General features: G+C 40.5%; 3 protein-coding genes and 5 non-coding genes across 10 annotated transcripts; 2 read left to right on the top strand and 6 right to left on the bottom strand.

The window, feature by feature from the left end:
* Positions 1-610: 610 nt before the first annotated feature.
* dcaf7 (ddb1 and cul4 associated factor 7) lies at positions 611-6,577 on the top strand. Its single transcript, XM_074656369.1, has 7 exons — positions 611-992; positions 2,281-2,439; positions 3,691-3,802; positions 3,903-4,021; positions 4,103-4,312; positions 4,546-4,663; positions 5,369-6,577. Exons 1-7 carry the CDS (start codon positions 855-857, stop codon positions 5,539-5,541), a joined length of 1,029 nt encoding a protein of 342 aa, XP_074512470.1. The 5' UTR covers positions 611-854; the 3' UTR covers positions 5,542-6,577.
* Positions 6,578-7,579: 1,002 nt separating this feature from the next.
* trnac-gca (transfer RNA cysteine (anticodon GCA)) lies at positions 7,580-7,651 on the bottom strand. Its single transcript has one exon. It is a non-coding gene; the product is annotated as a tRNA-Cys (tRNA).
* Positions 7,652-8,753: 1,102 nt separating this feature from the next.
* On the bottom strand, positions 8,754-43,091 carry kcnh6a (potassium voltage-gated channel, subfamily H (eag-related), member 6a). Of its 3 annotated transcripts, none has more exons than XM_074656355.1 (16): positions 42,415-43,091; positions 37,689-37,919; positions 34,841-34,990; positions 34,112-34,215; positions 32,211-32,520; positions 30,610-30,812; positions 22,505-22,930; positions 21,114-21,531; positions 19,768-19,967; positions 16,215-16,467; positions 15,432-15,625; positions 13,809-13,908; positions 13,423-13,710; positions 11,562-11,745; positions 10,773-10,980; positions 8,754-10,144 (listed from the first exon to the last, which is right to left on the bottom strand). In XM_074656355.1, the coding sequence occupies exons 1-16, from the start codon at positions 42,488-42,490 to the stop codon at positions 9,863-9,865; spliced, it is 3,627 nt and encodes a 1,208-aa protein (XP_074512456.1). In that variant the 5' UTR covers positions 42,491-43,091; the 3' UTR covers positions 8,754-9,862. The 3 variants fall into 3 exon arrangements, with proteins under 3 accessions (XP_074512456.1, XP_074512457.1, XP_074512458.1); XM_074656356.1 differs by having other exon boundaries at positions 11,562-11,742; positions 42,415-43,082; XM_074656357.1 differs by lacking the exons at positions 8,754-10,144; positions 10,773-10,980; positions 11,562-11,745 and adding an exon at positions 12,182-12,752 and having other exon boundaries at positions 42,415-43,087.
* On the top strand, positions 11,443-11,514 carry trnac-gca (transfer RNA cysteine (anticodon GCA)). Its single transcript has one exon. It is a non-coding gene; the product is annotated as a tRNA-Cys (tRNA).
* Positions 16,876-16,947, bottom strand: trnac-gca (transfer RNA cysteine (anticodon GCA)). The gene has a single exon. It is a non-coding gene; the product is annotated as a tRNA-Cys (tRNA).
* On the bottom strand, positions 19,479-19,550 carry trnac-gca (transfer RNA cysteine (anticodon GCA)). The gene has a single exon. It is a non-coding gene; the product is annotated as a tRNA-Cys (tRNA).
* trnac-gca (transfer RNA cysteine (anticodon GCA)) lies at positions 35,023-35,094 on the bottom strand. Its single transcript has one exon. It is a non-coding gene; the product is annotated as a tRNA-Cys (tRNA).
* Positions 43,092-49,331: 6,240 nt separating the features above from the next.
* On the bottom strand, positions 49,332-58,265 carry gfap (glial fibrillary acidic protein). The gene is made up of 9 exons (XM_074656351.1): positions 57,567-58,265; positions 54,884-54,944; positions 54,699-54,794; positions 54,447-54,608; positions 54,240-54,365; positions 53,697-53,917; positions 53,565-53,608; positions 51,670-51,752; positions 49,332-51,441 (listed from the first exon to the last, which is right to left on the bottom strand). The coding sequence occupies exons 1-9, from the start codon at positions 58,085-58,087 to the stop codon at positions 51,400-51,402; spliced, it is 1,356 nt and encodes a 451-aa protein (XP_074512452.1). The 5' UTR covers positions 58,088-58,265; the 3' UTR covers positions 49,332-51,399.
* Positions 58,266-60,948: the final 2,683 nt, after the last annotated feature.

The raw sequence follows: 60,948 nt of genomic DNA, 5'->3' as shown, positions 1-60,948 counted from the left end.
ACTAAATTAAATTAAATTAAATTAAATTAAATTAATTTAAATTAAAGAATTAGATTTATTTCAGTATTCATCTCCTTATTTATTTAATTATCTATGTATGTACTTTTTAAAATTATATTATATTATATTATATCATATTATATTATAAGAATCTTTGTGCATTCAATACAGGAAAGGGGCTGGAAGTGTGACCTTGTGCAGCATTACAGAAGTATTTTCTCCATTGTGATGTTTTGTTACAATATTCACTGACTTGTTATTATTCTTTACAGATATTAAAAAGTTTGGAGGACAGACAGTTTGCTTCTCTGGAGTTGGAGATGAAGGTGTCGGAGTCCATCTAGTGGTCACAACCAGGCAATGCAACAATACAAACTTCCTCTTAAAAAAATCTTTCAAAATAAAGTAGCCACGTTGAAGCAATCACAACTGAACAGAGGATATCCATCAAATAAATGATCGTAAACTGTAAACCATAGTACACACTTCCACAAAGTTTCACAAAACCCCTTTTTTTCACATTATCCTGCTGACAAACACACAAACAAATAAACAAACAAAAAAAAAGTAATAATAATCTGCTTTTATTTTGAAAAAAAACTACCGGAAGTGTTGGGACTTGACAGCGCTGTTAGTGTCGCTACGAGCAATGCTGCTCTTTTGTTAAGTAAAGTGGTGAGAAGTCTTGCTCCAAAACAAGATTTATGTGATTAAATGATCACTACCACCACACCTGCTGACATTAGTTACTGCAGGTGAAGGTAACGAGTCCTTGTTGGCTTCCACGACTACTTTATTTGGCTTTAGTTAGCTAACAACAGCAGCAGCTGCAGGTCTGTGCGGAGGAGAGGAGGATGTCGCTCCACGGGAAAAGAAAAGAGATCTACAAATACGAGGCTCCATGGACGGTGTACGCGATGAACTGGAGCGTCCGGCCAGACAAACGCTTCCGGCTGGCTCTGGGCAGCTTTGTGGAGGAATACAACAACAAGGTGTGTTTAGTTAGTTGGTGTTAGTGTTAGTGTTAGTGTGGTTCATTCATCAGATCAACGGTGGCCAGCTAATGCTAATGCTAGCTGTCCTGCGCAGCTGCAAGAGCATAACAATGTCTGTTGTTGTTGTTGTTATTCTCTTAATAACACTAAAGTATGAAGAGTTCATGTGTTTATATTCTGCATGCATGTTTTTGTGCATGCAATAGTAATATCACCACATAGAGTTAGTGCTAATCTAACCCTGGTTGCCTTGTAAACAGTACTTTAGTTTGAGATAGATGGGTAGGTAGATAGATGAATAGGTAGGTAGATAGATGGATAGGGAGGTAGGTAGGTAGGTAGATAGATGGATAGGGAGGTAGGTAGATAGGGAGGTAGGTAGATAGATGGGTAGGTAGATAGATGGATAGGTAGATGGGTAGGTAGATAGATGGATAGGTAGATAGATGGATAGGGAGGTAGGTAGATGGATAGATAGATGGGTAGGTAGATAGATAGATAGATGGATAGGTAGGTAGATAGATAGATAGATAGATGGATAGGTGGATAGGTAGATGGATAGATAGATGGGTAGGTAGATAGATAGATAGATGGATAGGTAGGTAGATAGATAAGTAGGTAGGTAGGTAGATAGATAAGTAGGTAGGTAGATAGATGGATAGATAGATAGATAGATGGATAGGTAGGTAGATAGATAAGTAGGTAGGTAGATAGATGGATAGATAGATGGATAGATGGGTAGGTAGATAGATAGATGGATAGGTAGGTAGATAGATAGGTAGGTAGATAGATGGATAGGTAGATAGATAGATAGATAGATAGGTAGGTAGGTAGATAGATGGATGGATAGGTAGGTAGGTAGGTAGGTAGGTAGGTAGGTAGGTAGGTAGGTAGGTAGGTAGGTAGGTAGGTAGGTAGGTAGGTAGGTGGATGGATGGATGGATAGATAGATAGTAACTTTATTGATCCGAGGGAAATTCAAGTTTCCAGCATCACAGTTCCATAGTGCAAAACATGTTAGTAAAAAGGCAGTAAAAAAGTTAGTAGTGCAAAGTACATAGTACAAACAAATATATCAGATATAAAAATACAAGGAGATGAAGAAAACTGTTAAAACTGAATATAGTGCAGGGTAACAGCTGTGATACAAGATTATTAAAAGAGTGAATATAGTGCAGAAGAGACTGTTAAAAAATGAGTATAGTCTAGGGTAACTCCAGTAGCTTAGTCTATGAATAATAGTATATAATAACAGGTACTGTGTGTGTGTTTGCTCCTGGTTCAGGTTCAGCTGGTGGGTCTGGAAGAGGAGAGTTCAGAGTTTGTCTGCAGGAACACATTTGACCACCCTTACCCCACCACCAAGATCATGTGGATCCCAGACACCAAGGGGGTGTACCCGGACCTGCTGGCCACCAGTGGGGACTACCTGCGCATTTGGAGGGTAAATTAAGAATGATTGATCTTTACAGGATAAGTCTGGTGATATATCTATTGTTTTTATGTTATTCAAATGTTCTGAAAAGTTAAAAACCAGCAATGAATTGGTCCTACTAACAAGTACTGCTTGTGCAGCCAAAACCTGATGTCTCATTCATCTGTGCCATAAATAAGATAAGGGAAATTGTTGTGAAGCTGTTGCAGTACAAAGTAAGAAAGAGTGCAATTATAAAATATCAAAAAACAGATATTCTAAATCCACAAATCCAAAATATACACGAAATAGAGCTCAATTGTTGTCCAAATACTATTAAAACAACACATCAGTGAGCCACACTGTTGTACTGTGTGACACATTCCTTCATTACATGAACACAGGTGCTGTAGTTTATTTCCAGTCAATCCCACACACACCATCTTGCTGCTTACTAGAGCACCAAATATGTATTAACCCACAGCTGGAAATAGTTCCCAACAAATGCTCTATTTATTCCCGTTTAGAAGCGTTTGCTAAAAGCTAAGGCACCCACTTGTTCTAGGAAATTACTAATCATAAATTTATATAAATAAAATTGCTAATATATTTACCATTCTGGCATTTATATTTAAACATCCCACTTCAGCATTTTATATTTACTTATTTGCGCTGTTGTTATATGTTAGATATTGCATGTCTTAATGCAAATATTTGTTATATTCTCATTTTTATTATTTGCTTATGTTTCTCTATATAGAGTGTGTTTATATTGTAGCATTATGTACAATATTGTAGCATTATGTACATCATTTACATGTTACATACTCCTTTATTTCTATTTTCTTACATTTATTTATGTTTATATAAGAGTAACTGGGGATCAATAAAGTATTTCTGATTCTAAGCATTTAAAAAAAGATAAATCTATATATTTGCAACCTGTCTTGGTAGTGGCCTTGGGGCTGAGTACCACCAGCAAGGTAGGGAAGAAAGTATTGAGAGACGGACTAACACATTGTTGGTTTTGCCTTTTCATGACATTTGTTGATAATAATAAAATAGACTACTGCCTGTCCATGTGAACTACAGTAGTCTGTGACTGCACTTCCAGAAGACATCTGTACCTGTCAAATATCAATCATTCGCAACTGTAGTATAAACACAAACTAGTCAGTGCTGTTGGGGTAACATAGGTTTCTTGTGGCAGCTGTGAAATGGTCACATTGACTTGAATATAGTGCAATATAATATAAGTCTACTTTTGCATTTATCACGCAGGTCAGCGACACAGAAACACGTCTTGAATGTTTGCTGAATAACAACAAGAACTCAGACTTCTGTGCTCCCCTCACATCCTTCGACTGGAATGAAGTTGATCCCAATCTGCTGGGTAAGAAATCCTCTAATATGATAAAATAGTAAGGAGGCTATCAGTTGGACTTATGTTGCTCTTTTATTTGTGTAGTTTAACATGTTGGCTCATTCTGCAGGTACTTCCAGCATCGACACCACCTGCACTATCTGGGGGTTGGAGACCGGTCAGGTGTTAGGACGGGTGAACCTGGTGTCTGGGCACGTGAAGACTCAGCTGATTGCTCATGACAAAGAGGTGTGTGTGTGTGTGCTGTAAAATGAAGCCCTACCTGTACGCAGCCTAAAAGAATACTTAGATCAACGTCTTTATGTGCAGGTGTATGACATCGCATTCAGCCGTGCAGGAGGTGGTAGAGATATGTTTGCCTCTGTAGGAGCAGATGGATCCGTCCGCATGTTTGACCTCCGGCATCTGGAGCACAGCACCATCATCTACGAAGACCCCCAGCACCACCCGCTGCTCCGCCTCTGCTGGAACAAGCAGGACCCCAACTACTTAGCTACAATGGCCATGGACGGCATGGAGGTCAGTTTACTGTATCGGTAGCCATGATTCTGTCCACCTTTTCTGTAATTAAATGGAAACTTTGGTAAGCCAAAGAAGCCATTTCATTAATGCGGAGAACAAAACATGAAATATTGAAGTTAATGGACTCTTTACCACTGTTTCACAGTAATATTTTATACATAAATATTATAATTCTAATAAACATAACTGAATGAGAGTCAAGTACCTGCATTAATATTGCTGTTTGATAGGTGGTCATCCTGGACGTACGCGTGCCCTGCACTCCGGTGGCTCGGCTGAACAATCATCGGGCTTGTGTCAACGGCATCGCCTGGGCCCCTCACTCGTCGTGTCACATCTGCACTGCAGGTAAAGGCACCTATGGATTGTGGGATATAGAAGAAAAAAACAGATGCTAGCAGAGACACTTCATAAACTCATCATTCCACTCATGTTTTGAAAATGAACAAAACATTAAAAAAAAGTTTGGTCACTGCACTGGCATTTCTATTTATCAAAAAAAAAACTAATCAGAGGAGAAGAATGTAGGAATGTTGTGGGAAAACAACATTAGGTGCCAATTTTTTAAAGAAAGTTTGAGGTAGATTCTTTCGACTGAACCGCGCATCATTAATGAGCGCAGTCAGAAGGACTCAAACTAACTGCAAAGCTACATTCTTAATCACTCAACCTGTATTTTTCATCAAATAAAGATCAAAGATCAAATTTGGAATGACAGAAATGTTCAATAAAATCTGATGACTGAACAGGACTAAGATTAAATAAAAAAAATCATGATTTTTCGGTTACTAAAACCGGACTAAAATGTTTTGAGTTGTCGTCGACAAACTATGAAGGATAAAAATGACTAAAATGTGACTTAAACTAAAAAGCATTTTCGTTTTAAGACTAAATCTAAAATAGCTGCACACAATTAACACTGCTTTCGTCTGAAACAGCCCAAACCTGTACAGTAAAGGGACCTTAAGGCTGAACTTTATCTGTAGCAGTTCCCTGCTCCCACAGTCTGAAATCTCTCCTCTAATGCCCTCTCTTCGTGTCTTTCTTCCTCAGCCGACGACCACCAAGCTCTGATCTGGGACATCCAGCAGATGCCCCGGGCCATTGAGGATCCCATCCTGGCCTACACTGCTGAAGGTGAGATCAACAACGTGCAGTGGGCGTCCACGCAGCCGGACTGGATCGCCATCTGCTACAACAACTGCCTGGAGATCCTGCGTGTCTAAAGCCACCCGACGAAGAAGAGGAAGCTCTTTTCTTGTTTCAGATTTGGACTTGATTTTTAGTCCTCGTCCCGCTGCGTTCAAGACAAAGTCACGAGTGAACTTTCTGAACGTGTTTGGAGTATCGCGCACCTACCCCACAATAACCTGGTTTACAGTTTGTTCCATGTCATTTACTCCTATTGTTCTATTAAACATGTTTAAGCTCTTATTTATTTTGCTCACAAGGTAGTGTTCAGATAAACTCTGAGCGGTTGTCTATGACAATCTGATTTTTATACTTGTTGGTGTGATTTCAGCCAGCTGTGAGATTATCTTGAAGGGTTTAGATGTTTGTGCGTTTCATCTGTTTGAGTTGTAAACGTTGATACGAACTACTGTAGGGGACAGAAGATGACCTCTCCAGGTTAGTGCTGTAGCCTTCTTGTGGACTCTTACCATATTATTGGTGATTGAAATATCCGTATATTATGGTCTTGTCTACCCCTGTACATTTTTTTCAAATGGGTGTATGTCCAGAATCTCAGACTTGAGGCTCAAACTTGTGACCTGTGCAACTTTTATAAATTATAAACTAACCTGAGAGGGATTCGTATCGTACCTACAGTGGTTTCTGTCATCGCATGGTGTGTTTTAGTTTGGCTGGCGACGCTGTGAGGCAGCCATGTACAGCAGCACTCAGAACCTACCAGAGCAATGTCGTTCAGCCTTTTTGAACTCCCGACCTTTTCTCTTCTTCTTTGTTTGTAGAGGATTGTGCTTTGAAAGCTGCTTTTCTCTTTGTGTTTATAGAGTGAGTTGTGAAACGGGAGGAGCGTGAAACAACTTTCTGACTGAGTCTGCCTCTCTCTTTTTGTTGTTTTCAATAATTAAAGGGTCATGTCCTTGTAGCATGCCAATACAAGGCAAAAATGTACATACATATAAATATATCAACGCAAGATGTTGGTAAGACAAGTGTTCATGTTGTAGCTTTTTCATAAAGTTTATTATTGAATTTGCTCTAATAAATTGTATTCCTCCGTGTCCTAGGAACAAACTTGTTGACGTGTTGCTTCGTTTTGTGAAGTTGCAATTGGTTTACCGATAATGTCAGTCTTTATAAAACTGACATAAGTATCAATAAATACATGTATACATAAATACAACCGTAAATAAATAAATTAATACAGAAATAAATAAAATAAAAAAATATGTAAATAAATACATTAATGTTCAAATAAATTAATTAATTAATGTTCAAATAAATATGGAAATTAATAAATTAATGTTCAAATAAATATGGAAATAAATGCATGAATAAATGAATAAGTTCATGTTAAAATAAATATGAAATGTACAGGGAAAATTTACCAGGAATCGTTTGCTTCTGTCGGGCTCGCCTAATTGACGAATCCTGCTTTAGACTGAGGTTAGGACCTCTTACCTAACTAACATACAGACACAGAAATACATACATTAATAAATAAATGTAATTGGACAAAAATGTAAAATAATGTAATGTTAAATACATTTTAAATATTTATTTATGACCTGTTGGATTATCAGCTTTCATATCAGTATTTATTTTAACAATTAATTTATTCTTTTATGCATTTATTCATTTCTGTATTTATTTCACCATTTATTATATATTTATTTTTTTATTTATTCCAGTTTCTATTTATTTATACATTTGTATATTTCTGTATTTATTTTTTTCTATATTTATTTATTTAATGATCGAATGAGTCATTTTTTGTCCTCCATACTTATTAGGCAGGTCCTGTCTAGAAGGGAGCCCGCAAACTGCAAAATCTGATCTGAGATCTGCAAACACTCTCTCTAGACTCTCTGTCCGACAATGTGTCCTAACCTAAACTATTCAACACCAATGCCTAACTAACTATTCAAGGTTAATGCCTAACTTTAACCATACAAGATCAATGCCTAACTTTAACAATGTCACGAGAGCGTGCGGGCTCCCTTTCAGCCACTATCTATTTGGCATTGTCAGCACTGTTGTTATTGCACAGTCTAAGTTCAAAGAATGAATTTAAAGAGGGGGCACTCGGATTTGAACCGGGGACCTCTTGATCTGCAGTCAAATGCTCTACCACTGAGCTATACCCCCTCACAAATGAATAAACCACAGGTATTGATTTTCCACAGATCCTCTCTCCTGCTGTGTTTGCATAGCAAGTACTTGAGTGGTGTGAATGTGTGTGTATGAGTGCATGTATGTGTGTAGATAGACAGGACGGCATATTCATTTCTCACTTCTAAAACCAAATTTGAGCAAATGCTAAACGTTTATGTTTTATTTCCCAGGTTTGACAGGTCATGCGTGTGTCCTTTAATTTCATCCCCAAGTTTCTGCTGTAGTACGAGGGGGATCACATTCAACTGATCACTTTACTTAAAGGAACGGTGTGTAACATTTAGGGGGATCTATTGGCAGAGATGGAATATAATATTAATAAGTATGTTTTCTTTAGTGTATAATCACCTGAAATATTTTTTTTACCTTAGAACGAATCGTTTAAATCTACATACGGAGCCGGCCACCATGTTTCTACGGTAGCCCAGAATGGACAAACTAAACATTGGCTCAAGGCACACGGAAGAAGTTTCAGTTGGTTGTAATCTGCAACCTCACCGCTAGATGGCGCCATATCCTACACACTGCACCTTTAAAGGAATACTTCACCCACAAAATGATCATTTGTATATCAACTACTCACCCAGTGTTACCTTGAAGAAAACTTTCATTTTTCTCAAAACCACTGCTTTCATGTTTTTACGTTACCCAACACGCTTGTGAAACTGCGGTAATGTGAGCCACAGAGTTCAAAACCGTGGCACCGCCAGCCGCCATCTGACTTCCATTGCTCCTAAAGTAGTGTTATTATGGTAAGGATGGCCTCTGAGTGAGGAGAACAGCGTTCTCTTCGAAAGAGAGGAGGGGTACTCAGTTTGTTGCAATCTGCAACCACACCACTAGACGCTGCCAAATCCTACACACTGTACCTTTAAGTTACTTTCCACCACCGTGTAGAAGTCATTCATAACTCTGCATATCCATCATTAAATACATTTCTATGTCATCTAAGAAAATCCATCAGTTGAATCAGACTCGTAGTTGCAGTGTATGCTTTCAGAGTCACACAGTGCTGAATGTTTGTATGTTATGTGGTGAGTAATCTGAAAAATCAAAAAGCGTTACGGACTCCCAGTGTAACTCTGCGGTGTCTTTAATCTAAAAAAAAAAAAAAAAAAGAGAAATAACAGGAATTTGTGCTTCAAGAAACATTATACAGAATTATAAATGTTTAAAAGGTCATTACATTCACTTTGTGGTTGGAACTGTGAAATCATCTCAACAGAGGACGCCTTGAGGCAACAGTTACCGTCCACTCCGCTTGACGTAAAAAAAACCTTCTGCAGTTTTTCTCTTCACCTGTTTTAAGTATCACAGTCTAGAGAACGAGTCCTCTAATGTTGGCACTTTCAGACAAACACATCAGGTACATTGTGAAAAATAGTTGACACGTGTTTGAGTTGAACAGAGCAGATATACAGACACAGAAATAGGGAAACAAAGCAAAACAAAGCTATGTGTAAATGTACAAGAAACCATGAAGTCCTGCTTGGTTGTGTAAGTTGTAATACCTTCTCATGATCAAATGTCACGCCTAACAAGTCTGTGGATTCATGTCTAAATGTCAGAACATGAATAATATGAGATGAAAATACGTTGAAGCCTCCATCCTTCACAGTGTGCCAGACAGCTACCGTATGCCTTTTGATATTTTTCAACATAAACCGAAAACAAAAGTGAGTCTCTAACTTATAACACTCATAGTTTATTACATTTACTAGACGTACATCTCTAATATTAGGAAAATAAATTCAACTCCAAATAAATGATTACATTTTTCTAAGTCTAAATGTGCAATTCTTATACAAAGTGAATGCAGATAATTCTTCGTGTGAAACACATTAGTAGTCCTTGACATTTCACTTCTCTTCAGGGAAACGCTGGTCCGGGATCCAGCAACTGCATGATGCATGTATATGTTTGTTTGCTGTCAACTCATGTTTCACAATATGCCCACCCTGCTGGGCGGGAATAATCTCTTCATTGCACAGGACCTGTCGGGTGTGAAGGGACGCTGGAGCACCGTAGAGTCTGTGCGTAAGAAACAGGAGGCACTCTGAACCCTCAGTGGCGTCCCACGCCCTACAGCAGCATCTGAACAGGACAGAGGAGGTTTGAAGGGAGGAGAAGGATCGGGGAACGTATGGCTGTCCCGTCCAAAGGACCAGGCTTTTGGCTGGTGTTCTAGCTGCCTGGCAAGACCGGGTCAGAGACATGCCTCTGGATCTCCTGCATCTCTGTGGAGGTCTCCAGGTGCTCAGGGAGGGAGGGGAAGCGCTGGCCGACACATAGAAGTCCAGGGAGCTCTAGGACCAATGGAAATTTAGGAGGGGTGAGGTCCACGGAGGGCAGGTGGTGTGGTTCGGCCTCCGGCGACATGGATGCCGTGTCATCAGAGGCCGCAGTGAGATGGATTCCGCTGGACAGGGAGTCCTTGGATTTGTGGTTGAAGTCCGAGTCTGGACTCTGGAAAGAGAGAGAAGGATTAAGCCTGATGTTCACAGCAAGAGCGAAGCAAACTTTTCGTGCGGCGTGATAACATACAAAGTCAATGCAAAAAGGCGAATAGACACAAATTTGCAAAACTCCATTCAGAAAACAAGCAATTTAAAAGTTGTTTGATTGTCGTCTTGCAGACAGACCCGACAAAGCATGGATTCAGACTTTTTACAAATCAGCATCATTATGTAGTTATTTCGGCATTCTTTTGATCTGTTTATTGCAATTAAATCACAACACTATCTGCTTCTTTTGGGTTCATATCGCAGTGGCGACGTGTGGCTTGCTAGATACAGTCAGTGTAATGACACTGTATGTGAATAAAGTTTGCCGCTAGGTGATGTTATGAACCCAGACACGACGGCGTTTGGTTTTCTGACATATCTGGGCTTTGAAGTGCTGGTAGGTAGATTTTGTTACCTTTGAGTATCACCCATAATGTCAAACTGTTCCTTTAATTTACAAATTTAAGAGTTGACAGCTTTGCAAAAGGTTAAAATTACTTGGCGTCAGTGGAATTACTCTCATGAGGAATCCAAAAATGAACGAGCAGCAAACTTGTGATAACTGTACGTATGTAAAGTGAACACAACACCTGTAGGAGTGAGGCAGTGCTGTCAATCTGTACAGGCTGGATTGGAGGGACGGTATGTATCGTGGGTGCTCCCGTGCTGTACAGGGTGGTGGGGTGAGGCGGGTGAGTGCTGGGGGACACAGCGCTGTAGGCCGGAGGCACCGGGGCCATCTGCCTCTGGAGGAGCTGCAGGATCACATTGATGTCTGCGGTCATACGGGTCTCCAGTCTGGGCAGTGGAGAGAAACACATCAGGATCTTCATGAGCAGAAAAACACACAACTTAAAGTTCTACTGATGTTGTTTTGATGGTGGATGGATTTTTTTTTCAGAGTCCTCTTGTCTGCTTTTACAAAAATGTCCACTAGGTTTCTCTCTCGCTCTCTGTACAGCATCTCTCTCTCCCTCATACGCACATGTATAACAGGAACCACACACATGGCTGACTTAACAGAGGATGTTTCTACATTTTCCTGTCTCACCTTTGACCCTTAACTCTAATCTTTACTTGTCTTTCCCTCCACCTCTCATACATATGAAACTCACATTAACAGCATGCACACAACCAGCTGGGAACTGATATGCAAATACAGCATGAGAGGAAGGGAGGAGCTTCCAGGAGTGTGACGTGGAGGTAAACATCAGCTGTTGAATGATGATAACGCAACACCCAATTACATGATTTATAACAGGGGGTATAGCTCAGTGGTAGAGCATTTGACTGCAGATCAAGAGGTCCCCGGTTCAAATCCGGATGCCCCCTCTTTATTTTCACTCTTAAATAAATACACCCACATGAAACCAACTCACCGGTTTAACTGGGACTGCAGCAGCTCCAGTCTGGACTCCAGCTCGCTGGGTCGATCCTCAGCACAGGGAGGAGGGTGGAAACTGGCCCTGACGGAGGACTGTCGTCTCTGGCTGTCCGAGAATTGGCTGGCTTGGCGGTCTGGCCAGTAGCCATACAGGCCTGACATGCTGATGGGGGCTGCTGCTGTGCACAAGAAGAAGAAGAGTCATCCTTTCATTTTTGAAACACTTTACTTTCTGTTATTCAAAAAAATGATGCAATATGTATGAAAGATTGGCTGTAGGAGAACCAGTCAGTGTTTCCTCTAGTCTGGGATCTTTTATTAGTGTTTATTTTCATAGAATTTTCAATTTTTATTCAAATTTAGCTTTAGTTTTACTAGTTTATTCCCCTCTTTGTTTTTTATGTTGTTCTTTGCCTGCTTACATACATGTGTCCTTGTCTACTCTTGAATGCTTTTCTGTTGCCCGTTTGTTTATATGTCGTCAAGGAAGACTGACAGCTTATTCACCCCTTCTTTCTTTTTTTTAAGTAATACTGTTATACTTATGACTACAGTTATGATTACCATTATTTATTTCTTTTCCCTAATTGGCTACTCATATGAAAAAGAATAAAAACAAAGTAAATTTAGTTCTTTGAAGAGGGGGGTTGGTTGCGGGCCAAAACAAAAAAAAGTTTTAGTGCCGACATCATCTAAGTTATTTGTATTGTTTTTGTTAATTAAATTAGTTTTTTGCCGTTGATGTTACATTCACTTTTACTTTACTTTTGCTTTTAGTTTCAGTTCTATTTTTACTAGTATTGGTAGGGTTTGTATTTTAAAGGTACATTGACACGTTTGTATCTGTGTAAAAAGTATTTTGTAACACAAACTGTAAGTTTTTATAGTTGCAGCCACTTCAAAATTTCACATGTAAAAGTACACAAATTTATTATCTTTGGTAAACTTTGCAAAACAATACAAACTCTTTTAAAACATTTTCTAATTTGGTTCAATTTTCTGTGTGTTTTTTATTTGGCTTTCTGTTAAGAACTGGGTTCAGATGTGGCGACGTCTGGCAGGAAGACCGGAGTTGATATGCTGCAGGTGTGTGTCTTAATATGATGATTAATGTCAGGTGCCAGCAGCCACCGCCCAGGAGAAGGAGGAAGAGGAGGGAGAGCACACCCCCCTACACACAGACACACTAGACAGTCAGGGGAAGAACAAAAGGACGGGGAAACAGAGGAAACACTGGGAAAACTGGACTGTCAGGTGACATCATCACACTTTCAGTTTAAAGCATTGATTTAAACTTACTACTATATACTCTGGACATGAATTTAGGTACCCTGGACTTGTCTAGGCACCAAAGTTTGATGACTAAAAAACTAAAACCCGAATGATCACAAATCAGACGCTACACCATCTCACTATGACTCAAAGAGGTAAAGGAAGGAGATTCAGTTTGTGAGGGCTTCTTCCTAATTTTACTCCTCTCTATCATCAAATGGGATTTAAGTATTATCACTGCATTCAAAAGAGGAGCCTAGATTCATTCAATCAATCAATCAATCATTCAATCAATCAATCAATCAATAAATAAATATTTGGTATCCCTAACACGTCTGGAGAAACACGGTGGCGTCTGACGTTGCCCTAAAAGTAGAGAAAGACATGTAGGAAAAGTGTGCTGTAAAAACTATGGCTAAGTTAAAATTATTTGGGAAAGAACCTCAAGTGAATCTGAAGAGGGCACTGATGGAATTGTGATTTGAAAATTAATTTGGTTCACCTGTAAGATGTTTCAAGGCTCTAACGGGCCTATTTGAGACCACCCAGACATGACTGATGAAGGGATTGTAGGTAGTCTTTACCTGAGTATGGCGGTCCTCCGAGGTCTACAGGCGGTCCCATCCCTGTCGAGGGTCCACTGTGAGGCAGGAGGTTGACCACCGCTGGGGGGTAGTCTCTGGTGTCACCTCCGGCGGGGTACAGCTCCCCCTTGCTGTGTCCCATGGGCTTCATCTCCTCATCACTAGACTGAGAACAGATGCTGGCACTGCTGCAGAGGTCGTCCCAATGGGATCCTGCCAGCGTGCCCTGGTGGTGGTTCGCCATTGGACAGGACTGATCGGGGTAAGAGTCTTCGCGGTCCATGCCGTCTGAACAGACATTGTCACAGGACAGTCAGGATGAGATAATAATAATATGGAGATTAGATACAACAGGAACATATGGAAGTGTGTTGTCCCTCACTCACCTGGTCGGTTTCGACGACGCAGGGAGCTTCTCCGATGCCTCGTCCGGCGGTAGCCACATTCAGAGTCCCTGCCCGGGGTTGGCTGGTGTATTCTATCTGCCTGATACATATCAGCTTCAGTAATTCAAAAATACACACCAGATCTCATACTTAAAGGATATATATATTCTTGGACTGTCCTACATCATTATGTATAATAAATCTATCAATCTACATCGAAGCACAATGATCCACAAGAAAAAGAAAAACACAGTAGTACATAAACAATAGGCCCAGATGTGACCGGTGCATCGCCAAAAGTAATTTTCTGATTTGTTTAGGATGGAATATTTCTTAGCATATAAAGACAAAGATACAATATAAAACTGGGAAGTCTAAAGCAGGTATGACCAAGTGATGATATCTTTTTTGATTTCACCACTTTAAAGGGATCGTTTTGGGTGTTTTGAGGTGGGGTTGTATGAGGTATTTATACATAGTCAGTGTATGACCTACAGTAGATGACGGCACGCCCCCAGTTTGGAGAAACAGACAGGAGTTACCACACGGAAGCAAAGTAATGTACTGCTGTAGACGGGGCCAGCAGCAAAACATATTTTAGCCAACTAAAACAAAGGCTCACCTAAAAAAAATCATCAGTTCAAGTGTACACTGCAGTATATTTAGAATATTTTCGCCGGTTTACCTTGCCATGAAACAGCTATACAGTCTATGTTTCCGACGGGGACTGAAGCCGTTAACTATGCTCTTGCCAAAGCAACCAGACTCCATAGAAAAAAACTGTAATTTTACCTCGCAGAACACATGAGTTGCTGGTCAACCGCTGCCTCGATCGGTCAGTTTGTTTGAGTTATTGTGTGATTTTGGTTAGTTCGGATTCACCACAGTCACACAATAGCACAAACGAACTAACCAATCGAGGCAGCGGTTTACCAGCACCTCCTGTGTTCTGCGAGGTAAAATTACTGTTTTTTTCAATGGAGTCTGGTGGCTTTGGTGAGAGCATAGATGTATACAACAGCTTCAGTTCCCCGTCGGAAAAGGACTGTCTGACAGCAAGGTAAAGCTGTGAAAATACTCTAAATATAGCGTACACTTAAACTGATATTGATTTTTTTAGGTGGACCTTTCCTTTAGGTGGCTAAAATACATTTTGCTGCCGGCCCTTTCCACAGCAGCATACTTTGCTTCTGTGTGGTAACTCCTGTCTGCCTCTCCAAACTGGGGGCGTGTCGACCGTCATCTACTGAAGGTAATACACTAACTATGGATAAATACCTCATACAACCGCACTTCAAAACACCCAAACTATCCCTTTAAGGTGGCCTGTGGAGTTTCTGACCCCTTGTGGTGCTATAGAGCCATGTTTTACTGAGCATGCTCTGAATAGAGGCAGTTAAGTGTCATAAATGTGGGAGATATGCCAGTAAAAGAGGATAAAAAAAAGATTGCAAGCCGATACTCCACAGTGCACCTATTTAATCTTCTTTCATTAGTGATCAAACAGGTTAAAACTGGTTTTCTTAGGCCTATAGGCCAAAACAAAAGCACAGATTAAATAGAAGGCCTGAGATCACTTTTAGGATGTTTCTATGCGCAGCATCGCCCTCTGGAGGCACTCACATCTCTCAGGTTGAAGGTGATCTCCAAGTTGTCCCAGAACATGTCGGCGAAGTCGGGGTACATGTCCAGCACCTCCAGTAGGTCGTCTCTCTGGATCTTGTGAAGGTCGCAGTAGGTCAAAGCCCTGACGTCAGCGCTGGATTTACCCGGCCTCCCGTACAGACTGATGGGTTCACCAAAGATATCGTTCTTTCCTACAGAAACCACAGCGAAAGGAAAGAAGAGCATGGGAAAAGAGTGACAGTTCATCAATAGATGTTTGACTGAAAAACAAAGCATTAGAGTGACACTGATCCTCAACAGCACTGCTGCTCAAAACAAATGACAGATCCCCTCAAACACAGCAGTGACAAAAGAAAAAGAAGTGACCTATGCAGCCTGGATCTGAGTGCTGGGCCTATTGATGATCAATGCCACTGTGGAATGGAAGTGGATCTGTGCCCAAACACCTCTGGCAACACAACACAGTGTGTGTACGAGTGTTGTGCGGTGTAAAGAGCAGTGTGAGTTGTGGCTTTGTGGGAAAGAGACGAAAAAACGTGAAAAAATCCATTCGAATTGTGGTTTTAGTTGTAGTAATTTAACAAAAACATAGCAACATGCTGTGGTTACAGTGTACAATGTTCCTGCAGTGTAAAAATACGATTTTTTTGCAATTTATTTGTTATCGGCATTGGTCATTATTATTGACATTATATACGTGAAATGATTTATTGATTATTCAAATGATGAAAATAATGGCTGGAAAAAAGGACAGAGTACGCAGAACCTCTTGCAGCTCACCTAGTATGGCCACCACCACGTCGTCCCTGAGGATCTCTATGGAGCCTCTGGAAATGAAGTAGACGGCGGAGAGAATGTCCCCACTGTGGACCAGAGTGTCACCAGGCGGAGCGTGGGTGGTCTTGAATCGCATGGCCAGCGCCCGCAGGCAGCCTTTGTTGGCACCTCGAAAGGCTTTGCAGTTCTGCAGCAAGCTGCGGTTCAAATGGAGGCAGATGTCAGCCTGCAGACACTCAGGGAAACCCTTTAAAACCTGCAGGGCAACAGAGGGCACTGGGTGAATCTACTGTAAATAATTCACCATTGTATTTGCATAATTCTTTTCTGTATCTGTTTGTCCTGTATCTTTACAACCATGTAATCTAAAAATGCAAAATGCAAAATGAATCTGAAAGGTGCATAATAAGGAAACTGTGAGAGAGAGAGAAGGAGAGCAGATTGTGTCAGATTGATTCAGGCGGGGCACATAGGACAGTGGCTCCAAGTGATTATCTATTCTCACATTGAATTGGCAGGCGCTAATGCTGCTCTCCGGCTGTGTCATGCTCCAGTGCCGGTAGCAGCCCAAGCCCAAGCAGAGATATGACGCACATCACCACTAAAAACGTAGCCTCGCAATTTTTCCGCCTCAGTGGAAACACTCATGTGTGTTTAAATGAAAAGGGGGCACCCAGATTTGAACTGGGGACCTCTTGATCTGCAGTCAAATGCTCTACCACTGAGCTATACCCCCCACTGAACACTGTCCCAGTGATGTTTTAGTTGATCTATACAGAAGCACATATGAATCCCAAAATCTGTTTCAACTAGAGGGAAAAAGCTGACTGTGATATAGGTTTTGTTGGAAGATTTAAAATATGTATTATAGTTATCATTCTGAAAGCAAATCTGCTTTCCTGGAAACCTGGATTTCTGTTAATTTCAGTATGAGGTTACATAAAAGTTCAATTTGGGAAAACTGGGTCATTGTGGCAACAAAGAACAAGGCGAACAACCAATGTGGGTCAAACACAGAATATCAAAGGTAATGCTGCAAACAACAGTGGGATGTATAAAAAACTAGGGCTGTCAATAGATTAAAATATGTAATCATGATTAATCGCATGATGGTCCATAGTTAATCACGATTAATTGCAAATTAATAGCACATTTTTTTATCTGTTCAAAATTTACCTTAAATGGAGATTTGTCAAGTATTTAATACTCTTATCAACATGGGAGTGGACAAATATGCTGCTTTATGCAAATATATGTATATATTTATTATTGAAAATCAACTAACAACACAAAACAATGACAAATATTGTCCAGAAACCCTCACAGGTACTGCATTTAGCATAAATAAATCATAACATGGCAAACTGCAGCTCAACAGGCAACAACAGCTGTCAGTGTGTCAGTGTGCTGACTTGACTATGACTTGCCCCAAACTGCATGTGATTATCATAAAGTGGGCATGTCTGTAAAGGGGAGACTCGTGGGTACCCAGAGAACCCATTTTGAGACTTTTTTTCTATTGTCTTGTTTTTGACATTTTTCAGACTTTTTTTTCAGACTTTTTTTCTTCAGACTTTTTTTCTTCCGACATTTTGACATCTTTCAGACTTTTTTGTCAGACATTTTTCAGGCTTTTTTTTCAGACTTTTTTTCTATGGACTTTTTTTTTGACATCTTCAGACTTTTTTTCTTCCGACATTTTGTTATCTTTCAGACTTTTTTGTCAGACATTTTTCAGACTTTTTTTCTTGCGAAATTTTTTTTGACATCTTTCAGACTTTTTTTTCCAGACAGTTTTTCAGACTTTTTTTTCAGAATTTTTTCAGATTGTATTTTTTCCGACATTTTTTTTTTGACATCTTTCAGACTTTTTTTTCCAGACATTTTTCAAACTTTTTTTTCAGAATTTTTTCAGTTGTATTTTTTCCGACATTTTTTTTTGACATCTTTCAGATTTTTTTTTTGACATTTTCCAGATATTTTTCAGACTTTTTTTTCAGATTTTTTTCAGATTGTATTTTTTCAGAATTTTTTTTTTGACATCTTTCAGACTTTTTTGTCAGACATTTTTCAGAATTTTTTTCTTCCGACATTTTTTTTGACATTTTTCAGACTTTTTTTTTCCAGACATTTTTCAGACTTTTTTTTCAGAATTTTTTCAGTTGTATTTTTTCCGAAATTTTTTTTTGACATCTTTCAGATTTTTTTTTTGACATTTTCCAGATATTTTTCAGACTTTTTTTTCAGATTTTTTTCAGATTGTATTTTTTCAGAATTTTTTTTTTGACATCTTTCAGACTTTTTTGTCAGACATTTTTCAGAATTTTTTTCTTCCGACATTTTTTTTGACATTTTTCAGACTTTTTTTTTCCAGACATTTTTCAGACTTTTTTTTCAGAATTCTTTCAGACTTTTCGTTTTTTCCAAAAAATTTTCTATGGACTTTTTTTTTTTACATCTTTCAGACTTTTTTTCTTCCGACATTTTGACATCTTTCAGACATTTGTTTTGACATTTTTCAGACTTTTTTGTCAGACATTTTTTCTTTCGACATTTTTTTTCAGAATTCTTTTCTATGGACTTTTCTTTTCACATCTTTCAGACTTTTTTTATTCCGACATTTTTTTTTAAAAATCTTTCAGAATTTTTTGTCAGACATTTTTCAGACTTTTTTTTCTATGGACTTTTGTTTTTACATCTTTCAGACTTTTTTTCTTCCGAAATTTATTTTGACATTTTTTAGACATTTTTTTCCAGACATTTTTTCAGACTTTTTTTTTTACATCCTTCAGACTTTTTTTTCAGACATTTTTCAAACTTTTTTTCAGACTTTTTTTCTATGGACATTTTTTTTGACATCTTTCAGACTTTTTTTTCTTCCGACATTTTTTTTAACATATTGAAATATAAATAGGGATAAATAATAGACTAAATAAATGTGGAACTATAAAGCATTATAATTATAAGCATTTTAATTTATTTTCACATTTATTTGTTCATTTATTTCTGTGTATATATATATATATATATATATATATATTCTACAAGTATTCTACAAGTATTCCTCTTTATATTTCCACATTTATTTTCTTATTCTTTTACAGATTTATTCTTTATTATGGCACTCCTATAACTCCATATAGAGTAGGATTTAAGCTTTGTAAGGTAGACTTGTATGCAGAAATGAAACATGCATTGTACAGCTGAGGGGCCAGTATAGCAGTTGTGGTTTGGGATTATGTAGACAAAAAGGTCACATAGTTGGAGAGGGGGCACCCAGATTTGAACTGGGGACCTCTTGATCTGCAGTCAAATGCTCTACCACTGAGCTATACCCGCTGTTGCCCTGTCAGCTCAAGAACCAAAATAATTTGCAATTTAAAGTTTTATGTAAAAGTATAAAGCAACAACTCCATCTTTCTAAACTGTCCAAAAATCCACTTTCCAACAAAAAAAAGTCATAACAACATACATTAACATAACATAACATAAGTCACTTGCCTCTTGTGAACTAGTGCACAACCATGAGGGTGTGTGAATGTCTTACATGACTTACAGCGTTCATGTCGATGCCGTTGGTGTAGGACCAGGCATGTTGGAAGTACTCCTCCAACCTCTGTCTCAGGCCTCCTGGTATCTGGTGGAAACGGATGAACTCTTTGACCCGCAGCATCTGGGTGTGGTACCGGGCCGTGCCTGAGTACAGCCTCTGAATGATGGCCGACACGTTACCAAAGATACTGGCGTACATGAGAGCTGCACGGGACAGAAGACAGAAATACCATATGTTGGAGGAATTGATGACATCAAGACTGGATAAATGTACATTTTTAAAAAAACAGTTATTAAAAAAAAAACGGTAACTACGACGGCGTAATAGGGGCCATTGAAGGGGGGTAATATTACAGAGAAAAAACTCAGAATTTCCAAGATTAAAGTCATAAATTTACAAGAAAAAACGTGGATATTCTGAGATTAAAGTGGCAAATTTACAAGAAAAACTCACAAATTTGCAAGATTATAGCAATACATTTACGAGATAAAACCCGGAAAACTGAGCGAGGCGTTTTCTTTCATGCTCTTAATGTGTTCCTTTAAGAATTTAAGTACTAATAATATAGAAGTTACAGGAAAGTAGAGACGAACAATTTTTATCTTTGAATACACGAAAGCGTGTGTCTTTTATTTCAGCACAGCTAACACTAAAAACCAACCGCTGAGAAGACGTTACTCTGAACACACTGCGTTATCATAGTTACACACTGATGCTTTTCAGAGACTGTGCCCAACTGTCACTGTGTCAGTGTGAACGGAAAACAATACAGAAAAGGCAGATAACATAACTGCTTGTGTTGAACTACAGATTATGGTGAATTATGTCTTTAGAGTTTGCTGGGGAGAGAGACGTCTGGAATAACCTGCATAGCCTGCAGCCCCAGTGAGAATGGATGAATGGAGAGTCTGTTACAATATATAATGTATATATAATAATAATAATATATTTTGCACTCTACTGTAAATTTATGACTTTATAATCTTGCAAATTTGTGAGTTTTTCCTCGTAAATTTGGCACTTCTTAGAATATTACCCCCCTCCTCCGACTTCGTAATTATTATTATTTATTTTTTACCTACAATGACCCTTATACCCGTCGTAGGTCACAGCATGCAAAACAAATTTCTATCTTTTAAATCAAAGTTTTTTAGCTTATTAAGACTAAATATTGCCACCATTGGCTGATCCAATCAGATCACAAAAAAACACCACAATCAGGATTCAAAACGTTGGTGCCGAGGTTTTCACACTGTTTCTGTCTCACATTCACATCAACCTAAAGCTGCTTTAACACTGGAGGTATTTTATTTATTCAGGAGGGTGCTCTGTTTCCAGACTCTACTCACAGCCAATGAGCATGACACAGATGGAGAAGATCTTCTCTGGGTTGGTGTTGGGCGAGACGTTCCCAAAGCCCACACTGGTCAGGCTGCTGAAGGTGAAGTACAGTGCTGTGACATACCTGTCCTTGATTGAGGGGCCCGAGGCTGCATCGCTATCATTGTACTGTTTACCAATCTGCTCAGCCAGGTTGTCCAGCCAGCCGATCTTCAAGCCTCCGATGCGGGCAGAACTGGTCCGCTCCACGTTGCCGATGGCGTACCAGATACAGGCCAGCCAGTGAGCGATGAGGGCAAAGGTGCACATGAGGAGGAAAAGAACCGCGGCTCCATATTCTGAGTAGCGGTCCAACTTCCTGGCCACTCGTACCAACCTCAGCAGTCTAGCTGTTTTCAGTAATCCAATCAGAGTGGTTGTCTGAGGCTATGGAGAGAGAGTAGACTTCATATTATTGATATTAGCAATGTAACGTAATGTAAAATCACTGAGATTTAAAACAGCTTTTTTTGCTGCAGATTTAAAGTGTATTGAGACTTAAATGGAAGGTTCAATACAAAATATAAAAGCGCAGATCAAATTTATTGGTCTAAATAAAGCAAAACCTAACTTAAAAAGATACAGTATGATGACCTGACACTCATCTCCCACACCGATCCACTAACATCTTACAGTCTCTAAAACACTAAATAAAATAAGATAAGATAATATAGACTGTATTGTCCTGAAGGTAATTAGTTTTGGACACATACAGTACAGTATCTGTTAAGAAACACATAATCTTGCACCTTCAGTCTGAGAAACACTCATAATCAACCAAACCTGAGATCCGAACGTTGGACCAATCAGTGAAATACGCAAAGACGTTTAGACAACAAATGGATTTACTGCATTTCAAAATTGTGAATGTTGCCAACAACTGGTTAGAGTAGTTGTAGAGTAGTAGCCGAGTGGTTACAACGCATGCAATGTAACTGGAACAGCCCGGGTTCGATTAAGCCCTTGGGACCTTTGTTGCATGTCATCTCTCTCTCTCTCTCTCTCTCTCTCTCCCCCATTTCTACTCTGTCCTCTGTCAAATAGAGGCAAAAACATGATCTTAAAAAAACAAACAATGGTTCTGCAACTACATCACCTGTTTTATTGTTTCCAATTAATTCAATAACCGTTTTTGGTTGATGGTACGGAGGAAAGACTAATGGCTATTTAGTTGGCTCACTGGCATGACCTACTGAGATGCTTAATGGAACAGAGCCACATTAATGTTATTTGCTACCTCAGTGTTGTTTGACCTTTTGTCTGTTGTGAAAAGGTATATTTATATTTGTCAGGCAACATTGGGAGAAGTCAAATGTATGACGTTGATGTTGTGAGGCCACTGTCTCCCCTTCTCTCTCACCTCCTCAGACCCGGTGCGGAATATGAGCAGATCGAAAGGGATGGCAGCCACGATGTCGATGAGGAACCAGCCCTTGAAGTAGTGCTGCGCGATGCGTCCCGGGTTGCTGACCACCTCGTCGTTGTGGTTGACGTAGGTGGTCCTGAAGTTGATAAGGATGTCCACGATGAACATGACGTCCACCACCAGGTCCACCACGTTGAGCGGGTTGCAGGTGTAGCCGCAGGTTCTCCTCCGCTCGTCCTCCACCTCGTTGAGAAGGAAGGCGGCCGAGTACGGCGTGAAGACGGCGGTGTAGATGACCAGCAGCAGGATGACCCAGTCCCATACTGCTTTGAAGGGACTATAGTGAAGGATGGTCCATTTGTGGATGCGTGGGGCCTGGAGCTTGTACTCTGGCAGCACATCAGCACCGAGAGACAACACCTGAGGAGAGAAGGACAGGGTGGTGAGGATGTTGCTAATAATAGAGGTAGGACAGTAGATCCAGGACTGGTGGGATGGAGATGAGCTGAAAACAAGTTACTTCATGAAGCATAAATCTCAAACAGGAATAGGAGGTTTTTGTTTGTCCATTAGTTGATTTATCTATTAGGAGATGAAAACATGGAAAGTGCACATTGGGTACACTTAAAGGTGCAGTGTGTGGGATTTGGTGGCATGTAGTGGTGAGGTTGCAGATTGCAACCAACTGAAACTTCTCCCGCGTACCAAGCATGTAGCAGAACTATGGTGGCCGACGCAAAAACATGAAAGTGTGAATGGCCTTATCTAGAGTCAGTGTTTGGTTTGTCCATTCTGGGCTACTGTAGATTTGTATTCATTGGCCTGTAGATCAATAACTTTTAATTATCATTATCATTAACTAAATATAGCTTTCATGGCCAGGCTGAACTTTTTTAGTAGAAGATACTGAAGTCAGTCAAAAGCTAAAAGTTCTTACTTTCTCATTTCTGAAATAATGGTATTAGCTTACTTTCACTCCACAGTCACAGATCTGTATGTTAAAGCAGGGCGCTTTTGTTGACCAACTATACTGAAGTTGGGTGGATGAAACAACTTCCTTAAAAAGATTCTCACCAAGTCTGGCAGGAGAAACTGTCACAGCCCTTTAAGGGCAACATGTCAACACTGCAAAAGTTTATAAAGAGGACCTTATTATGCTTTTGTGCTTTTCCCCTTTCCTTTAGTGTGTTATATAGTTTTTTGTGCATGTAAAAGGTCTGCAAAGTTACAAAGTCCAAAGTTACAAAGTCTCCCCCACAGAAACACAGCTCCTGAACAGCCTGAAACGCCTTGTCGAAATCCCGCCTTTTCTTCTGTAACATGGTGATGTCACCAAGTAAGAGATTTGCATAACGGATAGTTTCACGCTCCACGTGCAGGAGCTCAAACAGAGCATTTCAGACAAAGGGTGAAAAGAGGTGCTGCAACACAGACAGTATGAGAAAAGTAAATCGTTTTTTGAACATCAAAGCATGTAAACATGTTCTAGTAGAAAATACAAATTTGCACCTAATAGGTCCTCTTTAATGCAGCAAAAATAAAGGCAACAACTCCAGCCTTTGGCGAGGCAAAGAACATCCATACACAAATCTCCATCCAGTGTTACCACCATTCCCTGACTGATTTGTCTAATTGCATTAACAGGCAAACTAACACAAAACAATCAGTTAACAGTAAAATGAGTCAGTAAATCGATGAGTATTAAGATCCCACTGACCGGTACAACAATTAGGGTCTCCATGTCAAGGTTCTCCATGGGTCGACCACAGCAGCAGAAGAGGAAGCTCCTCCAAACCCTCTGCAGCCCTACCTGCCTGCTGTGTGGTGGCCATCTCCTCTCCTGCATCACTCCCTTGCAGAAAAACCAACAGACTTCTACAAAAACCAAAAACCCTAACAGAGTGTGTAGCTCTATCCGCTCTCCACAGGCGCTTTACTGAGTCAAATCACTAACTGCTGTTTTTAAAGAGCCCACAGCAGCCTCACCTGCCTCTGTTGCACCATGTGATGCCCATTTTACTGAGACCATGTGACCACTTCTACTAGTGTTCTGATCAATTGTGGACCAGAATAAGTGGCGGCATCGATTGGGAGCCATGCAGAGGGGCGATTTTAGTTAATTCTGAAGGTCAGGTCATTGCTGGTGACCTCTCCTCTAACAAACTGATGCCCCACTGCTGACACCCATATCTACTAACTAAATAGCCCATGTTAACAATACTCTTAGTGCCCTCTTGTCCTGCCATCTCCTTCACAAACCCTCCAGTGGTTAGACCCTCATTTGCATTTTGGTTTGCATAATCATCATCATAGTCACCGTGACAAAAGAAGCTGGACTTGTATGACGAGGAGTGCCAAACACTAAAGTCTCATAGGAACCACAAGTCTAACGTGGTGGCGTCTATTTAGACTAAATGCTGTTTCTTTCCACTTTCCCAGCTTAGATGAAAACAGTGGACAAACATAGTCAAAGTAAACTGCCTCTTAAGGACGAAACACCACATTCAAAAAAGTTACTAAATGTGTACATGGCCATATTTGGTCAACAAAAAGGCTTGTATCATTTTCCATTACAGCATGCAGCAGCATTAATAGCAGAGGGATGATGGCTTCTGCTCTTGCTCCATAAATCAGTTTTTTTTAATGACCAATGGACAGTGTACAGTATTTGGATACACGGTTAAGGTGGGAAACCTGAACACAACGACCTCTGGCACTCCTTTGTGTGCCAGCAACTGACCACAGTAGCTGAACAGATGTGAAAAGACAACACAGTAATGAGAACGTAAACACATGAGCAAAAGTTCACTCATCCAAGAAGTGTTGAGTTATTGACGTTGTGCACTGCTCTGTTTCATAATGACGACCGGCCACCACCAGTTCGCACGCAACCGCTCTGTGACGCTACTCTGACTTTATAATCAACACAGCAAGAGTTCACCGTCTATACATTTTCACATATATTAGCTTGAGAGAGCAGCAGATGTGTGAAGTACAAGGGAAGCTTTAAGACCGAACAGGATAGAAATCATGAAAGCCAGTGTGAAATATAGGAAATTGCTGCTTCTAGGGCATTAAAAGTTGAAAGTACAGCTTGAACACTAACTATTCAGACTGTGGATTGTAGTTTATCTGCTATGAAAACCAGAAAATACGACTTTTATCCTTACTTTTGAATAAAGATCTGTCACGTGTAACTCATTTCAGTTGATGTTTTCTTCTTGCAATCTTTAGTAAACATACAATTCAACTTTTCAGCCAGTGCATCTTCCTTATCCTGATTTATTCCTCTCTAAACATAAAACACAACACCAATTTCTGTACTTCAGTAAACCTACAACAGGTGCAACTCAAAAGCAAAATGTTATAAAAGCAAAATAAGATTCTGTGCACAAAATCTGTGAAAAAACTGTCCAAATAGACAGAAGAGACCTTGTCATAGCAAGGTGACATGGCATCAGCTTGACCTGGATAAAGCTGAAGTTGCTCACCTGTGGCACTACAGAAGGTAAGCAGGAATGGTGAGGTGGAGGAGGAAAGCAGAGACAAGGAGGAAAAGGAGGGAAGGGCACAACAAACAAACAAACAACAAACAGGTAAGTGGAGAGTTTGAGGAGGACTACCAGGGAGCTTGAGAGACCCAGGAAGACTGAGGTACTCACAGGCTGCAGTGTATGCTTGAAGCTCATGCTGAAGCGCACCACGGTGTAAACAGCAAGAGAAGAGACTGAGGGGGGGAGGAAACCCCTTTCCATCCATCCATCCGTCTGTATCTCCCTCCCTCCTGCTCTCTCCTCCCTCCCTGTAGCCCTGCCCTCACCGCGGGATCCTCCTTCAAACATGAAAAAATGATCCAGTGGCTCAATGAATGACGGCATCTGCCTCCTCTACTGGTACTCAGTAAGCAATAACAGCCAAAGTAGCTTTCCTTGAGCACTCTACTGTATATTCCTCACTGTTGATATAAGTAGCCTGATTTGTGGTTAGAAATAATTATGTAAATATATCTGTATTTACATGCAATGTGTTACAACCACATATATTTATTTGTGTATTTTCTTTGCATAATCCTCCATAATAGTCACCAAATCACTGTCTTAAAGCTGCAATGGAGCAAATATGATTAAAAAAAAGTTATTTTTATAAAACGGTCACTATATCCTGCCAGTAGTGCATGAGACATGTAATCTAAAAAAAATCATCTGTGTCCTCCGGTGCTCTGCCGTCTCTGAGCAGCTCATCAGCTGAGCAGGCATCATGGTGCCACCTTTCAAAATCAATTATAAAGTTCCAGTCAGTTCAACCTGAGTTCCTCTCCAGTGTCTCCTGTTGTGAAGCTCATTCAAAGCCAGGGGGCACCACACACACTAGTTACAGTGAGCCGGGGCTTTTCTACAGTTACAGTCTGGTCAATCACCCTGTGTGCTTCATGTTATGCAGACAAATCAATACAAACACAGATCAATGACAACCTTCATTTCCCTTTTTGTAAGGTACCAATCGAAATCCAATTATAAAGGCGCTATAATGAACAATTTTATTGTATAACGGCAGGAGAAATGTAAAGGCAACATCTGCTTATAGATTTAGTTACATGCAAACAGCACAATCATTCTTTAGACAAACTTGGTGTTGTTATTGACCACTGCTATAGTTCACACACGCAATGATTACTGTGACCTAAAACGTGACCTTCAGGGCTTCACATTGGTCTGTGACCCCACGACTACGATACCACAGCGAGTCAAGCTGATTTAACAGGACTAAAGCTCAAACTGGCACCAGCATGAAGACGGCTAGAGGGGACTGCAGTTGGAGGTTTGACAGATGCACACAGAGCCTCCCCGCTGCCCTCCACTTCCATTAGCTCCACAGGCCAAGGTCAGCGCCCGGCATCGGCGTCAAGCCACCAAAGGCCGCTCAATAACCTCACAGCCGTCGCCCCTTTTTACTCGCTTTCATAACTACATCTCACCAGAACCTCTCACCACTCTCACAGACAGTATGTGATCCCCACACACACCCACACAATCTCCACTTCCATCCTCACACACTCACCAGTGAGTCCCCCGTTTGTTCTGTATGCTGCCTGGTTACTATCTATACTGACATGACAGCAGATACAACAATACCTCAGGCTGTGAATAACTAACACAACGTATTGATCCACCAAATTTGAAAACATATACTTGATTTGCTACCTTGAAACAAGAAGAATTATCAGTGCAAATGGACAGAGACAACCACCGTGGCTGAAATAATAAAACTACAGAAACTCCCCCAAAAAGTCCCCCTCCACACAAAAATGTGTTTTATTATTGTTAGTTCACTTGAGGATTAGGGCCACATGTGAACAATTCTGAATTATGACTTTAAACTCTGAACTCAAATCACATTTTCACATGTCCCTAATACTCTACTGTAGATCTTCACTGTGCACTGAGTTTGACATCAGAAGGTTGTTTTCACATCCATCTGCTGAAGGGGGAAAGTGTCCCTGAGCTTGACCTGCAAACGAGTGAAAATGCCTCAGCCCCTTGTTTTTACTAAAAGCAAGATTTAAAGACATATTTCTGGACCAAGTTGTTTTTAAGATGAAGACGACCTCGACGACACCTTGTGTGTGGTCTGTCAGGAGACATACCAGAGTCAAATAGCTGAAATAACAGCTTTCTACCTTCCAACAGAAACATGAAGAGTAAGACAAACCCTACTGACAGTCCACTCTACTGCCATACTAACACGGAGGAACACTCGTTATCCAAACTCGTACATGACGTCAGCTGAGTCCAGATAACAACTCAAGTGTTCTGCCAGGCATTTTCGGAGGCCTTCTGTTCATCCTGTCAGTTTTTCCAGGGCCACAGAAGCCACGCTGCTTCCGCATTGTGCGGCCGGCTGTCAATACCACTCGCCCCCCCCTGGTGTGAACAAGTGAGATCTCACCACCACCAAGGCAGCAGCAATTACATAGGGTTATAGTACTGCGCGAATTGCATGCAAATTTAGGACCCATTAATAATAAATACATGTGCTGTCAGAAGCTATGCAAGTCTAATGCCTATGTTATGTGTGGTTGTGATGGTTTAGCAGTGAATGTCCCTATCTAGACGAGGACCCGCTCCCTCTGTAGATATAAACGGCTCCTTCTAAGGTGACGAAATTATATATTAAAGAAAAACATACTTATTAACATTATATTCCATTTCTGCCAATAGATCCCTCTGAATGCTACACACTCTTCCTTCAAAAGTCAACATTTAAAAGCAGAAACTTTGCTTTGTCTTTGAGTATTTTTACATTTTGTTTTTTCCTCCACTGCTGTGCGTGAGGTAACAATGTGCCAAAATGTGCACCGACACACCGTGGTGTGATGACAGGCGGCTGATGGGAACGTTGTGCTGCTGGTGCCATAGATGTCACACCTCAGGTGAGATTATTCTTTCACACTTTCACCCTGCGACTGCAGATGTCTTTTAGCATTTTCAGTGAGCCAGAAGCAGTAAACATTTATAGACATCTTTGTCTGATGTGCAGAGACAACGAGTGGATGTGACAGCATGGGGAGATCAACTACAATAATGGCCAACAAGCTGGACTTATCAAACAGAATGACATGAGGAGTAACATGATGTGATTGATATTATTTCTTTTCCCAATGAGCAGAGTCAAATCTTTACTTTCGGGAGAAACAGCTGGCAGACAAAGCTGTTGTGACGTCACACCGCAACCTCTTAATATGAGGCTCAACTTGACTTGAAGCTATCCAAAAACATTAATCCTACAATGCAAAGAATAAAGAAAAATCTGCAAACAGGTTTTGCCCAATAATTTCCAGGCAAAATCATCGTTGAAACCAGAGCAATGATCTGCCTATTCTCTGTCATCATGATATGGATACCTTTCTAGAAAACTTCTGAAATAAGGGAAACTACAAGTGGAATTATCTCACCTCATTTGTTCTTGTATTAAGAAAAAAATGTCATGTTAGGTTTAGTTTGGTTTCAACTGACTTTCTTTCTATTGTACTCCTTGTTAACAGTCGTTCTGGGGAGCAAGCACATCCATTATTAACTTTTCATTAGGCAAAATGATGAAAAGAACATTTAACATGGGTCCTTTTTGATTACAGCCATCCAGTCTTTCAGCTCACAGACGAGTTATTTCAATTCTAGCGGTGTAACCATGACATAAAGAAATAAGTTTAATATTATTAATTTTGAATTGAACAAATGAGTACTTCAAATTAGTACATAAGTAGAATAATCTTAAGTTTATAAATAAAAAATATGTGTAAGCAACCAACAATAGGTAGGGTGCAACGGATCACAAAACTCATGGTTCAGATTGTTTCACGGTTTTTGAGGATCAGCAGAAAAAAAGGGAGCAAATATAACTTTAAGAGATGCTTCAATCACGTTTTTTTTTAACGCAGATACAGATTGCCGATCGTCGATGAGCCATATCGGCCGATAGAGATGTTTTGTTGTTGTTTTTAAATTAAGATTTTGTGTTTAAATTTAAATGTTATCCTTTCACTTTGTTATAATCATCTTTAGTGGTTATTTGCAAAAAAACACACAATTCAAATGATTGTGTAAAAGATTGTATTTTTTATTGATTTATTGATTGATTTTGATTAAAAAATCTTGGCACTAGTAGTTTTAATGATGTATTACTGCTTAGAGCTCGTGTTAGGAAGTTAAACAGGTCATGATACCCTCTCTAATATCTATTTTATATTGCTGTGAAAACATCTCCTTCAAACAACTGAAACTATATTTTACAAGATTACATTTGAGCATCATGATAGCGTTAGAATTTACTTTCACCCACTACTCATTTTTACTGTATCGTAATGTAACTCAATGGCAACTCGATATGTTAGCTGCTCCAGTGCTGCCAACGTGAACCAGCTCTCCTCCTGCCGATTTCAACACGGATTTGTTGTTCACAATGTAACATTATCAGGGATCGGCGACAATAAAGCGTTAATGCAGATCTCCCAATCACATATTTGTGTGAAGTGCAAAGAGATAAAGACAGAGGTGATTTACCATCTCTCTTTTTTCACTGAGATGTTAAAGGACTCGTCCTACCTGAGTGACGTGAGTGACCTTCTCAGTGACATTCTGGGTTCGGTCCTTAATCTTGCTGGGTGCGATGATTTCAATCTCGGTAGGCGAAGGAGGCCTCATCCGGTCCGAGCCGAAGGAGAGAGTAACCTGAGGGATGCGGCTGATGGTCCGATGTCTCATCAGGTCCGAGTCCGACGTGGAGTTCAGAACGCTGGGCTTCAGATCTGCAGCAGAGAGCAGCATTATCAGCAATTAAACACGGACAAACAAGAACAAAAAACTGAAAATGAATTTCAATAATATGATTTATTAAATTCACTAAAAGTGTCCAGGTTTGAAGGTAAAATCATGACCAAATGTTAAAACAAGAACATGCAGTTAAAATGTTTTCAGAAACAAAATGTTTTTGTTCATCCACTATTTCTGGCCGTCAATATGTCATGTTCTGGCTGTGCCAGCTCTTATTATTTACTTTTGTGATTTTGGATTTGGTTTATTTGTATATATTTCCGGTGTTTCCTGTTTTATTTTGGTAGTTCACTCCTCCTGTGTCTTGTCTGGTTTTACTTCCCTCCTTTGTTTGTTTTCCCGCCTTTTGTTGATTGTCTGCCCCGCCCTGATTTGTTTCACCTGTGTGTATCATGTCCTGTATTTAAGCCTGTGTGTTCCCCTCTGTCCTGGTCGGTTCGTCTTGTCTCCCCAGTCCCGTCTACCTTGTCCTCCGTGTTCATTGTTTCCTCCAGCTCTGGTCTTAGTGTTCCTCCTGCCCGTGTTCTTGTATTCTCTGGTTAGTAGTTTTGTTTTGTTTCTCTGTTTGGTTTTTTGGTATGTTTTCTTTGTACTTTGTTCCCCTCCTTGTTTTTGGGGTTTTCTGGATTTTATCAGCTTAATTAAAGCTCGCTTTTTGTTTAAAAGATCTTCCTGTCCTGCTTGTACTCTGCGTTTGGGTCATCCTCTGTAACTCACCTCATGACACAACAGGGGAATCAGGACAGACTGCACTTCCCCTCAGCCTCAAAGACACGTACAAATATGTTGAAAATGAAAGAAAATGTGACAGACTGAGAGTCCAGAGTATGATTGGAACCTGCACAAAAAATATATAGTTTCTTCACAAAGTGCTTCCCCTGAGAGAAGAAGAGCACATATGTGCAATTTTACCACAAATGGAACACAAACCCACACATAATCATAAACACAACACAATCACACACATACACACAGTAACAGGGGGATTGATTCATGTGTCTCTGCTGGAACAACCATCAGGCGTCTGCACATGCTCAGAGCGATGCTCTCTGTGGTATGGATGTTAGAGAGCTGTAATCTTTGATCTCTCTCTCTCTCAATTTCCATCTCTTCTTGTCAGTGAAAGAAAGCTGTGAGCTGCTTGAAGTTTTTGCTGCTTGTTCATCATTTTCATCATATCGGATTTCTTATTTGACCAATTTCAAGAGTTATAACAAATATTATAACATGGCCGTGGTAAACAACTTTCTGATTGGCGGTCAGTTTGGCGGTTAGTTTCTCTCAGAGAAAAATATAGCTCTGCTAACCTCCTGCAATAATGCTACTAGTAATTCTGTACTCAAACGCTTGCAGCGTCTCGGTCAGATACTCACTGTTGTTGGTTTGGGCGTCTCCAGGTTGACTGCTCCATTCTGCCCTCATGCCATCAATGTCGTCCAGTGACGAGGCGCGTCGAAGGCTGCGGACGCTGTCCCGAGAACAGCTTCGAGGTATCGTCCCCCTGGGGAAGGCGTTGCCGGGGTCCAGGCGGTCTGTCAGCAGGGAGCGCTGCTTGCAGGCCGGTTGGGCTGGAGGGGAGGGAGGATCGAGGTCCTGTTCTATCAGGGCTTCTGTCTCAGACTGCATGCAGCTCTCCTTGGACGGGATCCGAAACTCTTTGAGGGGGACTTCCTCGCTGTTTGGCTGTCAAGGACAGAGAGCAGGAGGCCATGTCTTAGATGTACGAAAATGATATAGTATAATATAATCTGTCTATAAAAAGTTTATCTGTCAACAGTTACAGCATTTCAAACTGAAACTGCAAAACAGGACAACCAAACTTATAGCTTATGATACAAAGTAGACCTGCCAAAGACCCCTGACATGTAAGTTTGCCTAACTTGGCCCAATACAGTTCTGGTGTCAGGTATACATACCGCCAGGAAATAGTTTCGCACTAGAGGTCATTCATCAAAACGCGAGAGAACTCTAAACAGAAGTAAGGGGAGACTCTAGGAAGAGGAAGATTTACTCAACAATGGTAGATTTTTTTCCCCTCATTTTTCCCGTCGGGGTCCTTTGGGCCAAGAAATCAGTCCTTGAATTTCAAACAATTCTTGTTGCTATTTGAGGAATGTGAAACAGCACGGTTCATATTGAATGGTTTGAATTTCATATGTGAAAAGCCTGTACCAGCAGAGTTTGTTGTCTATAAATAATTTGAGTGCAGAATGTTTTTTGTTTTGTGCTCGTCATGCAAGCTTCTGTCAGTAAATTCAAAGATTCAGTCACTGCGATGCCTCGTAGTTATGTAGTATTACTGGGCCTCGTGCAATAACATTTTCGTATTCTTATCTTAAATTACTCTTACTTTTTTTCGTACCGTGGGCTCGTAAGAGTGTGCCACGTCAGATTCAGCAAACACTCCACACTACACTTCAGATAACAATGTAAATGACCTGCGTAAACCTGTTGAACGTCACCTGTGAGTAAATGAGTGTGTGTTCATGTGAATTAGCATAACTAACGCCCCAATTATACCATATAAGGCTACGCGTCCTGCCCCATTTACCTATCTCTGCCAATATATCAGCATCCTGTCTAAAGACATGTTCTTTTCCAAATTAACCTGACGCGCATCCAAAAGAAATCAGCCATGACGTGCCTGGTTACACTTCCTGTTGACCTTATTATATACAGAGACAAATGAACCTTCAATTAGTGCGTAATTTAAGTCGCTTTGCAGTTTGAGATTTTCATATTATGGATGTTGTAGTATTATACAATAGCATCAATGGGAAATTTAAAGTAATAATGATATCGTTAGGATATATGAATACATTTAGAATCATGAAGAATTATGAATCAAATTTCAGAGTCAAACAGGATAATGTCAACATAATTATGAAGTGTAATTTAAATAGGATTTTCAAACTCAAAATTGCTTCAAAGTAATGTAATATACAATCCATCAGTGAAAAACTTAGGTTTGGATGACAGCAGACTAATTGCACATGACTCCTACGACAGGTCTGGACCACTTGTAAATCGTGTTCTTGCCAAAAAGAGAAAATTCAAAATACGATCAAATTGGTGAATGCGATCTCCTAAATCACTCGTACAAGTCACTTAAGAAGGAATCTGTTAGTACGAGTGGTTCTTGCACGAGGCCCACTGTTTGTATAGATTTTAGCTACTGTCACGTGTCACTACAGCAGAATGCAAGGCATACATGCAAGCACGCTGCATTGCATCATCTCTTGTGTGTGCTGTGAGTGTGTGTACACCACCTCACCTGCAGGTAGTCCACCACCACTCCTTCAAACTGATCTTTGGAGAGTGAAGCTCGTCGCATTGACCGTAGCACCGGCAGCCTCATCTTCAACCTGCGATTCTGACCTGAAAGGGAAAGTTTGTGTTCAGCTGAGCTGTTATCAAAACTTACCCAAGAGTCTCCCCTTTACAGACATGCCCACTTTATGATAATCACATGCAGTTTGGGGCAAGTAATAGTCAAGTCAGCACACTGACAGCTGTTGTTGCCTGTTAGGCTGCAGTTTGCCATGTTATGATTTGAGCATATTTAATTTTTTTATACTAAATGCAGTACCTGTGAGGGTTTCTGATTGATTTGTGTTAATTGATTTACAATAATAAATATATACATACATTTGCATAAAGCAAGAATATTTGCCCACTCCCATGTTGATAAGAGTATTAAATACTTGACAAATCTCCCTTTAAGGTACATTTTGTACAGATAAAAATGTGTTATTAATTGTGATTAACTTTGGACAATCATGCGATTAATTGCGATTAAATATTTAAATCGATTAATAGCCCTAGTCAATACTGATCATTAGGATGACATGACACACATCGAATAATGTGATTCACTGACACAAAAAATGATCTTGCAGTTGCAAAAATCATGTTTCAGTATATCTTAGGAACAGAAAGAGACTCTTTAAACCTGAAAGTGTATCATGCAGGCAAGGTATAATACAAATGTTAAAGGCCTCACAGTAAATCAGTCCTTGGGCGACTCTCTGCCTGAGGCCTGATCTCTTGAGAGTAGGGTCAATCAGCTCCTTGAAGTCGAGGATGAACATGATGACGATGCTTTCCTCATTTTTTACGGGGACAATGTCCACCAGGCACGGTCTGCAGGTCCCTTTAGACACAGAAAGAGATCAATAGCAAAGAAGGGGGCATCCGGATTTGAACCGGGGACCTCTTGATCTGCAGTCAAATGCTCTACCACTGAGCTATACCCCCACACACTGTACATGTCATCGCCATCTGATTTTTTTTATGAGGCTTTTACAGGAGTGAAAGGGAGAAAGACAAAGAGAAATTTAGAAGGGAAAAAGGAGGAACGGATTTCAAACACTGAAAGCTAAAAAAGGTTAAATGAGCAACACTTCCGTCAGGTCTAACTTCACTCTGCAATCAGAGCGGTCTAAAAATAGAAACGGGGGGCGAAGGCAGATCACACAAACACACACACCAACACACTCACATACATACAGAGGACCGTATGTCCACACAAACACACACAAACAGTTCCTGCATTCAGTCCCATTCACACATCCAGTCTGAGAGCAGCTGAATCACATCCACTTGTTCGCAATTTTTTTTTCCTGTTCAGTCTGGAAGCACAGTAGGAAGCAGGAGACCAAACAAATAGATGCTTAGTGGATTTGAGCTGGCATGCTGATCGCATTTCCATGACAACAGAGCTCTTGACTGCACGCCCCATGCCCAAGTGTCCAGAGTAGCTAAAGACACGTGTGTATGTGTATGTCTGTGTGTGTTTGCTTGTCTTTATCATCGTGTTTCAGTGTCTTTGTGCAAATGACAGATAAAAAGGTGAAGAAGGAATTTAACGGTTGCACAGGTCAGTCTGCAACTGGTGGCGGCGTTAAGATTAAGTCAGCGAGTCAAGAGGAAATGAGGCTTTGAGAGGAGAGACTGTCAGTAAAATGCCACGGTTGCCAAGCTTAAATGTCTGTCTCGCTCTGTATTTTGTTTTGGCTTTCACTGTTCTCTCATCACAATTTTCTAATATCACCGTCTCTGCATCTCCAAACTTTTCATTCCTTCTAGCTTCCCCATCTGTGATAACAATATGTTTGTTTGCACATAACTTTTTCTAAAATCAAAGTTTTGCACTAAAGATAAATACAGGTGGAGGATGTGCAAGAAAGCACGGAAAAGATAGTTTAGGTGGGAGGGTAGCAGTGATTAAGTTGTACCAATAAACCAATACGGCAGAACAGGAGCGTCAAAACAAACGTGCATCCATAGGAGAATGACGACGCATAATGATGCTGAGTGTGCCTGCCTGGTTTCACTGGGGAGGCGACTCAGAGCAGAGAACACACTGCGTGATTTAAAGCCTGATTATAAAAGTCATGATGACCGATTTTCAAGATCATGGAGAGTCTGCAGTAGTCTAAAAAAAAACGTGGCAGGTCACCGTGACACACATGGAGGTGTGAGAATAATAACTTTTTTCTTCTTGATAAATCGTGTTTTCCATGTTTGTTTTTTATGACTAGAATCTGTGAACATCTGAATGTGATTCTGTTTAACTAACAGAAATGTGAAGTGAGACTTTATACAGTCAGTTAAGATTTCAAAAGATTGTTTTGTTGGTGATATTACTCGTTGAGTGAGAAGACTATTTATGCCAACAACATCAATGTGCACGTGGCACTGACATACTACACCACGTTGAATTTTAGCCATGTTAGTGGCATGGCTTTAGACTGAAATCTCTCTTCAGAAGACAGATATTACGCTTTGGCTTTTACTGAAATATCTATTGGATGGATTTCCATGAAATTTTGTACACACATATGTGTCAGTAAAGAAAAAGGTAACGCCTGCACACTACTCCATGCCACAATATTTTTACTGACTACGTTTCGATCCTTCTTGGGTCTTCGTCAGGTCAAAGTCTTTGAAAAAGTGGAAACCACACCCATATTTATACATAAAGCACGCCATGGCATGGAACAGTGTGCAGGCGTCATCTTTGTTCTTTACTGATGCTGTTCTGATACGTGATGTGCATATAATTAATCTTCTTCAACACACATTTGTTTCCCCCATTGGAATGAATTGTAATTGATCCCTTGCTGTAGGTGATCCTGTAACTTTTCATCTAGCGCCAACGTCAGGCCAAAGTTTCAATTTGTCCAATACTTTATGACCAAATATTTGCTAATATTTCTAATGACATTCCCATCAGCCTCAGTTGTATGTTTCGTCTCTAAATTGGATGTCCTCACCAGAAAACAACGACATGTTCTCACAAAAACAACCTCCTATAGTCGTGAAAATAAATACTGTCCTCTTTCTGAATCTGCATACATTTAAAGCCAGGGAAACTACGTCCTGCAAGGTCAGAATCAGTATTTGTTCAATCTCAAAGTTTACATAATATCCTAAACATCTGTCAGGTTTAGATAATTCAAGATGATTTAACATTTAGCTGTTCCTCCTCACTTTCTGTATGCTTAAACCTAAAATGTTACCATCGAGCACAGGGGCAAACAATCTGCTGGATACAACTTATTATGACTTTCACCCATCCATATTCCAGAAATTAAGTGCAGTGACAGTTATGGATGAAATAGGAGCAAATTAATGAATGACGGTAAGGGTAAAAGTCTCGATTAGGATCTATCCAATCAGGTTTTTTGTCAGATGATGGATGGTAAAACAGTGGAACATGAGGATGATTATGGTGGCTGTGTTTTATAACAGTCAAGTTGTTCAATAAACCAGATTTTGTGTGATGGCCAGAAGGCTCCTATCCAGGTATCTGAGGCTGTAAACACTCTTTTCCTCCAGCATCTTACCTTCTTTATCGTAGTAGAGGATCTCCACCTTGCGCTCCTCTGAGCCAAGCAGGGCCTGTGCCAGCTGGGCCAGGGCGCTCTTCATGGTGCCGGGTCCCACCAAGAACTGGCAGGTACAGGGCTGCTGCATGATCTCCGCCCTGGCGAAACCAAACATCTGGCAGAAGCCTTCGTTACAGTAGATGATGCCACAGTTCTTCATCTGGGCGTTGGCGATCAGAAACTTGCGATCTGAAGGGCAGAATAGATTTAGCGCCGATTAATCTTTGCAGTTCTAAAATTTACTATATTTAATTAGAAACGATATACATCTTCAAAACTCATAACTAAGTTCGGGAACAAAGACCACACCTCATACACATCCAATTCCCGCAGCTAAAGTATTGAAGCACACCTGATCCGTTCACTTCCCCTTGACTCAGCTTTCACATCCCTCCCCCCCAAACACCTTTTTTCTTTTCTCTCACCCTTCTTTCTCTCTTGTTTGATTACAAGAACCACTGGGGGCTCTGCAAACATCAGAACTCACGAAGAGACGGCTTCCCCACTCAGAGTCTCGACTCCCCCGGTTCTCTCCACCTCCAGCCGACACCGATCCATCAGCGCTCTCCTCCATCCTTCCTTCTACAACACCTCTTCCCTCTCAACCTTCATCCCTCGACCCTTCATCCCTCGACCCTTCATCTCTCGATCCTCATCCCTTCATCCCTCGACCCTCATCCTTCTTCCCTTCATCCCTCGACCCCATCCTTCATCCCTTATCCTCCTTCCTAAACCATTCCTCCTACATCATCATTGCTCCCCTCCATCACAATACGTAATAAACTATTCTAAACCCATACAATTATTGGCGTGGTCTTTGTTAGTGGTTGAATTTAGCTGCTGTCTCATTCATATGGGATAACAAAAGTTAAATACTACAATTTTGGATTGTCAAAAAATATTTTCTGTTATAGGAAATCAGCAGTAAAGAGTAGAAGAAATTAGGCATAATAATATATCATATGGTAAACAAACGTTCTGGTCTTTTTTCGAAGTCATCACATTAGCTAGATGTCAAACATCTTTAGGATATTTACAATACAGTTATACTTAACACTGTTTGATTTAATCAATGTCCTGCATGGTCTCCACTTCAGAATCAGCTGAAGAGGAGCTAATGAAGTCCACCTCTCCATGGTGCTAATGTTATTAATGTCTCTATTTTGTCCTGAGGGACTGGGGAGAAGCAGGTGGGCACTTCAACATGAGAGCCTCTGTGGCTCAGACACACCTGCTGTCATTTACCTGATGGGAATTTACAGGTTGTTGACATCTGTCAGGATTAGCCCCTCAGATTTTACCTGACATTTTTTAATTAAACTGGAATTATCCACCTGTTTGCAATAATTATCTGCCCATATAATTATACTGCTAGATGATGTTATTGTCTTTTTATTATGATGGATTGTTTCTATGTTCTCGTCTCTATTCATACTGCCAGAAGTGGAGGAAGTATTCTTTTACTTAAAGGTCCCATATTGTAAAAAAGTTAGATTTTCATGTCTTTTATATTATAAAGCAGGTTTAAGTGCTATATAAATACTGTTAAACTATGAAAACACTCAATATACGGAGAAATACACACAGCCCATATTCAGAAATTGTGCGTTTGAAACAAGCCGTTAGGATTTCTGTCCATTTGTGAAGTCACAAATATACAATATTTTATTTCTGTTTTAATTTGCTCCTATATTTATTCATCTTTGTATTACTTCCTCTACCCCTGAATTAATTTAACTGTATATAAAGTAGTTAAAACTAGTTCCACCTCGAGCAGCTACAACAGATAACTGCTGCTTACATATTGATGCTTCAGTATTGATAGGTAACTTATTATAAAATGTCAGTAACAGCAGATTTTCTGCTGCTTGTTATGCAATTATGCCATTATACAATTACTTACTTTAGGATTTTAAATGCAGGACGTTTACTTATAATAGAGTATTTTTACATTGTTGTATTAGTTCCTCCTTTCCACCACTGGAAACTGGACCACAGTCATGTTTTTTCCTGCTACGTCAAACCTTTGAGTATTAACTGTGAGTTACTCTGCACTCAGAAAAATCCTCAATAGTAATTCCAAGCTCATATACCATCCAGTTCCTGTTATTGATGATTGTAATGTACGTGGCATCGGCAACAGCGTGCCAAAGCCCATGAAAGTGAAGTAGGCCAGTTTGGTTCGAAGGCTGCTAATGGAGGAGTTCAATGAGCTGAATAGAAAAGCACATATCCTCTGACCGGCCCTTTTATTATCCTGTGGTGGAACTGGGTTAAACAGCTCTTCCCTGTGTGATGAGTGGAGGGGACTCTTCCCTCGGTCCCTCGCTTTAAAGTAAATGCTCCTCTCGTGGAAAGCACATCCTGTCCAGAGTCATTATCTGGGGCTCAGAGCGGAAACTCTGATCGTCACACCGTTGCTAAGCAGCAATGCTGTGTGGCACGTGCACTCACCTGGTCGTGCACGTGCACGTGGCTGCGCGTGCACACATATAAGGACATACAGTAGAGGTATTACATAATGGAGTTTTTTTTTTTTAAAGGAGCTTCAGAGATTCAAGTATTATTGGACCCCAGATGTAATCAGACTAAATAATTGAGAGCAATCAACTATTTCTCCATGTTTGGTCGGCATCTGATCAGGACGTCAGGGTTATTTTACACATCCAACACACTGTTAGTGGCCCACAGTGAGGGAGACGAAGGGAACATTTTAAGTGGACTGAAAATAATGTTTTGTAGCATTTTTAAACAAGAAATTATATCAACAATGATGTAACTGACCGCAAATAATTTTATGTAAAGCTGAGATTAAACAAAATGAATGAACCCTGCAATTAACAGTCTGTTTGACGTAATTATAAATTGCTTGGACATTAGGTTAATTGAGTCAGTATTCATTACAAAAGCATTGTTATTCTTATTCTTAGTCTTACAACAAGGTATCATGCTAATTTTATCTTATGGATGTAATGTTTGTCACATGAGTGTATTTAAACAACGAATTGTTAACAAAAGAAGACATCAAATCCAACATCTGTGTTTTATCACAGGGACAATAACAGGTTTTCTTTCTTTCTAAATGTGTGAGTGGCTGTCTTTGTTTGCAGCCAGTGGCACATGTGAGCTAATGGAACATACTGTGGGGCATCAGGTGAGCACACAAACACACATGCAGGTGCAAAAAAACACCTCAAACATAAAAGGAGCAGCATCACTGCTTACAAATTAGATGAGATTTTTCAATGTCTCTCTGCCACCTGTTCCCCAATCTAATTTAATAAGCGTGGCAAATAAAGTGGGAAAAATAAAGGATACAGGAGGCTGTAGCCTTTTTGTAACTGACAACATAGTGTGGATAACTTTTGTAGGTGAAAAATTAACACAAAATATTAGACTTTGGTGCCAAAACCATTACATTTTACCAATTACATCACTAGCCTACATGCAGCCCTGTTCCATTCACAACAATGCTCTATTTTAACGATCCTGACCCATGTACTGTTGGCCCACTATACTCACACCTCACCTCTGTCTAACAGAGAACTCTAAGATTTATAGTTTCTGTCTGTCAACATTCATTCAGTTCTTGCTCCTGCAATAATCTTGCACATGTTGAATTTTTCACATCTACATTTTGCACATTTACAACCTCAGTTATTTTTTTTTATTTAAGAACAAACATTGTAACTTACATATTTGCTAATATATGCTATAGTTGTAGGAGTCTGGTATATTTATAGTGTGTTCCAATATTCCTTATATTGTGTATTCTATAGATATATTTCTCTATAGTGTTGATATGTACATTTCATTTACTGTTCCAGTGCATTGCCTGGATAACCTGCTCCTGTAACACAATCATTTCCCAATTTGGGATCAATAAAGTACATCTATCTATCTATCTATCTATCTATCTATCTATCTATCTATCTATCTATCTAACATTATTACCACCTACCACCTCACCTCTCTCCAACAGAAAACTCGATTTATAAGATTTATAAGATTACTAAGATTTATAGTTTCTGTCTCTCAACATTCATTCTGTTCTTGCTCCTGCAATAATCTTGCACATGTTGAATTTTTCCCATCTACATTTGCATATTTAGTTGTTTTTTTTATTGAACAACAAACATTGTAACTTACACACTTGCTAATATATGCTATAGTTGTAGGAGTCTGGTATATTTATAGTGTATTACAATATAATATTCTTTATATTGTGTATTCTATAGATATATTTCTCTATGTATATTTTATTTACTGTTCCAGTGCATTGCCTGGATAACCTGCTGCTGTAACACAATAATTTCCCAATTTGGGATCAATAAAGTACATCTATCTATCTATCTATCTATCTATCTATCTATCTATCTATCTATCTATCTATCTATCTATCATTATTACCACCTACCATATGTTGCTAATGGAGGTCAAACTCTCTTTCTACGTACTGTCCTGGCACATTTGGATCTGTCTGTCACCTTTACCAGATGAATTAAAAGCATTTAACATACACTATCAAAATGATTGCTAAAATTGGCTATGTAGGATGATTAAAAGTGATGAAATATGCATATTGTGAACGTTTTTTTGTCGCCATTAGAGGGTCAACTTTGAAACCACCTCATGGTCACACATATAACAACTTCTTACTAATGTAATTTGCATGTCCACTTACTTTGCTCGTCGAATTTCCTGATGATCGTGTCCAGGTAGGTGTTCTGGAGCGCAACATGACCGCGTCTCACCGGCATTTTGGTGCTGAGAGAAATGATTTCTCCGACACATGAACCTTACTTTTAAAAATATATATATATATATATATAAAATAAAATAGAAGTGCCACACTGTGAAGAAAAACAATCTGCTTCCACTTGAGCGTCAAAAAAAGCAGGGTTAGTTTGATTCCTCCTGGAGGCTGATGATGATGATGAAGGATGATGGAGAGGAGCTCTGGTTGCCAGGGCGATGGCAGGATGCAGGATGTTGCACGCTGATAATGTGGAGGAAAAAAAGTAGACTAGGCAACTGTAAAAGCCATGTGTAACATTTCTCAACGTATTTTAAAGGAAAAACAAACAGTGCGTAAAAACCGGTTGGACCACGAGGTTGGTTCCCTCTGAGCAGTGATGGAGACCTGTTTTAAGAGAATAAGAAGAAGTTGGGAACAGGAGCTGCAGGATAGATCTCAGTTTGTTATTCTAGTAATCGCATCGTTCTCCCTCCTGTTTGGACTCTGCACGATAAGGACTGAGAAGAAGAAGAAGCTCCTATCAGCCAGACTCTGTGGATCCACTCCTCTTCACCTCCCCCCGGCTCTGCAGGAGCAGCAGCGGCTGTCAGCAGCGACAAGTCAGTCTGAGTTAACAGGGGTCGAAACAGGAAGTACATTCAGATAGCCTTTCAAAATAGAGGCTTAAAGAATGTCTTTGTGTTTCTCTGAATACAAGCTGAGATGAATTTTGTTTCAAGACTTCTTCAAGGTAGCTGGCACAAGCTTTTCATCCATCCATCCTTTATCTGTAACTGCTTATCCTATTCAGGGTCTCGAGGGGGCTGGAGCCGGACTATCACTATCATATCAAAAGTCGCTTAAAGGGTCATTTAATTGCTGTTTTGTAATTGCCTTTCCCCATGTTGTCCATGTAACTGTTTTTATGTTTTTTTATTTTTTCCCCACTCACAATGTTATGTTTGGTTACGATTGCCCAGAAGTCTTTATAGATATTTAAATCAATATCCTCCTCACAAACACTAACCATACACTTCCACGCAAAACACACACACACACACACACACTTGTCATTTTTTATATATTTACAGTATTGTTATTGTTGTTATTATATATATATATCTTTGTCTAATTATCATATTATTTCTTTATATTAATCTTGTCTCTAGGTGGAGGCTTCAGATAAGCCCAGTTGGGTTTTTTGCCTCTTCCTGCACTGTATATTATTCATTTATTTTTTTTGTTATGTTGTGTAGTCTTAAATTGTGCAAAATAAATAAACCATAAACAGGGCTGACACATAGAGACAGACAACCGTTCACGCTCACATTCACACCTACGGCGATTTTGAGTCAACAGTTAACCAAACCTGCATGTCTTTGGACTGTAAAGCCGGAGAAAACCCACGCTAACACAGGGAGATCGTGCAAATTCCACACATAAGGGCCCCAAGCCGTGTTTGAACCTGCGACCTTGTGCTAACCACTGCAACACTATGCAGCCGCCTACAGTTACAGTTAAAAAAACATTTACAATCAATTAAAACTAGATCTGAAATAAAGCCTTTGAACAGCCGTAGTGGCATGTCACCATGGTATGCCTTCCCTAACTTGGGTAGCCTAGTGGTAGTCCCAAATGGTAAATGGACTTGCATTTATATCGCGCCTTTCTAGTCGTCCAACCACTCAAAGTGCTTCACACTCCGTATTTTGCTCAAGGACACTTCGACTTATGGACCAGAGGAGCCAGGGATCAAACCGCCAACCCTCCAATTGGAGGGCGACCCTCTCGACTCTGAGCCACAGCTGCCCCGGCTAAATAAGTTATTTATTATAATTGCAAAATTTGTTACAGCGCCCCCAAATCCCAAAACGTGGTAAAGCACACCCACGATTTCTTTTATTTCTTATCAAATTAGTATCCTTGCCCCTGGAATTTGTTATAGATAGACTGTCTGACTGTTGTTATAGAGCCCTCAAATGCTCCCAAGATCTCCTCCAAGCTTATGACAATTTAGAATAGTAGTAGGCTATAATACATTTTAGAGGTTTTTAAAATGGGAAAGGATTTGGGGCCAAATACTTTCTGGATATGATGGGATTTAGGAACTTTACATGACTTAATAAATACTTTAACACAAAGTATTTATGAATAAAGGGACGTTTTATTTTGAAATCCATGTCCTGAAGTGATATTTATTGTGTGGTGGAGGACTTGACGGTGGTCTGACACTGACAGAGTGCAGACCCTCATCAGTCTGATCTGCTTCACTCCACATCACAAGTCTCTGAGCTCAAAATAGCAGCATCATCTCTCTCTGTGGCTGCCATCACACTTCTGAAGTATTATATCAATCTATAGGCATGATAAGCTTTAAAATGGCACCCTGATGGTCTTGGGAGTGTGTGTGGTGTCCTGTCCCCTTTAAATATATCATAAAATAAACATGTTTTGTATGTTGAAGCAGCTTCTTTCTCTGTTCTTTAGAGACTGACTTTCCTGTAATATAAATTAATTTAGACTTGCAAAACACAAAAAAACTCTCAGTTCACCTTTAATGACCTGTGTTTTCACCTGAACTTCACCTGGACCACAATCATTTCCCTGAACCCAAAGAGGAGGCATTTAGCTGGCACAAGCTGCATATTCAGAGACACAGCAGACGTCCAGGCCACAGTTTCAATTGTATAAACCTACTTAAAGGTCACATGATGAGGCTTCAAGTGGCCTCTTGACACACACACACACACACACACGCACACTGCACATTGTTGGTTTTGTTTGGGAATAGCCAGCTGAGTGATGTTTACTGCCGAGTGGTATTTACAGGCCAGTCTGCCGTACTTCCTTTTTCTCAATATATCTCCATCACCGCTGGCAACACTGACAGGGCACCTTGTTTCAGTGGATATCTGAGCTTTACAGAGTCTGGATGGGACCTATTGTGGTTAAAATCATGCAAATAGAGACCATTTGGCAGGGGCGAGTCTAGGATCAGACCTTTAGGGGGACTCAGCCCTTTAGCCTCTTTACTTATGTAAAGGAAAACACAAATTCAGAATTCAAAATGTTAACAAAACTTTAATATAATGCATATCTATACTGCATGCAAAAAAATGCAAATGCAAAACTGCATGGGATTATCATAAAGTGTGCATGTCTGTAAAGGGGAGACTCGTGGGAGAACCCATTTTCATTCACATATCTTGAGGTCAGAGGTCAAGGGACCGCTTTGAGAATGGCCGTGCCAGTTTTCCCTCACCAAAATTTAACCTAACTTTGGAGCTTTATTTATCCTCCTTCTCAACAAGCTAACATGGTCGGTACCAATGGATTCCTTTAGTTTTATAGTTTCATATGATGTCAATATCTAGGTGTGCTTGAACACTCCTAAAAATAATCTAAAATCACCCCTACCATTAGGAGGCCATTCGTGATCCTTTAAGCTGGCAGGTTGGTGACATATACAGTACATCTAAGAAACCATCGCTCCACTTTGTCCAAAGAAAAGTTGGTATGAGCATGTGTTCGCTGATACAGTGGTTCAGTCTGTAAAGGGTGTTTGGAGATCAGAGGTGGCTTCGCCGTCTTAGCAGACGGGCTGAGGTGGCTGCTTTGTGTTGTGTCTCGATGGCCTTGATGAAGTGAGGGCTAAAATTAACCAAAGAACACACATTCCTTCCCATGGCCCCTTGGTGTGAGAGCCAAGTGAGACAGGAATGTGCACTAAAGAGGGCAGCGAAAGACAAAGAGCTTTGGCTGCAACACTGGATGATACACGGGAGTTCGTAGGACCTGCTGCAGCATCCCACAGATTATTTCCTCATATAAGAGCTGAAAAGTCCAACATAAAAGTTCAGTTTGTATTACTCCACTGAGGACGTTGCTTTCTGTCCCATTTGTCTTTTTGTTTGTGTATTTATCCGAGCGATTGAGGAATATTTTAAATTGATTGTAAAATAGGGTATTTAGTAAACTTTTACATTACTTACTTTGATGAAAAAACTAAATTGTGTTTAGAGCTGTTTAATTATTAATTAAAGAAGACATATTATGCGTTTGTGCTCTTTCCCTTTCCTTTAGTGTTTTATATAGTTATTTTTGTGCGTGTAAAAGGTCTGCGAAGTTACAAATCCCAAAGTCCACGCCAAAGGGAGTTACTCTCCCCCACAGAAACACTGCTCCTGAACTGCCTGAAATGCCTCACTTGAAGTCCCACCTTTTCTTCCATAACGTGGTGATCTCACCAAGTAACATATTTGCACAATACCTGTCGAGCGGCTAGTTTGGCACGCCCTCAATCCAATCAGAGCAGACTGGGCTTTCCGAGTTCAAACAGAGGGTGAAAAGAGGTGCTGCAGCACAGCCGGTATGAGAAAAATAAAGTGTTTTTTTAACATTAAAGCATGTAAACATGTACTTGTAGAAACCCAAAATACAACCTGAAAATAAGCATAATAGGTCCTCTTTAATCAATCATTCGATCCATAAACTGTCAGCAAATAGTAAAAAACACAATTTCCTTAAGCTTAAGGTGACATCTTCAGATAGCTTTTTTTATCCAACCAACAGTAAACTCAAATATATCTAGTTTACTGTCACATATTCTAAACAAAAGCCGCATAACAACAAGGTAATGTGTGGCATTTTTGCTTGAAAAATTCAGCTGTAGCGTATTTTGATGTAGGCTCGAATCAAAAGCAGATTGAATATTTGCAATTATTAAAAAACAATGTCTGCAGCCTTGGCGATGGTATGTGCTCTCCAGTATGTTGAAATTATTTTCTGCACCCATGAAAAGCATCAGAATTCATCAGGGGCGTAAGGAATTACTTGATGAGAGAAAACTATATTGAAATGATCACAATCAAGGGTATTTGTGTGATGCCTGCACACCTCCTGGAAGTCCATGCTCCAAAGCGTTGGCATTTTCTAACGAGACCGGGTGACTTTGTGCATTCATGTTTTCTATAGCTTACATGACAGCTGTTGTCACTTCGCACCCGCTGTGGAAAGATAATGAGCTTAAAAATGCCCATCTTCGCCCCTTCCCAGCCCTGTGGAACAGCTCTGGATGGGAAAGTGTTGCAGACGTCAGGGCCAGAGCCCCGACCGCCTGAGAGCTTTATCTGCCTGGAATTCCTCAGCTCAGCTCAGGGTTGACTTCTGTACAGACCTGAGAGACCCACCATTCCTCCGATAAGAGCCAGGCTAAACAGATACAGTACAGACTGGACTTTACACACACTCTGTTACACTTTATCCCAAAGAAAGATGTGTTATATGAGGTTTAAATGCATTTCTCTCAAATATACTGAAGCTCAGGACAAAAACATGTTCTTCATGGTGACTCAAAAGTTCAAATATTTAGCGACTACTGCCACATGTATGTGTTGGTGGAGAGCTGAAACAGGTATCATTCTCTTCATCAGAACGAGAGGAAACACTTCTGTAATCTATTTCTGTAAGTCTCTTTTTGTAGAAACCTGGTGACGTGATATTACGGGAAACAGACTTTTTGTAAACTTGAGTTCAGGTGTTTGACAATCCAGTGCAGGTGTTTACCTGTTTCTCAGGAAACACTATTTTCAGCAACAATTATCTATCTGTCAAGACGTACAGTAACGCTCATAATGAGCCTTGATATTACAGGAAGTGAAGCCCGTCTGCTCGGCGGTACGGCCTGGCCGACGGGCAGAAACAATCAGCTATGATGAATAGTGCCTGTCTGCTGCTGTCATTCCTCTAGTAGTTAACTGTCAGCATATATAACACTCATTTCAGTGAGATGAAAGATGATATACTGTATATACACTACCGTTCAAAAGTTTGGAATCGGCTGTTATATGGATGTTTTTCTTCTTTCCTTCACTAATAAATATTTTAACAGGGATAAAAACAGCATAATTCAGACACTAAATGTATTATTTACATTTGAAATAGTGATGGCCCCAAGAGAAGAAAAATTAAATGATTCAAACTTTAATTTAGTCGATGTCCCCACAGTGTTTCATGACAAAATGGACTTTCTACAACTTAAAGCTGCAGTAGGCAGAATAGTTTTGGCATCATTGGGCAAAAATTCCATAATAACCTTTCAGCATATTGTAATCCAAGTGTTCTGAGAGAAAACTAGACTTCTGCACCTCCTCAGGACTCTGTTTTCAGGCTTTAGAAAATCTAACCTGTGATGGGAGACTTTGACCAATCACAGGTCATTTTATTGAGAGAGCGTTCCCATTGGCTGTGCTCCGGTCATGTGACCGGAACTTGGTTTCCTTCACCAGATTTCACAATGGCGACGGCGTCACAAACTTTCTCATTTTACAGCTAAACCGTGCACTACAAGATGATTCTGAAAACATTTGAGGAGAGAAATAGGCATTACAGTAACATAATATTGATTCATATTTGATCAGCGCTGCCTAGTTTGACCGTTTGGTTGGAGTTCGTGAGTGATTGACAGCCGGCTCTCATAGACGGCAGCTGGACAGCGGACCTCAGAGCAGCTCTGACTGGTTGTTTTCCTCCGGTATGTGAGATCTTGCAGATGCCGTTAGGAGCACCGGAGGACACAGAGGCACATGATTTTATTTCAGGTTCCTGTTTCATGTGCTATTGTCAGGATATAGCGACCGATTTATAAAAATAACTCTTTTTTTTAAATCATATTTGCTCCAATTTTGCCTACTTCAGCTTTAAAAGCATGAAATCAAGCTTTTGTGGCAGGCGATTACAAACTTTTAAACAATAATGTATATGTCAGTATTGAATCAAAAGGAAAAAAACACGACTATGAACATATGACCTGTCGTGAAAAATGGATGGAAAGCTTGTTGGAAACAAAACAAGGAGGCATCATCTCTAACAAACAAAATGTTTTATTGTTGTTAAGTTAACATGACGTCATAGCGTGTAGCATTGGTCAAAACTAATGTTATAGTCCCATCTGCAGAGGTTTCTTCCAACAACAAAAAAAATCATCTGTGTCTTTGCTACAAAACACAGGAGTCAGAAATGATATCTATAAAAACACAGTGTATACAAGAGAGGCCTGCGTGTTATTGGGAGAAACAGGAGAAGGGGCTGAGTGACAGGAGTGGAAGTTGTGGAGGGGAGAAGGTGGGAGGCACATGGGAAAACAAATTCACAGCGTGTCCTTGGCGACGAGCGCAGCGACAGCCAGCTTCGGCGTAGCACCACCCTCATTAGTGGCAGGGCCTGTCTGCACAGCTTCAGACAGCGGGACTTCCAACAAAGCAGGAGGCATGTTGGATTACAGTGTTTGAGCTGTGACATCCATCCTTCCATCCTCCCATCCTCCTTTTCCTTTGTACCCCAGCATCCTCTCTTTCAAAATAAAAACATAAGGGTTTCTGGTGCTGAGGGATTTGTTGGAGGTTATCTCCACAGCATTTTCCGCCGTCTCTGCATCTCTCTCTCTCTCTGCTATCAGTCAAAACACTACAGAAATTGACCGGTGAATTTGAAGGAGGGAGGTTGGTGGATTAACTGGAGGCTAGAGGACGCGTCGGCTTCCAAACACCTCCTCAACCTGGCTCTTCCCCTATCACACCTGCTGGATAAGTGGGCATGCCCTGACGCGTCCTGGTGTCAACAAAATGTCTTATCAGCTTGCGTTCAAGAGACAGAGGACACCAAGAGCTGAGCGTGCGATGAACGGAGGATGCAGAAGAGCAGAAGTGACGTGATGGAGGAACTCATTCGACTTCCCCTCAGGACTGTGTGGGTTTAGACAGACTCTCCTGACTCTGTTGTTAGTTAGTTTTTGTTGCACAACTTTTTATATACGGTAATGCATGTCACCCTAAAAGGTTGCCATGGTCACTAACCTCTGAGTGGAAAGAATTCAAACATAGCATCTGCTATTTGGTGCAGGCACATGGAGTAGACGCAGCAAAAATGGGCTGCACAAGACAGGATTCAGGCAACCGTTTTGCAATTTCGCGAGATAATTGGAATACTGATGCCAAAAGTCATGCATCAATCATCGCACCTTTCATTTAATTTTGGCAGGGATTTAATCTCGATTGCCTGTCATCTGTCTCTGTTCGTCTGATGTCTTTCAAGATTTCGATTCTGCCAACGGATCTTGCTCGACTCTCAAGTGCCTTTGGGATTTGTCTAGTGTGCTTCCCTAGTGTGCTATACTGTCTGTAAACTCAATTCCTGCAGATCACTGACTGTCGTACATCCCATTTGTTGTTGTATCTCCTGGTGTTGTAGTTTTACCCATCAAAAGCAGCCATAGCAGGTTGTTTGGCCACCCAGTGAGGTTGAGGGTTGTAACATCAACACATACTGAGTTTAATGATCTCCACCCAGCTGCGATCTGAGCACACATCTAATTAGCCAGAAGTGAGACAGGATTGCACTAATTGAAAACACCTGTACAGGTCATACGAGCAGCGACACACAAGCAGAGGCGGCTGCTGCTACAACAAATGCAAAAATAGCACCAGGCAAAGGTAAAAAATTCACCTGTCGTTCTGCCAAAAGCTGCTCTAACATACATATACCTCCAATTTCCTGCTTAAATCCAATTCTGATGTCAGCAAAAACCCCAACTCCCTCTTGTACTTCCCTTGCCACATTTCACATACACATAACCACACGTCAACCTCCACCGTGCTACATGTTAGCTGAACACAATCACTATGTTTCAAGGCCTCTTCTATGGCAGCTAATCTGAAACAATGCTAAAATATCTGCTCGGTCAGTCTAAATTAGAATTAAACAGTCTAGGAGTATTTAATGGTTATGTCATTGCTGTGGGGCAGTGAACAGATTAGCCTGCAGGTGATGATGAAAGGAGAGAAAAATGAAATGATGTGATGACTGTGACGGGGCAGCTTTGTGGTTTGGAAACAACAGCGAAAATTGTACTAATCCTCAGATCGTGACTCAACTTTAAGGAAGGTCTTTGTGTTCAGTTGTTGATTCCTTAATGATCTAAAAAAGAAAAGACATCAGAGTTAAAAATAGAAAAATAACAAATCCCTAGTGAGTTTTCACTGCGTATGGCATCAGGTGTGCTGAGCTACAGTGAATGAGTGTGAAAACCTGCAGAAGGGTTCGACATTGCCCTCCAGAGGGAATAACTGAGAGGTGCAATGTGCAGATTGGCCTGCTTAAAGTGCGTGTGTGAGTTGGACTGTGCTGTTTTGTAAAAGCACATACCTCGCCATCTCTGGTCTCCACAGTTCGAACCAGGATGCTCCTTTTCACGTGGGCCTCTGGAGTTTTAGTGTCCAGGTTGGTTTCTAAAAGATCAGTAGAGGGAGAAAGCCGGGGAACAGTCAGTGCAGTCCAAGAAATGCAAGTTGTTTTGTTTTTTTGTTGTGGATTTTTCTGAGTTTTATATATATTCAAATGTTTTTAATGGGTTATCAAACCTTTACACATTGTACATTGTACAGTATGCCAACATCTGCATCCCACCCACCCCAACCCTCTGGGAGACAACAGAAAAATAAAATAATAATTATAATAATAATAATAATTATTATTATTATTATTATTATAACAAATATTGTTAAGAATATAAATTTAAAAAAAGAAAAAGAAAAAAACCTCACATGGTAAAATAGAAATTCTACAACAGTTCTATGCAGTTATGTGCAGTCATGTGTATAAATTAATTGTCTGTGTATTTCTGTTTGCACGCTCGCTTGCCTCGAATTGCCCCTTGAGGGACGAATAAAGTATTTTGAATTGTTATAGTTGTCGATTTTTATTACCAACACTTATATTTCTCATAGTATGTAGACATTATTATAGTAGTGCGGGAATGGTTGCCAAAGAAAGGCAAGTTTATTATTATGTTCAAAGATGTTTTACTCAGCCATCTGATGTACTAGAAGTACCGTTACACACAGTAAATGTAGTATATTTAAACAGTGAGGACACAAGAGTGACACCCCCAAGAAAGTCCCCACTGAGCAATAGACGTCTTTTCAACATCGCCTCTAGCTCTGATACAGACCACAGGATTTAAAAATGCATAAAAGCCTGCAAATATTTAATATAATCACTGCACATCCATGTGTTTACAGTATAGCTGTTTATTTATAGTCATAGAGATTCACAGATTGAAACAACGCTGAGGCTAATAATGATAATAATAATAACAATAATAATAATAATAATAATAAATTGGACTTATATAGCGCCTTTCAAGAAACCCAAGAACGCTTTACAAAGAGGGCACTCAAAATCATACTAATAAATAAAACAGAGGAAAACTGTAGCTGGGTAATGAAAACGAGTGATGGGTAGGATGAGTTAGAGGTCATAGGCGTTGATGAACAGGTGGTGCTTGAGGTGTTTTTTGAAAGTTTCCAGGGATGAAGCATTTCTGATTTCAGGAGAGAGAGAGTTCCAGAGGGCCGGGGCTGCGACGCTGAAGGCTCTGTCGCCGAAAGTTTGCAGCCTGGTGTCGGAGGAACGTAGTTTTCGGGATGGAGTGTAGGGGTGGAGAAGGTCAGTTAGGTACTGGGGGGAGGGCATGGAGGGATTTGTATGTGAGAAGGAGGCGACTAGACGTCTACTAAACTTTCACTTTTCAACCTTGAATAATCTTAGCCAAACTAAATGTCTACAGACAAATAGATGTATAATATAAAGCTATTAAACTGATCTTCAACGTCAAATTGCTCAGTGGGTCAGATTACCCAACGTTCCAAAATATGACATTCAGGGAGTAAAGAGCGTATAAGATGCTAAGGGGAGCCAGATAGTCCTGTTTTTGTTGTGTTTTTCAGGCATTTTATGTGTTTACTAGATTGCCAACAGTGGTGAGATGACAGGAAATGTTGGGGAAGAGAGATGGAGAATGACATGATGCAACATTTGTCACCAGCGCACCCTGAGCCCCAGTATTTCTTATGGATGTTCATGGTGCACAAGCAGTGATTACTAAGTGATTACCCTTGAACTTTCTTCTAGCGGACAAAATTTCTACTTGTTATCAAGGAACAGTCAAATATATTAAACATGACATTTGCTGAGCACTTTCTAAAAAGCAAAAATCAATATAAAGCAAGAGAATATGCAGGGTCACATTTAATACTGACCTCTAAACTGCATGTTGGAAAAGCTCTGAACTGGAATAGTGATCCTGAAGGAAGAAGAAGAAGGAAGAATCATTACTCGTTTACATTTGTTGGTTTTGTCGAACCCAACCGGTCCGTCGAGCTCCGGCTCACCTGCTCTCCTCTCCCTCCAGCAGCTTCCTGTAGGTGGCGATCTCGATATCCAGGGCCAGTTTGACATTGAGGAGGTCTTGGTACTCCTGCAGGTGTCTCGCCATATCCTCCTTCAGCGCGTGGATGTCCTCCTCCAGACGGCACACTGTATCCTGGTAACCAGAAGTCTCCGTTGCGAAGCGGTCCTCCATCTCCCGGAGCTGGCGTTCCAGAGACTCGTTCTCAAAGAAGAGAGACAAGAAGACCGAGTTATGAACACCAACATCTCATGTGGCAGACTGTAGTTTACTGAGGATTCATTTTAATGGTCTACTTAGATTATTTTAAAGGATAGTGCGGCTGCCAACACTAATACTGTTAGTGTTGCTACTTTCGTTTTGTTTTCAGTTTCATTGTGTTATAATATAGAACCAACACAACAGAAATAGAATATGAGAAGGAATTGGAAAAGTGGGAAAAGGATGAAGGATGCAAAATATGGCATAAACAATGAAAAGTTTTAGAGCAAGGACTTAAATGAGTGTTGAGGTTTAGTGAACTTACTGTCCCGCGGAGAGCCTCAAGATCGCAGGTCATCGCTTGGAGCTGACGGCGGTATTCATTGGCCTCCTGTTTGGTCTGGCGCAGGGCTTCTGTGTTTCGATTGGCTGCATCTGTCAGGTCATTAAACTGTATACAAAAGGTATATATTAATGTGCATTACTCTACTTCTCAGTACTACACACTTCATAAAAGGCTGAGTCTTCTGACCTTGGATCGGTACAAGTCCTCCGTCTCATGTATGTTTGCAGTGGCCATGGTTTCATACTGGACCCTGATGTCCCTCAGAGCAGCAGTCAGGTCTGGTTTGGACACATCCAGGTCAACGTGCACCTGCTGGGCCATGATCTGCTCCTGTAACTCACGCTGCTCCTGAGATGGGGGGAAGGTCGTGGAATGAGGTCAAATGAGGTGGTTAAAGGTACAAGTAGTGATATTTAAAGTTGATTAAACATGTCTTACCTCCTCATGAGTCTTCTTCAGGAAGTTAATCTCCTCCAGCAGGGCATCGATCTTTCTCTCCAAATGGACACGATTGAGAGCCGCCTCATCCACATCCTATGCAAAGAATGAGGCACACAGTCAAATATACTGAATGTATATAAATTATTAAGTTCATGAATTCAGGGAAATATCAGCAGAATTACCTGTCTGTAGGCATTCAAATTGTTCTCTGCATCCTGTCGGAGGCCAATCTCATCTTGCAACCTGAGGAAGTCACAAAAAAGAAGTGAAAGTGTGAAATTAAAGTGCTTCATACAGTAGGTGATGGTGGGCAATGCTGAATCAAAACTACACAAAACAAATCTGTTTTCTGATCTGCCACTCAGTCGTTTCAAAAAGCAGTGATGTAGGTTTCCAAAGTAAGCCAATCAATAAGGTTATGAATAATGTGAATGCTAGCACTAGTGGAGTCAAAGTTAGTTGTGCTAAGTTTGGAAATAACTGAAAGCGTTAGTTTGGATATTTTGAAGTGGGGTTGAATGTATACTCCAACATTCTGCGAGGTAAAATGACTGTTTTTGTGAATGGAGCCTGGTCTGGTCTTGAAGACCGCAATATAACGGAAATGGTTGTTTACCTCGCTGTCATACAGCCCTTCCGACGGGGGACGACTGAAGCTGTTATATTGCAGTCTTCAAGACCAGACCAGATTCCATTCACAAAAACAGTCATTTTACCTTGCAGAACATGGGAGTTGCTGGTCTACTGCTGCATCAATCGGTTAGTTTGTTTGTGTTATTGTGCGACTTTCGGATCCAAACTAACGTGGCGTCCACAGCAGTGCATTGCTTAGCTTCCGTGTAGTTGGAAAACCGGGAAAAAACGTGGGAAAAAGTTTTTAGAAGGGCTTGGGAAAATAGCATTTTGATGCTAAAACATACATACTTTCACCAAATTTGAATGTTTGGATTTAAATACATAACCTGAACACCACTGTGAAGCTACAGAATGATATAAAAACCTAATAATTTCAATTCTTATTTAACAGGAAAACACATAAGAATATATATGCCATAGCATACATTTTAATAAGATATGTTTCTAAAATCAGTATTTCAGTTTTGCTCTCTTGCCTGTTAGTATGTTTTTTCTCCTGCCTGCTCCGTTATGGCACATCAGTAAGAGAGAAACAAGCACACAGTTTTCTGCTATTCAAATTTCCGTCATAATAAGTCAAACTATGGAAAGTGAAAACCTATTTCAAGCATGTCGATCAGATTTTTTACTGTGAGCTCCAGTGCTGCTGCTCCGCGTGCTTCAGGAGACGACGGGGGCTCAGCTGAAAGGGCAGTTTATGCATCATTACACATTCACTCCAATCTAACAGCCAGAGGATTTTCCCACGGGATGGAGTTCACAAACACACCGTCACAAAGGATGCATGTGTGCACGCACAATCTCACACGCAGACTCACACCACACTGCAATCCATCTGAGGCATGGCAACATAAACGCCCAGACTTGGGGTAACATCTGTATAGCTTCACGCAGAGTTCGCTGAATGGAGTGGTGCAAGAAAAGCAGCAGGATCACAAAGGTGACCTTTGACCTTCTCAGCCACGACCTTCACTATTCACTCTGCTCTCTCAGGGGAGCTGCTGCTGCGCGGTAATCAGAGGGTAGTCTGAAGTAGACTTTTCCACCCTCAGGGACATTAAATCACTTATTCTCCTTACTAAATTAAATTATAGATTCATGGCACGAGTGCTCTGTAAGTTAAAAAAACGGGAAACGGGATACGGGACTGCAGTGAATGAGTGTTTTGGAGTAACAGCGGACAAGAGAACATCTGCGTGGTTGTCTGCTTCCTTTGTGGAGGGCTGCCATTGTGTTTGCCTCATTCCTCCGCACTCGCTCAATGGCGACGAGGGGTTCAGTCGGGATCACGTTTGTAAAGAGGGATCCAGGAGTAAAGCTCGGGCAGAGCACAGCGGTCTGCATTCCAACCAATCACAAGAAAACCAAATCTGCATATAAATGCATTCGTAATTAAAGAAAAGAAAAAACTCTCAGCTCCTGTCGTATTTTGTTCTGAGAGACTTTCTATTTTGCAAAATCCAAGTTGACCAAAAGCTGTTGACTACACATTTGTGAGCAACTCCAGACCGTGACAAATGTGTTACTTTGAACCAAAAAGATGCATAGAAGAGGTAAACACACTTTACAGGAGATAAAACGGAAATTTAGTGAGTAAAAGCCCAGATAATCAGAAGAGGGGACAAAGCAGGAAGGTGTTTGGTACTCCTTCCCTCCACCTGTTGCATGTCTTTTCGTTAGTTAATCTAAATTTTAAACTTATGAGCACGCTTGTAAAGTTATCTGTCAACATGTTTTTACATTTTAAATGTCTATTTCTTTTGACCACAAAGCTGTGCGGGACTTTTTCTACATTTATATTTTAGCTATTGAGCTGATATCCAAACTTTCAATAAGTTTTTTTAAGTGCCAAATTAAACATAAAAGTGTTTTCATCATCTGAAAGTACAAGCAAAAAAGGTAGTATGCAAGAGTCAGTCACATTATATAGGCTAAATCTATCACTTCATCTAATACTCTTCTTAAAACATATAGTCAAGCCATCCTGTGATCCTTCTATTTTACTTCTGTACTTGTGTTTTGTAGTTTTAATATTAATTGTCATGTTTTACTATGTTTAATGCCTTACTGCTTGTTTTAATTATTGTTTTGAATAGGGCTATTTCTTATTGTTTTATGATTAAGTGCATGTTTCTGTTGCTATTGTTTTTACCAAGTAAAGCACCTTGTAAACATTGCTTTGGAAAAGTGCTATATAAATAAACAACAACATGATCATCCTCCTCCTACCTCTGCTTGAGCATGTTGACATCTCCAGCCAGGTTGTCCTTCTCGATCTCCATCCGTGCTTTGCCAGCGGTGAGGCCGTCCACCTGCCTGCGCAGCTCTCTCAGCTCCTCCTGGTAGATGTCTCCCAGGCGGCTGGGCTCCTTCCCCTTCAGCTGGCTCAGCTCCGCCACCAGCACCTTGTTCTGCTGCTCCAACAGGCGCACCTTCTCTATGTAGCTGGCGAAACGGTCGTTCAGGCCCATCATCTCCACCTTCTCGTTGGTGCGCGTCTCCTTGAACTGGGCCTTCATCAGGGAGTCGGCTGAGAAGTCCAGCCGGTCCACGGGGCTCCCCAGGAGCAGGGCCGTGCTGGACGAACCCAGGGAGATCCGGGATATCGGGCTGGAGTGGGTGAAGTTGCGAGGGGTGCCATGCCAGGAGAGGCGGCTGGAAGAAAGGCTCCCAAGTCTGACTGCTGTGCTGCCCGAGCCCTGAGGCCCAAAACGCTTCCTGTACGAGGACTGGACTCTCTGACTCTCCATGATGGGGAATGAAGCACACTCTGGGCACAAACAAGGCTTTTATAGATGCAGGCGAACCCCCAAAGTCTAAAGCAAAGAGGCCACGGGGTGCGGCAGAGAGAAGGGAGGGTGGCAGGCAGTGAATTGGACAGAAAGGGAGAACGAAGGGGTGGTTTACATGACACTCAAAGAGCTGTGTGCCAGGGATTGTCTGTGCTCGTCCACTCAACTACAAAATGTCTCTTGGCTTTCTCCCTCGCCCTCACTCCCTATGCCTCTGACTCACTCTCTCTCTTACTTTCACCCCTTTTTGTCTCTCTCTCTCTTTCTTTCTCTTCTAGCTGAATGAAAAGGAATTTGTGTGACAGGGTCTGGCCACCAATTCAACCTGACCACACATGCGCTCTCACAAAAACAGAAAGTTTGATTGAACAAAGGGATGGAGCTGCTGGGAAGAGATCTTCACACTCTAATCAGAGAAAGCAACAGCAGACTGACGGATGAAGCAGATAAATTAGACACATGTGAGAAAGAGTGAAATATTAAATGTTTTGGTGTGTTGCACAATGTCCAACAGCCTGCGGGATTTAGAGGAATTACACTTTAGGTCCCGCTGAGGAGACAAACAGCATGCAGGACAGACACTTTACATGCACCTTGTTGAGGGATAGCAATCAACTAGAATTATCACAAACGTTAGAAAATAAGAATTCATAGCTGATGAAATTAAGCTATACATAATCACATAATGGGTTAAAACAATATTAAGAACTATTGTCAGACTTCCTACTATGGATCCTACTAATATTCCTACTAAGATTCCTACTAATATCAGTTGCCCACTTTCCTTAAACACTTGTTCTGTAAAAATAATGCACTTTGTGGCAGCAAGGGTCAAAAAGTCAAAGGTCAAAAAAGGGACAAATTTAGACAGAAGCAAATGATTATAGATGGAATATCATTAGCATGAGATTACCATTATTTGTCACCCTTGGAACAAAATACACTTTCTTGACACACTGGTGAGGGGGAACCGGAGGATGTGTCTACATTTCCGCAGTGGTGCCTCGGTCGGGACGGCGTTATCAGCTGTAACCGCCGTATGAGAGCAGTGCAGAGCGGCGGCTGAGAGCTAGCCAGTGTGGGGCACACTCACATGAGCATGCACTACAAGGCACACGTTGCTGGCCCAACTATATGTCAACAAAGCACAGAGAAGCTCAGATCACAACACACACAGAGGGAGACTTCATTCTCTGCTCAGGTAGACATTACTCCTCTATATATCTTTACATAGCAAATAGTTGTTTGCTGCTTTATTAATGCTCTAAATTTTAAATAGAGAACCTGTGATGTGTTATTATTATTATTATTATTATGCATTTTACAAACTTTTATTTCATGGCACGCAAAGAATTTTGTTTACAAAATTAAGCATGTGCCACTTGGCATCAAGTAACAAAGTGTCACCAGAGCCAATAACCAGGAGATTCTAATGTGCTCTCGAAGCTACAATATATATATTTTTAATTAGCTTAATAACATGACAAAACAACAAGCTATTCATCTATAATTGGTTGACCATCGTGCTGCGGGAGCACCTGCACACTTTCATTATTACATGGGTAGATTGTAGCCAAGGCTCCTGTGAGACTGCAGGACTCTGGGGTGTTCGCTATGTTCGGGTTATTAGACGTCCTATTTGGCTCCAAAGACAGATGGATGGTAGAGACGAGGAGGAGTGGGATGTAGAGAGGGGAGGGGAGTACAGACCTAATCTGAACTCCAGGAGGACTAACAGAGGCTGCGTTACAAAACCATTTTCACCCATTACCTTGACAACCGCAGGGCCCCGGCTACCTCGGGGCACTTCAGCTGATCTTTCTCTGAAGAGGATGGGGTTGTGACGGACTGCCTGCAAGTTTACATCCCTGAAGACAAGAAAAATTAAATCATTGGAGTGCTTTGACACAAAACACCGTCACAGCACTTACGTTTTATCTTATTTACTACAAATATAGTCAAAAACCTATCAAAGTAGTAAGAGGTTGTCAGAGAAGTGAAAAATATAGCATCAATAAATAATACTCTCAGTGACATAATAAAAATAAAGTGTAAAAATAAATAAGACTACAAAACTTTATTTCAACTCCTTCATATTACCATTTTTGTCACTTCAGTCAGAAATGACTGGGAATGAATGGACATCAATGGCTGCCAGGTCGTGGGAAACAGCAGTAAAAAAAAAGACTTTAACTGTACAGTACACATTTGGAAATCTTCCAACATTCATTTAAAGTTGAATTCAAACATTATTTGTAGTTAAGAAGATAAAACAGTGGTATAGTCACTTAACTGTGGGGTTGCTACAGGTAGTAAAACCACAACAGCAGTGGGCTATAAAGGACTTCTTTGTTACTGGGGTTATAAAATCACAGAGAGTGGAAACCAGTGGTACTGGGAGACAGTGAATAAAGCACCGTATGACTCCACTATCTGGCCTCGGAGTGTTGTTGGTGTTAAAGAAGTAAAACAACAACACAGTGACTTGAATTCCAATTGGTCTCTGTTGATAGAGGTTAAACTAGATGGCACACTGTAAGTCTGGCAGAGATTTGTTGATTTAAAAGGCTCCAGTCGCTAAGGATTTAATGCCGGGGTTGCATCATTAAGTTGACACTAATTGTTTCGGCTCACTGGATGTTTTAGACTACCACGGCCGTTGCCTCAGATCTGGTCACTGAGGTAGTATGTCCCGAAGATTAAACATGCACGGAGAGAGAAGAAGGGGGGTGGCGCAGACTCTGGACGGCCAAGTCAAACAGCTGATTCATGTGTCTGACATGAGGAGACCCGTTTCATTTGCAGGGCTTACAAGGAAA

The sequence above is a fragment of the Sebastes fasciatus genome, chromosome 13 (genome assembly GCF_043250625.1).
Source record: "Sebastes fasciatus isolate fSebFas1 chromosome 13, fSebFas1.pri, whole genome shotgun sequence".
Classification (NCBI taxonomy): Eukaryota; Metazoa; Chordata; class Actinopteri; order Perciformes; family Sebastidae; genus Sebastes; species Sebastes fasciatus.
This window is presented reverse-complemented; position numbering and strand designations above follow the sequence as displayed.

Excerpts from the sequence above, each read along its gene's own strand:
- dcaf7 (XM_074656369.1), top strand. The coding sequence starts at position 855 with ATGTCGCTCCACGGGAAAAGAAAAGAGATCTACAAATACGAGGCTCCA. Across the intron at positions 993-2,280 it reads TGGAGGAATACAACAACAAG|GTTCAGCTGGTGGGTCTGGA; the intron begins GTGTGTTTAGTT and ends CTCCTGGTTCAG. Across the intron at positions 2,440-3,690 it reads ACTACCTGCGCATTTGGAGG|GTCAGCGACACAGAAACACG; the intron begins GTAAATTAAGAA and ends TTTATCACGCAG.
- kcnh6a (XM_074656355.1), bottom strand. The coding sequence starts at position 42,490 with ATGCCGGTGAGACGCGGTCATGTTGCGCTCCAGAACACCTACCTGGAC. Across the intron at positions 37,920-42,414 it reads CAGGAAATTCGACGAGCAAA|ATCGCAAGTTTCTGATCGCC; the intron begins GTAAGTGGACAT and ends TCTGCCCTTCAG. Across the intron at positions 34,216-34,840 it reads CGCCCAAGGACTGATTTACT|GTCAGAATCGCAGGTTGAAG; the intron begins GTGAGGCCTTTA and ends TTTCCCTTTCAG.
- gfap (XM_074656351.1), bottom strand. The coding sequence starts at position 58,087 with ATGGAGAGTCAGAGAGTCCAGTCCTCGTACAGGAAGCGTTTTGGGCCT. Across the intron at positions 51,753-53,564 it reads TTCCAACATGCAGTTTAGAG|AAACCAACCTGGACACTAAA; the intron begins GTCAGTATTAAA and ends CTGATCTTTTAG. Across the intron at positions 51,442-51,669 it reads TGGAGACCAGAGATGGCGAG|ATCATTAAGGAATCAACAAC; the intron begins GTATGTGCTTTT and ends TTTCTTTTTTAG.